Source organism: Boleophthalmus pectinirostris, unplaced genomic scaffold (genome assembly GCF_026225935.1).
Source record: "Boleophthalmus pectinirostris isolate CB_2022bp ecotype Guang Dong unplaced genomic scaffold, ASM2622593v1 HiC_scaffold_2, whole genome shotgun sequence".
In the NCBI taxonomy this organism is placed as follows: domain Eukaryota; kingdom Metazoa; phylum Chordata; class Actinopteri; order Gobiiformes; family Gobiidae; genus Boleophthalmus; species Boleophthalmus pectinirostris.
The window spans coordinates 32,438,229-32,499,176 of NW_026571152.1; the positions used below are offsets into that span (position 1 = coordinate 32,438,229).

The 60,948-nt window shown below is 38.5% G+C and overlaps 1 protein-coding gene across 2 annotated transcripts; it reads right to left on the bottom strand.

Annotated features, from left to right (window-relative positions):
• Nucleotides 1-29,839: 29,839 nt before the first annotated feature.
• On the bottom strand, nucleotides 29,840-60,337 carry man2a2 (mannosidase, alpha, class 2A, member 2). 2 transcript variants are annotated; one of them, XM_055155196.1, is made up of 24 exons: nucleotides 60,194-60,337; nucleotides 59,373-59,457; nucleotides 58,471-59,247; nucleotides 57,542-57,799; nucleotides 56,082-56,226; nucleotides 53,654-53,825; nucleotides 51,495-51,622; nucleotides 50,172-50,345; nucleotides 47,603-47,789; nucleotides 45,642-45,819; nucleotides 44,188-44,390; nucleotides 43,616-43,798; nucleotides 43,324-43,438; nucleotides 43,149-43,219; nucleotides 42,898-43,063; nucleotides 41,707-41,943; nucleotides 41,408-41,530; nucleotides 39,928-40,042; nucleotides 38,870-39,003; nucleotides 38,362-38,503; nucleotides 37,721-37,854; nucleotides 36,369-36,563; nucleotides 35,887-36,000; nucleotides 29,840-34,663 (listed from the first exon to the last, which is right to left on the bottom strand). In XM_055155196.1, the coding sequence occupies exons 3-24, from the start codon at nucleotides 58,600-58,602 to the stop codon at nucleotides 34,511-34,513; spliced, it is 3,459 nt and encodes a 1,152-aa protein (XP_055011171.1). In that variant the 5' UTR covers nucleotides 58,603-59,247; nucleotides 59,373-59,457; nucleotides 60,194-60,337; the 3' UTR covers nucleotides 29,840-34,510. The 2 variants fall into 2 exon arrangements, with proteins under 2 accessions (XP_055011171.1, XP_020786749.1); XM_020931090.2 differs by lacking the exon at nucleotides 59,373-59,457.
• Between the last annotated feature and the right edge of the window lie 611 nt (nucleotides 60,338-60,948).

Sequence of the window (60,948 nt, forward strand, 5' to 3'; positions counted from 1 at the left end):
GGAGTTTAAAAACACAGTGGAGCACTTCCTGTATTACCACATGACATCACAAGGTGGAGCAGAGTGTGTTCCATTTGAGAGAAGAACTCAGTATGCAGGGTTTGTGCGGTAAACCCGTGTGAGTGAATGTTTGTGATGAGGGAACAACATTATAACATACTGTCGATCAGAAAAGTGCAATATGGGCTTTTAAATGTGTCTCCAAGAAGACAAGCCAACGCCACCCAAGAGATGTGGAGGCAAGCCGGTGGCAGAACATCCGTCAGAAAAAAATACATAGTGCATCTTTAATTTTGAAATTCTTCCTTATCATTAGTGTTTCTCCAAATTCACAACAATCTGGATATTTTAAATTAAAGTAGCTTTTTAACAAATTGAAAAATACCAGAGATTAAGAGCTGATATTGGCTAATGCCCAGGCTCACTTAGCTGAAACGCTCATTAATTACACAATGTAATGGACAAGGGCAGAATCAATATGTGTCTAGACCACAGGGCTCTGATCAGACACAGAGAAACAGGCTGGAGGCTTCACACTGTCATGTTGGAGCAGCACAGACATGAAAGAAACATGTGATAATGAGGAACACATTCCTCTGGATGTGGCGGGTCCCAAACTTTTCAGTCCAATAAGGCCAAAAAGGACATTAATAATATTAATTTCACGAGGCAAAACTGAAACTGAAAACTGTTTTAATTGTATTTACTTGAGTAGTTTAAAGACTTGTTTCAACTGTATAATGAAATCATCTCACAACCCTCAGCCGGGTGCATTTCACTTCCAAAAGTGGAGGTTCCTTCAGAATCAGAATCAGAATTTATTTGTCATTTCAGTTTAAAAAATACACAGAAACAAAATTCTGCACTTTGGTCCAGGTCAACAGCAGCACAGATAATAATAATAAATAGTTTAAAATACTGTATGTCAAATACGGCCCCCACCCACCCCCATTTTCTAAAGTACGTTCCAAGTCAGTACTATTTTGTAAGGTGCATTAGTGTCTGGGCTTTCTGACAGAATTGATCTGTCTCACGGCATCAGGGTAAAAGCTGTTCCTTAGTCTGGTGGTCCTGGCCTGGAGATGGCGCAATCTTCTGTCTGATGGAAGAGCTGTAAACAGTCCGTGTGCTGGATGGGTGGAGTCTTCCATGATGCTGTAGGTTTTTGTCTTCACCCTGGACACGTCCTCCAGCTCCTCCAGGGGACCCCAGGCCACAGAAACATAGTCCCTCCAGTGTGTCCTGGGTTTTTCTCAGAGCTTCCTGCATGTGGGACATGAACATCTCTCCAGGGAAGCATCTGGAACAGATGTCTGAGCCTCAGCTGCTCCTCTCGACATGGAAGAGCAGCAGATCTACCCCGAGGTCCTCCTGTATGACTGGACTCCTCAGCCTATCTCTAAGGAAGTGCCCAGCCACTCTGTGAAGGAAACTCATTTTGACCGCTTGTCCTTTCAGTCTTACCCAAATCTCACGACCATAGATGAGGATAGTAACGTGTAATGACGGGTAAATCAAGAGCTTTATCTTTGGACTCACCACAACAGTCCTATACAGCGACCACACCACTGTACTGTCTGTCAGTCTCACGCTCTGTCCTTCCCTTACTCGTGACACTCGTGAAGAATCCCCTGAGATGCTCCTCCACATGAGGTAGGACTCTCCAGCACCTGCAGAGGGTGCAACCTTTTTCCAGTCGAGGCCACAGATTTAGAGGAGCTCATTTTCCCTAACCCAGCCGCTTCACACTTGGCTGCCTCATTCTGTCATACACATAATTAACTTCATTAAGATTTTAGCATGAGTTTTCTCTCATCATATGCATCACCAGGGAACATGCTTTTCATAATTTTGACCTTGAAAATTCAAAGGAAACAACATTATAACATAACCCAGCAAATCTTTAACAGTATATCAACACTGTACGCACACTGAACTGATCTTTTAACCCTGTCTGTAACTTGATAACTTTTCCTAAACCGACAGCTGATGAAATTCACTTGCCAAATGTGGTATCTTTATTTTGGTGGTTATAGCCGTAGGTCAGGTCAAATCTTTAGCTATTAGAAATGTACTGAGGTATTTAAAAACTCCATAGTTGCTCGGTGTTGCCTCAGCTCTAGACAGATGGCGGTGAATGGATTATGAGCAAGGCCTGTAATATAAATGTCTCCAGTTATAACATTATGTGTAGAGTCCAGGGGTCCTGCTTCAGTAATGGACCATCATTTGGCCTGATCCCAGAGCAGGGGGAGTGTTCATTTCACGCCTTTCCACAGTCATTAGGTGTGAGAGCTCTGATCTGAGGCTGCACACTTCAAAGGCTCGGGTACAGGTAACAGCTAACAGGTACGATGAGAGCGGGCATCGCACTTAGCCATCGGACAAACACAAGTCTATTCAAAGCGTTCTGTTTTTCTCACTATGTATGCAGAGATCCATACTTTGCCTTTTTATGTGCCATAGTCATTAGCCTGTTTAGTATAAATGTGTTGTTTCTCGCTCTTTAAAGGTTGTATAGAGGATTTTCCAAGGAACGAGAAATCCAGCGACTGTTTGTCCTTTTTCAAATGTTGCGCATGCGTGAAACCACCCCCCTCCCCTACAGCTCCCTACGAGAAACGCCTTCTCCCGCCTCCTCACTACGCCAGAAACAGGTTTGTTTACAGCCTGAGCACATGCTGTAAACAACACTACAGTGTTGGTTAGGCAAGGCGGAGAAGTGAGGAGCGGGGGGAGCGGGTGTGCGGACATTTCGTTCGCGGACGAGAAGTGAGGAGCAGGGAGAAGAGCGGAGCAGGGAGAGAGGAGAGAGGAGAGAGGAGAGGGAGCGGTGCGCGGAGATTCCGTGCCCAGAAGTGAGGAGAAGGGGGAAGAGCGGAACGGGCAGCGGGACAGGAGTAGGAAAGGGGAGCAGAGAAGGTTGCGCGGAGATTCAGTGCGAATGAACTAGCTACAACACGCAGCAGCAAGCGGACTCTTTCTTTGCCTTGAAAATTACGTTTTCAGACATAGGATATCGCTTTCGTGTCCTGAAAAACGTTTGTCTAGCTCTTGGAAATAAAGTAGTTTTCATAATAAGCAGAAGTGACCTGTCCAGGAGTAATTTGGCGACCAATGCGTCAGTCTTTAGACCCTGCGTCTGCTTCAGTCGCGCCATCGCTGGAATGAATCTACAAGAATCACCTTAGTTTGGCTTCGCTGCTTTTCCCCTTGTCTTCTTCTTTCAGCGACCTCAAAAACGGACTTTCTTTTGCGGCTAACTGCTCCTGGATTCTTGTCTGCCATTGCAACAAACTTTGTGCTAACTGCGAGGAAGATATAGGTCAAAAAAAGCCGCTAAGAACTGTTGCGTTGGTGGAGTAAACAGCGTCTGTGCGTCTTGCGTCTGTGGACTGCGTGACAGGCGTACGTAAACCACGTACCGGCGGCGCGCAGGCAGGTCAGTTACGCTAGAAACGTAGGGAGTTTGATTGACAGCCTGTCAGCTAACAGATAACGAGGCAATGTCGTTATCTATTGGCAAATGTTTAGCTGGCCCCACCACGTCCAGAGTTGATGAATTTTTATTCTCTTTTTTTGGTCATCATAATTACAAGGCTACTGCACCTCTATAATGCTATCATTGACAACTTGAAACAAAAAAAACAAAACAAAAATCCTCCTACAACCTTAAGTCGTATAATATGCAATTAGAGAACACATATTGAGCGTGAGCATGTGATACAGTTATAATCTATGACACCTCGCCAAATTCCTCTAAAACGACTTCATAAAAGAAACAAGTCCACTGACATCTGCGTTAGAAAACTGCAGAGCCCAGTGGGAGCAGATGTCTCAGTAAATGTCAACACAACAAAGAGTTGGCACCTCCTATGGATAGCTGGAGATTACACGAGCAAGCAGTGAATTTTTTATTTTATTTTTTCATCCCAAATGCATTTACACGATGCTGCCAAATCCTATGTGTATCACCTATTATGAAAATAAAATTGGAGAACAAAGTAAGTACAAAGGTGTTGATGTTGTGTGTTGATCGGCAAAATGGTGTTGTAAATTAAAGATCAAACATGCACAAATCACTCCTAATACAGCTTTTATTGGGTAAACTAGAAAGAGCAACAACTATGACATGTTCAGAAGCTCTGAAAAGTCCATTTTGGTTCTCACGGTCATGGAAATCCTAGAAAAGTCATGGAATTTTATTATCTCTTTCACGCAACTACAGCGTTCTGTTAAGTTATAATTAGGCTATTTTGATTACGATCAACTGTATGCGCCTTAAGTTTAAAAGAGACAACAATAAATACATTTACAGTATTTTGAATGTTAAAAAAAATGAACCATAAGGAGAGTGGAAAGGGTTAAGGATTTTTTATTTAGCCCTAAAAATATGATCAATTCTGCACATGTAGGTGCCGTAAAGTCATGAAAAATTCACTTTAGGTCATGAAAAAGTCATGGAGAAGTTTAGAAATGTTGTCAGTGAAAAAGAGTGGGAGCCCTGATAACAGATCTGCTTTAAAAAGACGGTATTAAAACAATCTCTTTATGGAGACAAATGAAGACAAACAGGTCTAACCAGACCGAGTTACAGGTCAGATCTGTGGAGACGAGCGAGGCAACTTCTCTCACAATAAATGTGCTTTTCAAAAATGTTTAAGGCAAAGTGGAGATGACAAAGTGCAGATGTCCAAGTTGGACTAAATACATAATTAAATGGAAAGACAATATGTAATTTCCCATGTGTCAGAGCTGCACATCACTCGGGTTTGAGCTGAACAATGATGATAGGTGTCTGATAGAAACTGAGCAGCTGCACTTGAGACAGAACAAAGGCCAAGAGTCAGAACGCAGTAATTACAGCGTAAATGAATGAAACTGATTATTTTCAAAACCAAGAAATGCATCACGTAACAGACATAAAGTAGGCCACATTTCACCGGTGATAGTGAAGGTGAGAGCTGCTGGACAGTGGTAGGACGAGGACATTTGTGTGAGTCACTAGTCTGGCTTTGAGATGACCTTTGACTTGTGTGACCTCCTGCAGCAAAGTCAGAGCTGATGAGAACACGACGTCTGTCCTGTGCAGCTTATCCCATTCCCAAGTTATTATTATCTAACTTATAATGTGTACAGATGTGCTGAGGCTTCGAAGCCTGTGTCGAGTAATGAAGCGTGTATCGAGGCTTGCTTCATTTGGGGGAGGAGTCAATAATTAAGACATCCAAAGCCTCGCTGCCCGGCTCTACCACGTGACTGCTTCAGGAAGTGGTTCGCGGACTTGGCGCGATTCGAAACATAAGGGTCAGTGAAACGCAACGAATTCTCCTAAAACATTTTGTGGTTTTGGGTTATTGCAAGTTTGGTACATTCTATTTGAGATTCCTTTTTTTTTGCAATGGAGCCAGCAAGTGGCTTTTCTCTACACGCCTGTTTCATCTGTGCGCTGTGAAAGTTTTTTGTTTTTTTTTTTTTTTTTTTTTTTTTTTTAAAGCAGGAGAAATTCTCTGTAAAAAAGAAACCATCTGAGTCCAAATACTGTGGAGAAATTGATATTTATAAATAAAAATGAATAAAATGACCCTATTTTGCCATCCTTATTGTGGCATAAGCACAGACATCAAGTAGTAACACAAGCACAGTCACATTACATCCTGATTTCCAATTTGTTCCTACTTTTTCTTTTAACCCGACCTTTATATCATGAACACAGACTCCAGGTTAATACATTCACACTTTGTATGTTGATATCACAAACATTCAAATATTTAACCATTCATTTATTCAGTATAAATCTTTCTATCAGAACCACAATGATCATGTTGATTGTTCTATTTTCACTCTGCCTGTTATACTTTTTTTTTTTGGCCACTTGATGGCGCAGTGGAGCAAATGAAGCACCTTGAAGCATCGGCTCAAGAGTCGAGTGAATGGCTGGAACGCGTCAGTGTTTCATGGGGCTTCATCTTGCCATCACTACCAGTTCCAACATCTGGTGACTGTCCTCCCTGCTCTTCATCTCCATTTCACACTATGAGACTATTGTAGAAACAAAATTAATTCATTTCAATTCAATCTTGAGATGAATCAGAAAACTGTAATTTGTGAACCTTTTAAGCAGATGTTTCTATATATTTCTATACACTTTTCCAAACAGTTGATATTGTGGTATCCCTAGAAAAGAGGAAAATCACGGAGCGGCACCATACCCTTGTGATCTTGTTCTACTTGTGTGCATCAACAAACATTGAAAGCAAAGGACATAAGTGCAGGGACAAGGACGGGGACAGGCCAGATCAGCCTGTTCTTGTACTTTGAAACAGCCATTGAAGAAACACAACACTTATCCACAGCTGGAGAGGGCACCGGAGCAAAGCGTGACAAAACTGAAGATTCAACTTTATGAAAAAATTCTACTGTACACATGGCCCTGCTTTGAAATACCAAAATCAATAGAAACTGATTTTCGCTGTGATATATCTTTCTATCGATACTTTTCGGTGACAGTGACATCACGCTGGGGAGGTTCTACACTTGTCTTCATGGTGGGATGTCCAGTTGTCAACATGATGATACAGTGTACACATTAGAAAACACTGTCAAAAAGGTTTAAGATAGTCTGAAAAAAAAGAAAATATACAAAAGGAGCCTGTGATCAATTCAAGCTTTCATTGTTATGTTTGTGTGTTGTGATTTTCAACAAAAAGGTGAGAGCGACTAATTGAAAAACTGTTAATGCAAGATAATTTGTGACTGTAATTTTATGTGAGAGACTTGTTTACAGAGCAGTGCCTATAGTTAGCATCACACCGCCAGGGAATGTGGGGGACACCAGCTCCAAAGTATCAATTAGCTTCGTTTATGCTCTAATGAAGGTCATATATTACGTTGTTTTACTCATTTACTTATTGTTTTATGACTTTTTTCTTATTCTGATTCTGTTTTGCAATACAATGCTGACTTTTATTATTTCTGTTCTTAGTTATTTTAATTATAATGTCCTTCAAATACACTATGGACGATCCTATCCATATGTTAAAGAGCCCATATTACTCTATTTTCTGATATAATGTTGTTTTCTAATCATAAACAGACCTGGAGTTGTGTTTGGTTTCATTCACACATGTCTAACACACACATCCTCCATATTTTTAGGTTGAGTTCTTCTCTCAAACTGAAAACACATTGTTTTTGTGGTAATACAGTAGTGCTCCACTGTGTTTTTAAACTCCACTAGTATTATTTGGATATTTTCAGCCTTGAAACTGCAAATCTCTGCACAGCAAAAACCAGAGTGTTAAGATTGACTCTCACAGAATCAATTTTAACATTTTCTCAAGGTTTATAAGGGTCCAATCTGTTCTAAAGTTAATTTAACCTTTTCGGAAATGTTAATTAAGTAACACTGGACCAAAATTCCTGTTTAACCCTGAAATCAAGAGTTATATTAATGTTTTGAGAGTAAACGGATAACACTTTGTAGGGTTATCCTGCTTTAGACACACAGAGGTGTTTTATTTTTACACTTTGAGTTAATTTAAGATGAAATTATGTAAAAATGGTTCAAACAGTTCTTCTCTCATGGGACTTTGAAGTGGTGGGTGGAAGGTGCCAAATTAATACTAAGGAAAGTTGAATTAATACTAGCGGAAGTTAAATTAACACTAGTGGAAGTTGAATTAACACTAGGTGCACTTGAATTAACATTAGTAGAAACTGAATTAACACTAGGGGAAGTGAAGTTGAACTAACACTAGTGGAAGCTGAATTAACACTAGGGGAAGTTGAATTAACACTAGGGGAAGCTGAATTAACACTAGGGGAAGTTGAATTAACACTAGGGGAAGTTGAATTAACACTAGGGGAAGTTGAATTAACACTAGTGGAAGCTGAATTAACACTAGGGGAAGTTGAATTAACACTAGGGGAAGTTGAATTAACACTAGGTGCAGTTAAATTAACATTAGTAGAAACTGAATTAACACTAGGGGAAGTTGAATTAACACTAGGCGAAGTTGAATTAACACTAAGGGGAGTTGAATTAACACTAGGGGAAGGTGAATTAACTTCAACCATGTCAACTCTGGCAAATAACCCCAACTCGAACTTTCAAATTGTTAAAATAACACTCCTTGTGTAAAAACAACTCTGAAATATTTTACTCTGAAATTTTAACTCTACAGGTTTTGCTGTGTGCAGAACTAAAAGTAAAAAGTAGCTGCAAACTTGAAAACTACTGCCTCATGACATCACAAGGGGGAACAGAGCATTTTGAGCTTTGGATTACTCAAACATGTGCAAATTAAACAAAACACAACTCCAGGTTTGTTTGTAAATCAGTTTTGCATAATATAGGACCTTAAAACAATAGACGTGATAAGAGTCATTTTATGCTGAAAGGTTAAAATAAGTGGAGCTTTTTACGGCTGCAATGGAACAGACAAAATCATATTCTGCAGCTGATTAGAGTCATTGTCAACATTTAATTATGCAAAATAGCCATATGTGAACACCACATCGGGGACAACTCGTGCTCTGTTTTGCAACGTAGCAGATGTAGGACTATTTATGAAGATTCCCAATTACCTTTTAAATTTCTGCAACCAAGAAATTTTTAATCTGGAAAACAAAAATGTGTGCTTGATTTTTTTTTATGATTTTAGACCAGATACCTCGGATATTTATACTTTTACCTTATTTTTTGTTTTCAGTAGTACATAATCACATTAAGAGATTGTACTGCTTTGCCCAGAATGTTCCACAGTATGGCATTAATCTTACAATAAATTTATTCAATTACAGGTGTCTTATTAATCAGAAGTACATTGAAAAATATCCAAAAAAGATCCAGTCTCCACAAATTTTACCCATAACATGGCATGGTTGCGTCACCTAATCGTCTCCAGGAGATAGAAAAATGTAATGCTATGCTGTGGAACATTCCAGGCAAGACAATCAGATGGCGGGCCGTATCCTACACCAGTAAAGTTAAGCATTGCGCCTTTAAAACTCCACATATCTGACTGTGTTACGCTGTTACGCTCTTTATTGGTGAAATGCCCTTTATGCTGCTGCCCTTCAAGACTTTACTGTTTATTACATATGTGCTACACTGAATGTCATGTGCTAATGTTTACACTGGGGTTATTCATGGGTATTACAGTAGATGGGGTCATGCTCCCTTCTTTTCCCTGGGCTGAGTGGTTGGCTGCTTTTGTGGCTACCTGGGTCACACACTGAGCAGTAGTAGCAGCAGTTTAACATTATATCATGGGATTTTAAGTGCAGCATGTATAGTTTAATGCATTGTTTCCTAAAGACTGGTGGTTCGCAAGAGATTTTTTTTTGGGTCACCTTGTCACTATCTGATAGTCAGGCTGACGCCACCTAGTGCCTCCGCTCAATTTCATTTCTCTCCAGTGACTAGGTCAGGAATCAGAATACACTAGACGGTTCGCAAAACCCCCGGAAGGGCGAGTTCAGGCACCAGCCAATCAGCAAAGAGCCATACATACTGTGTTGTCAACAGTTCCCAAGATCGAGGATTTAAAGTGGGAACAAAGAGAATGTTTGGTGAATTTCATCAAGGGGAAAGACCTTGCCCTTCTTCCTACAGGATTTATTTTTTAATTTAATTTTATTTTAGTTATTTATTTGAGACCAGCACACAATTTTTGCATTTACCTTAACAGGAGAGCTGCATTGTACATCAGGTTGTAGCATCAGTGCTAATTTCCACCTGTAGTCTCTGGACAGGTTCATTGATTGATTGTATTTAACTGACACTGACTATCAACTGTTCCTGGAGACCTATGTAGCATGTTTTGGATTGATGGGGGAAACCGGAGGACCCAGAGGAAACCCATCCAGACACGGGGAGAAACATGCACACAGGCGACCCGGGGATCGAACTCGGAATTTTCTTGCTGTGAGGCATGAGTGCTAGCCACTCAGCCACCGTGCCTCACACATTTGGGAAAAGCTTAATATACCAGTTAGCCCCATTGGCAGCGCATTATGTATGTGACTATCAAATAGGAGTGATTGGTTAAATGATAAAAAGTACACCACCTACTGTCAAGTGAACGAATTCTAACACTGCAAGGTCAGACGGTTTCCACAAAGTGAAACTGGCTGATGAATCAGGCTAATGATCTGCATGTAGGTCTGCAGTATACAGCTCTGACACATGTTGAAATGTGAAGACATGTTTTGTATAATTTCTAATCTTTTTGTAATTATTTTATTGACTATTTTGTTATAATATTGCTGGTTCAATTGAATGTTGAAAAGAAAAAGGAATGGGCTACATTTAGTGTCCAAATACATGACTTATGGATCCTTTTATTGCTGGTTCAATGACTGTTTTTCATTGTTTAAAACTCAGTAATTGTTCAGAGAGACACAATCACTCAGTCAACAATAAAATATCCTCATTAATGTTCAATAATGGTCAAATCCACCTTTACTTTGTGCTTAATATGTATATATTAATAATGTCTCTTGACTTTGGTCATGAAGATTTGTGACTTTTAAAATATGGGTCCAAAGAAAAAAGTTTGGGAAACACTGGTTTAATGGACAGAAGTAAGGGACCGTTTGTTTTTTTTGTATCCATGGAGACCGTGTGCAAGAGGCCAGTTAAGGAGTTAGACATTTGAGATGCTGCAGGCTTTTCACACTGAATTTGACAGAACACCTTCCAGAGGAAATACTTGAGAGAGAATGCCCCATTTCATCACAAACTGAAACAACAAAGCGGAGTAAGAACAAGGCCTTTCCTGTCGTGTTCACCTGGCGCCCCCTGGAGGCTGCTATGATGCTGCAGGACACAGAGGAGGGACACTTTTGGCTTTTCATATCCTCAACTGCCCTGACACAGATCTGCTGACCTTCCCTGACCAGTCCTCCTGTTAAACTGCACTCAGACCTTTGACTGAGACGCAAAGGTCACTGAGAATCGCAGTGGAAATGTCGCTGCTGCGGCAAAACTTGAATTTCCCTCGGGATCAATAAAGTATCTCTCTCTCTCTCTTTGGTATCACTTGTTTTCAGATTCTATAATGTAATGGTGTCATACTCCCAGATGGAGGGCAAGAGACAGTTTTCCCTATCCTTTCCTATGAAATAGCCAAAAGGTAAAGTCACAAATGTAGAACCTAATCATTTCTATTAGTGACTAGACCCAACAACACAATATATTGCATCAAAAATCTACACTTTGACAATATTAATTTCATATGTCCAGCCACCTCACCTGTATTTAATATTATTAGCCTAAAGACTATAATTTGAACCCCAGCAATTGCACTTTTCATTAAAACTATGCAGTGTTTTATGCTCTAAACATAATTTTGTTGTTTTTTAATGACTATAAAGTCTTGAATTTTGTATTTACATTTTCATGAAACAGCCACATCTGGGAGAACAGCTGATAGACACAGTGAGATGCTTCAAATCCTTTCAGACTCCAGATGTGAGTAAGGCTCGTATGATCAAAAATGACAAGAGCTTTTTTGTTACAGTATAAACTCTTCATTAAAGGCGTCCATCACCTGCTCATTTCTATGGAGATGTTCCATAGTATGACGTTAAACAGCTCTACCTTACATTTATTCATTTATAGGTGGTTTTAGAGCTCAAAAAACAAAAAAGCAAAGAAAAAGAAAAAAAGAAACAGACGTTCTGACAGACCCTCTACCACAAAAGGTACACAATACACCATTAATTTAATTTCATTCCAAACCTGACAGCCTGCTTTTATAACCAGAACAGCTTCCAGGCTCTTGTCAAATTAAAAAAAGACCTTGAAAAACAACAAGACCAACTGTAAATGTTCCAGTGGATCTGAGTCTCTGGGGGGAACTGCAGGCTCACAATCACACCACGCCTCATTGAGTTTCATTTTTTCATTTTAATTCAAATTTGTAGAGCTGTTTTGGCTGATGTAACTGGAACATCATTTGTGGTTTAAATTACAGAAGGGTCTCGAGTTTCAATGTATTCTGTATAGCTCAGTATAACTCCAAAAGACCTACTTCCATATGTCACGTGGTTTGATTGTTATTATTAAAAATGCAAATTAAAAGCCGAATTGAGTTAAAATGTCTGTAAACTGTTTAAATCAAGGGGAGAGAGTCACTGCAGCACCAATAAAGAATGCAGAGAATAAAAGTATAAATCAAACCATCTAAATGGGGATTAAAACACTAGGTAAAGGGTAAAATGAGGTGCAGTTCTTAGGATAATGTCCGATCGTTTGGTCGATTGATCCGTGTCTTGCCCTGCTCCAGTTGTGTTAATTGTTCCAGGTTGCTCATTGGCCGAAAAGAGTCACATGGATCTGGGGTTATAGGTCAGTGCTGATGTAAGCTAAAAAAAAATGCAATAAAACTCCACAGCAACAAACAGATAAAGGGCCTGTGTACACAAGAACGTTTGAAGGAAAAAACAACAAAATATTTTATCGTAAGTGCCTTTTGTTTAGACGGTGACAGCATTTTGGGGCTTAAAAAGGCAAAAATTTGAAACCATCTTCCAGACCGGAAAAGTTGAATACCCTCCGTCGTAGCATTTCTGTTTACACTGCCCAAGACGCAAAACTCGCGTTTACATACATACATACATACATCACCACCTAGCATCACCACCTATCTGCCTGACATGCATACCCAATCGAATTCCGCATACTTTTGCGTCACCATATGCACACAGATTTCCTCCCGAAAATGCTTGTCTAAATGCGGAATAAAATGTGAAGAAGCAACACCAGTTTTGCATCTTCTGTTCAGACTGTCATCATATAAACGTAACCAAAAACAGCAAATAAAAACATGCAAAATCTACACACAAATAATAAAACAAGCCTCGCCATTGCTCTGACACATACCACACAAACATGGACAAATATAAAATGATTTAGTACATTGTGTTTTTTGCAATTAAAAGGCCCATATAACACTAGTTTCAGATCAATGTTATAATGTTTCCTCATCACAAACATACCTGGAGTTGCATTTTGTTTCACAATGAAATATATTTACATGTAGTATTTACAATTACAAAATATAAAATAAGATGAGAAGTGATAACATGCAACAATGTATTGCAAGGAATGACATGCATTTATGTGGTCCTCAGAAATCAGTCTAAACCAGAAACATCCCCCTTATCTTAAAGCTACAATGTACAATTTAGGTAAAAAATATATAAAAAGTCGGGCTGTGGAGCACTAGCCAATAGTAATAGCCAGTTATTACACATCAGAGGTGGGGCCAAGTGTTGTTTTGAAAGTCTCAAGTAAGTCTCAAGTTTTTGACCTCAAGTCCAAGTCAAGTCCCAAGTCAAATACAGGCAAGTCCAAGTCAAGTCTCGAGTCACTGACCCATAAGTCCAAGGCCAATCCAAGTCGTCTGCTTTGAGCTTCAAGTCTTTAAACCAAAGTACCAAATATAGCTAGATTTTTGCAATTTATTTGATTTTTAAACTAAATTGTACTTAAAAAGTCAAGGTCTATTTATATATGAGTATTTATATGAGTATGTAAATGCAAATTTTTTACAAGATCTTGTGTGTGAATCAAGTGAATCATTACGGTCAGAATAGGAAGAATTCAGATTTAAAAGTGCTCCTCAGGTCTTCTCAAGTCACAGGCCTCAAGTCCAAGTCAAGTCTCAAGTCACTGACTTTTAAGTCCAAGTCGAGTCCCAAGTCTTAGACCATTTTATCAAGTCAAGTCTCAAGTCCTAAAAATAGTGACTCAAGTTTGACTTGAGTCCAAGTCATGACTTGCAAGTCCCCACCTCTGCTACACCAGACTGATCAAACTGGACAACACTGATTTAGACAGACTACAAAAAGGCTGCAAAGATGAATACAGGGCAGAAAGGTCAAACTTATAACTTGATATTCTATTTTTCTTTCAAGTTGCATTATATTTAACAAACAGATCCTGCATATTTACTCTGTTCCAGCTTGTGATGCCATCATGTGGCAACACCGGAAGAGCTCCACTGTGTTTTTAAACTTACACTTTCACTAGAAACTTTTTGATACTTTCAGCCCTTGCCAGTCTCTACTGAACAAAAGGTAAAAGATTGCTGTTAACTTGAAAACTACCACTTCATGACATCACAAGGTGGAGCAGAGCAGCTTGAGCTTTGGAGATGCAGACAAACTAACAATAAAGAGTTACTCAAACATGTGTGAACGAAACAAAACACAACTCCAGGTCTGTTTTTGACGAGGTAACAACATTATGGCATGGCTTAAGGCTCAGAAAAGTCAATTTATTGTAATATAAGAACCTGTAAGGCTTTTCCAATTTCAGTTCAAAACAATCAAAACAATGAAAGTATGAGCAGGAGAGCAAATCTTTATGTTGTGCCATATTGATACCTGCGGCTACAGGGCTCTTGTTTTGTGAAAACTGAATTCCCTCTGTGGTGCTTGTAACAGGGTCAATTGACTTTGTGTCCGCCTTCTTATTGTCCAATTATTTTTGCTTTATTCTGGATCTTATCTCTGAAATTGTGACTTAGATAGACAATATTAAAAACATTGGGAGCAGCATCCACTTACACACAAGTTGGCAATGTGATTCTAGCTCCCACAGACAAATGCTTTTGTTTCACTCAGAATGAAAATTGGTTGTGACATGAGGCGATAAACATTGTAGATTGTGATGTTCAGTGTTTAGCTCTTTTACATTTGGATTAAAGCTGGTCTTTCTGGGGCCTCCGTCTTTTAATTCCACTAAGTATTTTACTCAGAATGTTAATGACCCATATTTCTTCTGCTCTTTTGCCCTATGGCTTCTTGTCATTCACATCATGGTCTCATTGCAACCCAGACATTTCATTCACTGTCTCCTCCTGCTCTCACTGTGTTAAAGGTCCTATATTACACAAAACTGACTCTTGTGAGCTTTTAGCCATGCTAGAATGCAGTTACCTCATCAAAAACAGAACTGGAGTCTGTTCCACCTCATGACATCATGAAGCAATAGTTAACAGCTACCTTTTACCTTTAGTTCAGTACAGATTGGTAGGCTGATTCATAAACTGGTTTTAACCAATTACTGCTATTTGTTTGTGACATATGTAATGCAATGGAACGCTCAGTGGCGTCCAAGTAATTGCCGGCCCAACAGCAAACAAAGCAAAGAGTGAACATGTCTGTCAACAATTATTGTCATTTCTGCGAGATGAACTTGCGAAGGTGGTGTCAAAGGTGCAATAAAAAATGCAAAGTTTGTATTTGACAAAGGAAGACCAAAGGAGGATAGCGTATGCAGTCTGCTATCACAACTTGGGTTGGTTCAGCTCTTCACTGATTGGCCGGTGCACGGTCTACAACTTCCGGGGTTCTTGCAAAACTTCTACTGTATTCTGATTCCTGACTTAGTCGCTGGAGAGAAATGAAATTGAGCGGAGGCACTAGGTGGCACCAGCCTGGCTAAGAGATTGGCTGTTCCAGGGCAGAAATTATTCAAACATTTTAGTGAAGCTGTATGGAGTTTAAAAAGACAGTGGAGCACTTCCTGTATTACCACATGACATCTCAAAGTGTTTTCTGTTTGAGAGAAGAACTGGGGCAGGAGTTGGGGTGAGAGGCTGGGGTATATATACTGTATATAAAAATAAACCCTTCCTTTTTCTGTACATGCTTTGGTCTTCATAACTTGACCTGATAAATAAAATAGAAAAAAAAAATACAGAATACAACTCTAAAATACAGGACTTGTGTATGTGTGAATGAAACAAAACACAAATCCAGGTATGTTTTTGATGAGGAAACAGCATTATAACATAGAACAGAAAATAATGCAATATAGGCCCTTTAACATACAGATGGACTCCTCTGGTCCAGCTCCTGTTGGCTGACATTCAGTGGCCGCTGTGTGACCCTTTGGCACGGTCCACAGACCTGATGGTGACACAACAGTGTGTTTGGGGACAGTAGATTATACAGGGACAGTGTACAATAAACAGAATAGAATAGAAGAGAATTAGAAAGCCTTTATTGACAGTACAGTATAATGAAATTCAGAAGACTGACCAAAAGGAAAGATGCATTGTACCAGGTTAGAACACCCAGTTCCAGATATAAATTTTAATTCATTTTTCCCATAGATATTACAAAAAAAAAAAAAAAAGTATATATATATATATATATATATATATATATATATATATATATATATATATATATATATATATATATATATATATATATATATATATATATATATATATATATATATATATTTATTAAGGCTATGTTTATATGATGACGGTCTGAACAGAAGATGCAAAAGTGGCGTCAGGTCTTCACTTTTTTATTCCGTTAAGACAAGCGTTTTTGGGAGGAAACCTGCATGCATACAGTGATGCGAAAGTGTGTGGAATTCGAGTGGGTATGTCTGCCATTTGACATGTTTGTTTCTGTGCACTGTAAGTGATGTAAACACGTACACAATGTGAGCAGATCTGACCAGAGTTTTGTGTCTTGGGCAGTGTAGACGGAAACGCTACAACGGTGTGTATTCAACTTTTCCACTCTGGAGGGTGGTTTCAGATTTTTGCATTTTTAAGTCCCAAAAACACCGTCACCGTATGAACGAAAGGCCCTTCCAATAAAATATGTTGTTGTTTTTACCTGCAAGCGTTGTCATGTAAACAGGCTCTAAAAGTTTGAAAAGTTTCTCAGGTCAATCAGCTACGTGTTGACTAATGAGCACGAGACCTATAGTTGTATTTAAAATCTGTTTCTGAACTTTATATACCACAAAGTTATTAAAACAATTGGCCAAATCTTGTGTTTTAAATGCACTTCTTGGACTTAAAACCTGAAATCCTTATAGATATTAGTGAGCATATAGCTGATAAGCCTCCGCAATGTCTCCAAACTCTTACTATTTGAACTTTTCGAAAAGTCAATAGGAAAAATAATGGGAATTTAACTTTCTGAACTGGAGCAAACTTTGAAGTGGTTGGGACTGCTCATTTCCATCTCTAGACCTTGGGCAGGTTGATGCAACTTGCTGATGCAATTTACAGAATCTAAAAGTAGATGGACACACATATCACCATACATTATCATATATGGCTTACTAACATTTAATTTTAATACATTTGGTACCATTTTTGGACCTGATATAATAAAAATAATCCTCCACTTACACAAAATAATATTTAGTCTCTTCATTTCAGGCACTTCTCACTCATCACATGGACACAGTTTCGATGTTACAAAATAAAAGCCATTTTTGGTTTGGTTTTGGTGCAAAGGTTTTGAAATCCTTTTATTTACCAAGTTTAGTAACTAATATTTGTCATGTGCTGTGTCCCTTTGTGCGTCCTCGGGTCTCCATGGTGACTCACCTTCGCTCGCTGCAGGGATCACCGCTCTGACGCTGGAGCAAAGTGAGTAACAATTACACACTAACCTTCATAAACCAAAACACAACAGGGAGAGAGAACATTGGCCATATAAACCAAGGAAACTATCTGTGGGTTTCAGAGTGTTGTCATAGCAATTAGTAAATGTTTGGGAAGTTGAAAAGTGCTAAAAATTGTGTCTATGACAGGAAGATGAAACACAAGAATAAAAACTTTTGCAAAGAACAGTTATTGTGGCTTAAGTTTGACATTGGGTTCTATAAATAATGAAGATTGTTAAAGGCAAATGTTTGAGATGGTTTTGTTAAAGGGCCCATATTACACTATGTTCTGATCTACAGTATGTTATAATGTTGTTTCCTCATCAAAAATATACGAGGAGTTGTGTTTTGTTTCATTCACATATTTAACACACAAACCCTGCATATTTAGACTGCGTTTTTCAATCAAACAGAAAAACTCTGTTCCACTCTGTTTTCTTTACTAGTAGAATCATTAGGATAATTTCAGATCTGAAATTACCAATCTCTACTAGGGCTGGGTATCATTAATAAATTGCCGATAAAATACATACCTCGATACAGAGAGCTTTCGATTCAATATGATTCAATATGATATATTTCAAATCGATTCCATACAGTTCAATAAAAAATAATGGCTAAATCATGGCCGTGATACTAAAAGTCTTTATTAAATCACTTCTTGTGGAAAGTGAATATGAAACACAAACATTTTAATCTTCAAAACAGTGAAAATGTCAAATGTGTTGCATAAACAAGTTTTCTTTTTCAAAACAAGTAACAAAACTGTAGCGCTATAACCAAATAATTTAGTAAAATAAACCAAAAAATCCTCTTGGTGATATATCGATACAGCAGCCCACAGTATCGATACTGTATCATCACATTAAACAATACGATATATTGAGATTTCAATATTTTTGCACACCGCTAATCTCTACTGAACTTACTGTAAATTGCAGCTGTCAACTTGAAAATGAAGACTTCATGACATCACAAGGTGGAACAGGGCATTTTGAGCTTTGGAGATGTAGACAGACTAATAATATAGGATTACGCAAACATACTCAAACAATACTTACAACCTGACTATAAGAGAAACAGTTGCTTGCTGTCTTCAGTGGTGCGCAAAGGAACGTATGATACATTCTTAATTAGGGGTGTGCAAAAATAAAATATCGATATATCGTATCGCTTAATGTGATGATACAGTATCAATATCATGGGCTGCTGTATCAGTGTATTACAAAGAAGATTTTTTTGGTATATTTTACTCAATTATTTTGTTCCAGCTACAGTTTTGTTGCTTGTTTAGTGGAAAGAAATTAATTTATGCAACACATTTGGCATTTTCACTGTTTTGATGAGTAAAATGTGTTTCACTTTGCACATGAAGTGGTTTAACAAAGACTTTTAGTCAGCCATGGTTAAGCCTTTATTTTTATTGAATCTTTTTGAATTAAATTGAAATATATCACATCGAATCAAAAGCTTGCTGTATTGAGATATGTATCATATCGTGGCTTACATATAGAGGTATGTAACGTATCGGCAACTTCTTAATGATACCCAGAACTATTCTCAATTATTATAGAAAGTGCAAAGGTACTGAAGAAAGCAAAGGATTTTATGTAGAACCAGATCTCAGTTCGAATGGATTTTGACTATTTACATTTTGAATCTAAATTTGACTGAGCCGCAGCATAAACCCACACAGTGTCCTCAAAGATCCGTGTGGAGAGCGCGCAGTCCCAGTTTCTCATAATTTGATAAATGAGCTTTCTATTGTAGAGCATTTATGTTTATTCTTGGTTTAATTGTAAATGTAATTGCAAACGGCTGGCTGTGCTCTTATGGGATGTGTTTGGAGATGTGTGCACAGCTCGTACACACATCTGGGACTCCACACTGGCCTTGGTCCCGGCCTGGAAACTCTTTCCTCGGCAAATGAGGCTTCTGATAATCAGCTAATTAGAGAAACAATCAGCATCTCCAGAACACACAGACACAAGCAGGACCTGAAAGACCAGAGCACACCACTGTACAAGGGCTCATTTTAGCAACATGTTTCAGTGATGACAACTTGGACGATTGTTGATTCAAGGGCTACGGTCCAAGATTGTCCAGTTTGTCATTATTTTAACACGTACTTTTGGTGTAGTGGATGGGGGATGGTTTACCTGACCAGCCAGAACCACAGGCTTTGACAAAACTTTACAAAGACCGGCGGATCTGGAGCTGTATCCTATCTCCTTCATTTCAGAGGATGTGATTAACAGGCTGCTTAACCAGTCAGAAACTACATTATGGATTGGGATGGGGCTCGGGTCATTGGATCAGAAAACAACAAGTTCAAACGCTGGATCGGGGAGGCCACTGAAATTAGGAAACGAGGCACTGACAGCATTGACCGTGATGATGGAGTGTTCTTCCTTTCACAAACCTGGGACACCCTCCTCCAGAGAACACCGGGCGACGAGAGGCGTGGTCAGTCTGAGCAACCTGCCAGGTCCATCAGGCTGACCACGCCTACAGGAAGTAACAACAGCTGATACACGGCACGTCACCACCAACATCGGGGACACTTCTGAAGATGGCTTACAGCAGCAGCCGAAACATGTCAACAAAGTAAACACACTTTACTGTATTGTCTTTAAAAAGAACCCAAGAAGTTAAAGTACATAAGAAGACAAAATGAACATCTTTGGCTTAATCAGAAAAACACACGGTCCATTTCCGTCAAAAACAAATACGACGGGTTAAATGTAAAATTAAAAAAAGGAGGAGGAAAAAACAACATACAGGACTGAGAAACAGCAGGGATTTTTACAGAATCAACATCGAAGCACCAAACTATTATTTATCTCGGTAAAAGAATATTTTGATCAGAATGTTACAAGAGAGGAGGAAAGGAGATGTCTTCCAAATCTGAAAAACCCAGATTCTGAAAAATGCTCCAAATTCACTGTTCATTGTTGTTGGATCGTCTCAAGTTTAGATGGAGAATTCCCCTCTGGATTCAAACAGAATGTAGACAGGACTGGCTGGTCAGGCCACGTTCCAGATTGTCCAGTTCGTCCTCTTTTTATATGGCACTTGCTGACTTGATATAATGGATGAGGAGATGGTTGGTGTGAATAAAAATGAGGAGGTGGTGTGAAACATGTGGTGACCCTTTTGTCTTTACTGCCTCCCTAAAATTTTTAGGGTTTAACAAATCTTGGCCCCAGCAGCTGCCACTCCCTTGTTCTCAGATGGTTTTCACTTTTTCATGGTCATAAATCATTGTTTCAAGCATGTTTCATTCACTTTGGATACTTAATTTTAACAGGTATTGTCACCAAAAACCTCTTCCCAAGATTTAAAAGGCCCATATTAAGCTATTTTCAAATCTATGTTATGATATACTTGGAGTTGTGTTTTGTTTCATTCACACGGGAGCGAACCTATGTTTCCACAGCCTTTTGTTCCCTCATTTCTTAGTTTTTTTTTTGTTTGTTTTTTTCTTTCCAAAATGATCACAATTTCTCCCAAGTTGGTCCTAAGTTATGCCAAACCTATTCTTCAGCAGCAGTAGACTACAGATGTAAAGAAGAGGTCGTGGTGCAAAGGACCCTATGTTGAAATGACTCTGAATCATCCTTTTAAATGTGGTTTCACTAGCAAGGACCACGCCAACAACGAAATAGTGCGAAGAAGAAGTTTACTGATAACGTACGAGGCAAGGCAGGGCGGAGATGTCTGGGTTGAGACTCTGGGTCGGGGCTCCATCTCAATCTGCAATTAGCCCAGCTGGAACAGGACCCCCCTTGTAGGCGTCTTATGGTTGAAAGACAAACAAGATATGGGCTGGGAGGGTGGGTTCGATTTAGGTCAGACAAACTGGGATGATGGGAAAGGCTGCTACAAATAAGCTTCTGGGAAATGAGCGGTGTGGTTGAAGTGAATTGTGGTTCGCTGATGAGGAGGAGAGGGCGGTCAGGTTGTGGTCCTAGCCAGGCTGGCGCCACCTGGTGCCTCCACTCAATTTCATTTCTCTCCAGTGACTCGGTTAGGAATTGGAATACACTAGACAGTTCACAAAAACCCCGGAAGTGCGAGTTCAGGCACCAGCCAATCAGCGAAGAGCGAATATTCTGTGTTGCAACGATTCCCAAGATCGAGGATTTAAAGCCAGAACAAAGAGAATGTTTGGTGAATTTCATCAAGGGGAAAGAAGTTATTGTCCTTCTTCCTACGGGATTTGGGAAAAGGTTAATATACCAGTTAGTCTCGTTAGATGCGCATTACATACGTCACGACCAAATAGCAGCGATTGGTTAAATGAAAAAAAGTACCTGCCTACTGTCGAGCGAACAAACACTGCGAGGTCAGATGGTTTCTACGAAGTGAAAACGGCTGATGAATCAGGCTAGCGTGGTCCAGCTCCTGAAACATATTAACTCCACATAAAAATAAAAATGACTTGAATTAGAGTTAAATTTTGAGAAAAAATCTTGAGGGAACATAGAGCTGACCCCATTCACACAACACACAAACCATCCATCCATATTTAAGGTGTGCTCTTCTCTCAAGCTCTTCTCTCAAACAGAAAACATTCAGTTCTACCTTGTGATGTCATGTGGTGGTACAGGAAGTGCTCCATAATCTCCATACACCTTCATTAGAATCATTTGGATCATTTCAGCCCTGGAGTAGCCCATCTCTACTACAAAACATAGAAGACAGTTGTTTACTTGACAACTACCACGTTGTTACATCTCAAGGTTGAACGGAGCATTTTGAGCTTTGATCTTTAATTGAAAACAAACAGAAGAGATTTGTTTATGTAGGTGGATCACTAAATACACTGTGGTTTCTTCATAATAACAGAGGACACCGATGGAGGTTCAGGGGTGAAGGTACATCCATTGTGGGTTCTATAATTAGACCTGCTGGGAGAAGGCTGCTCACTGTGGATGTGTGGTGTTTTGCATTATAAATGGCCTTATGTGGAAGTAAAAGTGTTTGAGCTTTTTAAAGGAGAGGACTTTTCACCACACGCTCATTACGCACCATTCTGCACGCCTCACTTCTCTGCCTCACTGCGGCCTTTGGCTCATAATAATTAGCTGTCATGTACTGTACTCGGGTTTGCGCTAACTACAGCTGGCAACACACAATTGTTTTTAATTACAGTAAGTCGAACAAATCAGTTTCGATTAGTGTATTTCAAATTCATTCTCCACAGTCTCAGCTACTTATTCACCTTATTCGGGAAGTTGCCACGAGCGCTGTCATCGTCATCCGGGTCGTATTATTTTGCAAGAGGTTGCTGCTCTTGACAGTAACTAAGTGAGACACAGTGAGCTGGTTAACGTGCTCCTGTGCTCAGAGAAATTGTTGGCACTTTTTTGTAACTTTTTTTGTAAAGAATGCACCATACACTGATTCTAATCCTGATTTTGTTACTAGCTTTAACACTCTTATAACTAGTAAAGTTTATTGTTTGTTTTGTTTTGTTTTACTTAATTTTAATTTTCTTTTTCATCAATAGCATTTTTTTTTCTTTTTTTAACAATATAAGTTTGTAACAAAAAAGAAACAAGCAAACAATGAGGTAATAACGACATAATTAAACGTCCACTCTTTATGTATCAAAGACAGTTATAAAAGAAGCAAAGGCAAACAAAGGCAAAACAGGTTTCCAGTGCTTAATAAATATGTATTTTTGAATCCTTAAAGTATATGTTATCTGCTCTATTTGGTATATATCCCATACTTTCTGAATACATATGTTATAAGAGGGTGGATCTGGTTTGAGTCATCTAATGGTTATACATTTTAAAGCAGCAGTAAGTAAAATATTCAAAAGGTATTTTTCATCCCTTTTGCTGATACTTGCAAGCAACGCTCCTAATAATGCTACTGCTGCAGTAGATGGAATATGTTGATTAAAAGTAACTTTAAGAGCATCAAAAACAAATCCAGTTTAGGACAATGTCAAAATATACAGTATGTGTGTGGTTAGCTTTGACCATGTCACAGTTTCTCCAGTATAAACCCAAATGTATTGTTCTGTTTTTTTTTTATTTTGTTTTTTTTAAAGCACTTCATAGACCCCAACGTACATTTCAGATGTCATTAGGCCTCATTCAGGAAATATTTTTGAGAACACAATTAGACTTATAATATTTAGTTTCATTATAGATCCATTCTGCTCCACCTGAATTCCTCGTTCACTCTCTCCCTCGCGCTTTCTCACATCATAATGCCAAGCCCATATTGGCCATATTTCGAATTTCAGAGGGTGTTTCTAACCAAATACATATTAATTTTCGATGTAAATTAAATGTAAATGAGTGTGGAGGTGTTCGCAGCTGGGTGTTGGTGAATTAGGGGCAACTGTCGACTTAAGAAGGAATTTGCGATCTTAAGAATCTGGAGCAGAGTTCTCTCAGCATCTTCTTAAAGTTGAAGTTACAACTTTTTTAAAGAAGATTCATGAATGAGGCTCACTGTTCCCTACACTCCTTCGTGCGCTCTGAGGTTTGAGGGCCAGCTCCAACTTATCGTCCCAAAAGTTGGGGTGACCGGGTCTTTTCTGTGGTTGGCCCCAAACTTTGAAAAGCTCTCCCCCCTCACATTAAACCCGCCCCTTCTGTCGATTCTTTTAAGTCTCGATTAAAAACACACTTTTACTCACTGGCTTTTAACTCGTTGTGAGAATTGTGTGTTCCTCTTTCTATTATTGATTTTATTTGCTGTTTTTCTATTTGCTAATTTTAGTATTGTTATGTTTTTTATTGACTTCCTTATTTATTTATTTTATGCTTTATTTTAATGAATGTGTTAATTTATATTGTGCCTACTGTGCAGCACTTTGGAGACTTTATGTTGGCAAAATGTGCTTTACAAGTAAAGTTTTATTGGATTGGAAGTACCTGCCGATACCCGTTATCAGTATATATTAGACAAAAAACTGATCCAAACAGTTACATGCTGTTATTCCGACATGCCGCTATTAGACAGTGACGCTTATTTGTCATAGTAGCGGCATAAACATTATAGTGTCCCACTACTTTGACTTTTTTTTTTTTTTCATTGTAGGAGTGGCGGCGCTTTACTATTTTTCAAACATTATGCTTTTCTGACATGAATAATATTAATGCGATAGCCTATTATACTTTGCACTGACATATATCATAAGATGCTTGGGCCGGTGCAAAATGCTTGACCAGAGAATACTTCGGTCACATAGGATATCAGACAACAGTAAAATGTCCTAACTGATCGCCGTGGGAAACAGTCCTGCATTTTAAGAAAGAGCTTAGGCCAGGATTTGGAAAAAAAATCTAATCTATAAAGGAGGCTGAATGGGCTCTTTATGCTTCATTCATTTTGTCATGTAGACGATCTGCAGAGAGCACCATATTAAAGTTTTGTGTCTACATCACAAAAGAGCGTGACCTGTTGTTTATGTATGTATGTATTTATGTATTTATTGTTTATCCCACCATATTGGAGGTCAAACTATTTATCTGGACCAACGTGTAGTATTTGTGTGTGATAAAATAAGCAGGACACCCTGTGCGGTCTTCACTTTCGGCGGCACGGAATCCCCCCCCTCAATTTCCACCGCCCGGGATAGCTACAGCTCTGATTTTGACTCCCATTCTACTTACCCTGGCTGTTATCAGGAACATATGTGATGGCTTGGTAATCAACAAAGATCTCACGCATCCTACAACAACATATTTATAAGCCTCTAACCCCTTGTAACTTTTCAGTTCTTGGTTGGTGTAGGACGATGTCGAATGAATTAAGTGGTTATAAATATCTGGATATTGGAGGTTGGGCACAGAGCGAGCGCTGATTAGACTGACAAAGAGGTCCGTCGGAATTAAACCGGGATCTATTCCACAACCCAAGAGGAAGACTTTAGCATTATATCTTTCTAATGACGACTGATCTAATGAGCTGGCAATTTCAGACAGTTTTATGTTGTTTGCGCTCTTTAAAGGAGCCATGATTATATTGTAGTAACTGAATAACACCTTCCGGGTCAACCCCAAACTTGTCCTCCTGTATGGTCGCCAAAATATTAAGTCACATGACTGCCACATCAAACGCATATCCTTAATAGCCTAAATAAATAATCAATCAAGTTCATTGCGCCAGCTCAATGAGATGACACTTTCACAGCCCAAAACTCACAGGACATGTCGGAATAACAATACTAAAAAGTGTTAGAAAACCGTTACGTCTAAATATAGGCATGACGTAATACCGGTGTGGTATAGGATTTTGACCCTGCTGTGAGGTGACCCCAGGGTCAACATACCATATAGTATTTTGACCCCGGGGTCTGAATCCTATTATGGTATGTTGACCCCCTATAGAATATCTATATTTTATTAATAAAGAATTTGAATTCTATAGAAAAACTTTGAATATTAATACTATATCTGCAAATTAAAACATATTGACATATTTAAAAGTGTTTTTTGAAGAACTCAGATGCATTTTTTATGTCAGTAATAAATTTTGAATGTTAAAAATTACGTAGTTGTTTAAACACATATTTTACTGAAAATGAGGTAAGTAGTTATTAATTACTTAGGTAATCAAAGTGATGTATAATGATTTGGAATCTTGTTAAAATAGACAGGGGTGATCAACTGAGTAGTTAAATAGGGGATATGAGAAGATTTAATAACACAACATTACTAAATTCAAGGTCGTTATCCTTATAAACCATTGCCTAAACTGACATTATGATTAACGATTATCTGAACATAACAAACTAAAAACCATAACAATGTAAAATACAATATTAAAAGTGACAAAATTGCTATGTATATGCATTTTTAACAATATGTTACATTTCATTATCCATCAAAATATTCCTTAAAATACCTTAAAAGATTGTGAATATGTAGCAATATATAATAAAAGTAAATTACATGAGAAATAATGATCATATAAGTAACTACTAAAGAAAATAGTAAGGGGAATCAAAATCCTATGTGCGGGGGTCACTTTACTCTAGCGTTACGTTGACCCCGAGGTCAATATACTATGGGGGTCAAAATGCTATCTCACAGTGGCATGTCTAAATAGAGACATGTTGGAATAGGCGCCGGACCCCGATGCAAATGTGTTATGTAGCTGTATTTATCCCTCAAGTAATGATGGAGCACAGACTTTTGCATAGACTTTGCTCCTTATTCGCCTTATTCCAGAAGTTGCCACGGGCGCTGCCATCGTCGGGTTCGGGTTGTATTATTTTGCATGGGGCTGCCGCTCTTGACAGCAAATAAGTTCAATACGGAATATAAAGCCATCTTAAAGCCCCCCAGAGAATCTACGCTCACTTTTAGGGAGTGGATGGATGATAGAAGTAACATTTAAATTGGCTCCGTGAACAATAGCGCCCGGCAGCCTCCCTGTGAGCGCCACTATTTCCTGTCCAATTTGATCTCTTTGAGGTTTTTGCTGACTCGTGCTAAAAAGAATAAATATTTAAAGACCAGGCAGTGAGCAGGGAGCTGCGGGTGGATGACACTGACAACAAGTTTAAAAAGTGCACAAATAAAATGAATACTTCTGTGTTTACAGTGAGAGATGTTTGTGTCGCAATGCCAACGTGCGGTGACCAGAATTTCAAAATAAAAAACTGGGGCATCCTCGTTTTGTTGGGTGGTTGGTAATAATAAAATAGTGAAACGAGTCCCTAAGGAAAACGGTTCTGCACTCAGCCCATTCACAACTAACGTGAGCCAGTATAGTCACATTTTCTTTGTGTTTTGGTGATTTTTAAGCAGGTTTTCTGTAATTTACCAACAAAAAAATTACAATTTGTGCCTCTCTTTACTGTTGGCAGGGATCAAATTGGTCAAACACAGACATTTCTTGTGTAAAACTGAGACAAATCAATAGTTTGGGATAAATCTGCAGAGACAGGGGACACAGGGCTCAAAACTGGGACTGTCCCAGGTAAATAGGTATGTCTGGTCACTATTTGAACTCGAATGAGGTTTTTGCTGACGGTGCTAAAGTGAATAAATATTTGAAGATCAGGCAGTGAAAAAGGAGATGCGGGTGGATGTCACTGACATAAAGTAAAAAAATGCACACATAAAATGAATACTTTTGTGTTTAGAGTGAGAAATGTTTGTGTCTCAGTGCCAGCGTAAGGTGACCAGAATTTCAAAAGAAAATCTGGGACATTCCCATTTTTTCGGTGGTTGGTAATAATAAAATGGTGAAACGAGTCCCTAAGGAAAACTGTTCTGCATTTGGCCCATTCATGACTACATGTGAGCCAGTATGGTCACATTTTCTTTGTGTTTTGGTGATTTTTAAATAGGTTTTCTGTATTTTACCTTGAAAAATTGACAATCCATGCCTCTCTTTACTGTTGGCAGGGATCAAATTAGTCAAAAATAGGGACACCTGGGGAATTTCTTGTATAAAACTGGGACAAATTACTGGTTTGGGGTAAATCTGCTGGGACAGGGGACACAGGGCTCAAAACTGGGACTGTCCTGTGTAAATAGGTATGCCTGCCTGCCCTAAATTTGATCTCTATGAAGTTTTTGCTGACTCGTGCTAAAGTGAATAAATATTTAAAGATCAGGCAGTGAACAAGTAGCACTGATAAAATGTAAAAAAATGCACAAATAGATACTTCTGTGTTTAGAATGACAGATGTTTCTGTCTTAATACTAACACTAATAAGGTGACCAGATGTCTCCATTTACCCGGGACACTCCCAGTTTTGAGTTTTGTGTGTCCCCTGTCCTTGCAGATTTATCCAAAACCAGTGATTTGTCCCATTTTATACAAGAAATGTACCAGATATCCTTATTTTTGATTAATTTGATCCCTGGAAGCAGTAAAGTGAGGCATAAATTGTCATTTGTTTAGGTAAAATACAGAAAAGCTCCTTAAAAATGAGCAAAACAAAAAGAAAATGTGACTATACTGACTCAATTTAGTGCCAAGTGCAGAACAATTTTCCTTAATTATGCACTCGTTTCACAATTTTATTATTACCAACCAACCCAAACCAGGGATGTCCCAGTTTTTTATTTTGAAAATCTGGTCACGATAAACACTAATGTTAATGTTAAGCCATAATAAATATTACAACAGCACTACAAACTAAAGCAGACTATTCTACATACAAAAATAATTGAGTAGTCTTTATTTTTATTTTAACAGATTGTTTATTTTATGTTTTACGATTTTAACAAAAGTCGCTGTTCGCTTTGAGTCTATTGTGTAATTGTTGGTGCTTTTTTTATAACTCAAATGAATCCATGTTCATTACACATACATGGCTCTGACTTTCTGAATATAGATTTACTCATTATTTCAATTCAAACGTAATTATTCATTGTAGTAGTGATCTGACTCGAGTCCTGTTTTAGTCCATTCATTACACAGAAAAATACACTGACCTCTATAATGTCACCGTACTGTCCTCAAAGCAGCTGCTGCACTGAATCCAGGTCAAGACTCACTGCTGTTTTCTGGGCCAGTTACAAACAAAAGCGTCTCTCGTCCTCTAACACCTCGTTGACAAAGTGGTGAAAGTGAAGGCTATGAACTGTGTTTCTGTGGCTTCAGCTGCTGCAAAACTCCACCAGTGATGCATCTATCTGACTTCAAAGCCGGGACTGTAATTGTGCAAGGGAAATTCTAGCTTTGAAAATTGGATTCTGCGAAAAAAAAAAAAAAAAAAAGTAATGCAACTGAGAGAAATAATAAAAACAGGGTTGTCGAAAGTATCAAAAATCAGACACTAATCAATACTAATACTAATATCCAAACTAGATACCCACATGTGCAGGTATTAATCCAAAAGAATCACATTAACAGGACAAAATTTGAGCTTTGCAGAAAAGTTTTTGTAAGATTTTGAGCTTTATCAGAACCAATATAAGACCTCATGTTAAAATAGTAAAACAGTACTATTATTTTGTGCATGAAAATTACATTCTGTTACTAAAAAGGAGCATTTTTTAGCTCTCATTTCGTAGCATAATCGGTATAAAATATTGAGTGAATGAATTAGAATCAAAATGTTTTTTTTAATATAATAAAAATCCACACATAGCACCTTGAAGCACTGAAAGCACTTTACATTAAGGAACCAGTCACACAAACATTCATACACCAGAGTACGCAGACACTGGGGGTGAGGTGTATGGAGTAAGAAAGCTTTCAGAAATATTCTTGTGCATAGGATAGAAATCTGTGCATATTTGGCTGTAGTTGGGCATAAAATAAATATTCGTAAACTTTTGAATGAGTCCAGTCATACATAAAAAATGTTGTATTTTATCCATCAGAATAGGAATTGAAAAGTTACGACAAAGAATTACAATCACACAATGAGAATTTACAATATTTTTGATTTAGACCTGTTCTAGTCCTGTTTTAGTCCTGGTTCAGTCCTGGTTCAGTCCTTATGTGGCACAAAAGTCCAGCATCTCAATCGATGTTTCTTCTGCTCAGTAAATAATGCCTGTGAAGTGATGATGTATTTTTGACAGTCGAGTCACGTCTGTGAATTCGTATTTGTACTGAAGAAAGCGTAATCGTAAATTTTCATTTCACGATTGTAATTCTTTGTGTTGTAATTTTTCAATTCATATTCTGACTGATAAAATACACACAACACATTTTTATCTACGGCTGGTTTCATTCAAGATTTTATGAATATTTATTTTATGGTCAGCTACAGCCAAATATTCACAGATTTCTATCCTCTGCACACGGATATTTCTGAAAGCTTTCTTACTCCATAGAAGTGGGTCAAGTGTCTCGCCCAAGGACACAATGATAGTATTCATCTACGGGAGTTGGAATCGGACTGCCCACTCAACCAATATATTTATGTCAAGAGCAGGATTTGAACCTTTGTATCCGTGGACAAACACTCTGTACTGCCATGAATGCAGCTGTACGGTTGTATTGTGAGCTCAACAATCACAATTACGGATGAAAACAGTTTATTCAAAGTCAGTCAATTTAAACTGAAGAAAAAGTAGCACCATTGTGTACTGAATATTAATCTTTATTCATCCCACTTTCCCTCTGCACAGCCTATTCACTCTATTATAGACCAATACAGAAGCGCACGCTGCCTTCATATATTATCTCTGATTCAAAAACAGTGCTACAAAAATCACATTAAAAAAAGAATGACATTGATAGACTCACATTACAAACAGTGATAAACGTACAACACGAGTGAAGTCGCCCGGTCTCAGAAATGTTTAAGCGTAGGACTTCTGATAGCGAAATGGGATTGATGTCAAGATGATTCAATATATGATTCAATACATGTGTGACCACCGTAGACTGTATGTAAATGGACATAGTTAACCCGCCACATTTCAGCTCCATCCTCATATGTCCTAATAAATCTCACATTTTGCAAGCAATTTGGCGTGCGAGATGTTCTTGGGCTGCTCCCTCTCCTCCAATGCACCCGTCTCAGGTAATTGATGTGCGAAGTTCTCATTCTTTTATATCGTTGGCTCCATCATCTCCAACTCCAATTGACTTTACTTTTGAAAAAATGTCACCCCTCTTCATCTCGCTCTCTCACAGATCTGACCTGTAACTTGGTCTGCTTTGGTCAACACAGGAAGGTTTAAGCCAGGGGTGTCCAAACTTTTTTCATCAAGGGCCACATATCTAAACACAGACAAAGCAGAGGGCCGATCGAGAGCTGTAGACTGATGCTCAATACAGTGAATAATTGAAATATGTGCATGTTTAAGATGTTAGAATGAGCCATCAGTCTTTATTCATGCTAAGATCCTTAAAACCACACACTAAATATTAACTTTATCAAGGTAGATTTTCAAAAAAACTTGCAGTAAAAAGTTAATTTTTAATTGATGCAAGGTAATTCGGACCAGTTCACTTAGTGCCTCCGCTAATTTTCATTTCTCTCCAGCAACTAGGTCGGGAATCAAAATACAACAGACGGTTCGCAAAATCCCTGGAAGTGCAAGTTCGGACACCAGCCAATCAGCGAAGAGTCATATTCAGTGTTGTCAACGATTCCCGAGATCGAGGATTTAAAGTCGGAATAAAGAGAATGTTTGGTGAATTTCATCAAGGGGAAAGACGTTATTGTCCTCCTTCCTACAGGATTTGGGAAAAGCTTAATATACCCCGTTGGCGGCACATTACATACGTCACGACCAAATAGCAGCAATTGATTAAATGATAAAAAGTATCCGCCTACTGCTGAGCGAACGAATTCTAAGGCTGCGAGGTCAGACGGTTTGTGAAACGAAGTAAAACCAGCTGATGAATCAGGCTACTGGAAGCCTGAGGGCCAATAAAAAATTTGTCCGAGGGCCGCAATTGGCTTTTGGGCCATAGTTTGGACATGCCTGGCTTAATACCATACTGTGAAACCTCCCTGGAGATAAGCAACCCTTCACTAGAGATGTTCCTCTGTTGCACCTTCAAATAAATTCCTATTCTTAATATGAAACTTTGCTCCAAACTCGCAACTATAACTGCTACCCTCTTGAGCTTCATTTGACTGGAGCTGCACGCTATGGCTCCCTTAATCCACTTCTTTATACAGTCTATGGTGACCACGACCTGGGTGCTCCGAGATGCCGTGAAGGATAAGACAGAAGAAAGCCCGAAGCTAACTCGCCTAACTATGAGAAGCACGGTGGAGGTCATATGAGAGCAGACTATTTGAAGAAATGCTTTTACTGGAGTGGTCACGCACAGAAGCAAGATAGAGGTGAATCTTTTTGTTGTGCACCAGCCAAACTGCTTGAAATGTCACCACGACTTTTGCATTTAAAAAGTAGTAAATCATTTCTCACAGCATTGACGCGGTGTGTAATGCATAGGAAGTGCTTTTAGCCTCTTTGACGAGTTTCTGTCAAGAGGAAAGACTAAACTGTATAGAAGTGTTGCCAATTCCAGTGTGTTGCCAGAGACTTCGAAGGAAATGATCGCGAGTATACCTGTTAAAATTGGAGAGCTGTCAAGATTTCTTTATAAAGGGCTTTCAAAGTATGATTCAACCTGGGGAAACTTTTTTGCCAGTTGATGCAAAAATGTGTGGAAACTATAGCGCGACTAAAAAGGTCCTTTTTGAGTTAGCAAAGTTTCAACTGCCTAACAGTACAACATATGGTCCCTGAAAGTGTAGAAAGGAAGTAGCCTGGACAGCCATCGCATCTCTTTGTGGTTTCAAGACAAAAATGCTTGGATTTCAGTTTGTTTCTCACGGTAAACTACAAAACACAAACTGCAGTTAGGCCGTAAAGTTTTAAGCAATGTTATAATGTTGTTACCTTTTTAAAAATATACCTGGAGTTGCGTTTTTTTGTCATTTGCACATCTTAAAGTAACCCATTCCACCTTCAGATGTCATGAAGCAGTAGTTTTGACATTAACAGCTACATTTTGCCTTTAGTTCAGTCAAGATTAGGGCTGGGTTTCATTAAAAAGTTGCAGATACGATACATACCTCGATACATAGGCCACGATACGATACATATCTCAATACAGCGTACTTTCGATTCAATATGATATATTTCAAATTGATTTGATACCGTTCAGTAAAAATAAAGGCTAAATCATGGCTTTGTTGAACCACTTCTTGTGCAAAGTTAAAATGAAACACGCCCATTTTAATCATCAAAATAGTGAAAATGTCAAATGTGTCGCATAAACGAGTTTCCTTCCGCTAAACAAGCAACAAAACTGAAGCGCTGTCACAAAAGAAATTAGTAAAATATAACAAGAAAAAATACTCGGCGATATATCAATACAGCAGCCCACGATATCAATACTGTAGCATCAGATTAAACGATTTCAATATTTTTGCACACCCCTAGTAGACATTGACAGTTCCAGAACAGAACTCATCAAAATGACTCACCCTAACCCTAGTGAAGGTATATGGAGTTTAAAAACATGGTGGAGCTCTTCCTGTAAACAGAAGAGCTGTTCCACCTTGTGACAAGAACTCTGCCTAAATGTGCAAAGTTTGTGCGCTAAACATGTGTGAGTGAAACTAAACAAAACTCCAGGTATGTTTGTGATGAGGAAGCAGCATTATAACAAATAAGATTCAACCCCTAATTCTGTATAAAGACCTCAATTTGTGGGCATATACCACCCTTTTCGCTAATAGTACTGGCCCAGGGACCATTCATTGAGAAAAAGGATGTTGTGGATGGCCAGGCTACAGAAAAACGCTCAAAATAATGAGCTTTTAGTGGAAAACAAGCCTGAAGCGCAGACACTCCACACGAACACTCATGGATAAACGGGCCATATGTGAGGTATAGTCACTGTCTAGGCTCACACTGCATACAAACAAACCAGCGACTCAGCAGCGGTGGATCTCTGTGGGAATGACAGAAGAGGAGCTGGGAGAATCTGGTCCAACTCCCTCCGGACTCCTGCATATTTTTCTCATCAGCGACAAAAGGGGAAGCTCACGGGGAGAAGGAGAGAAAGTCCTCTATCCACAGAATGGGCACAACAGTCATCCATTACACATAATATGATTCATGGTCACATTTTATCTTCTAGCAGCCGCAGATGAACTCTTGGACTTCGCCTCAGCTGTGTGCTGATCTCGTGATGAGTCCGAATGAGACCACACATTCTCTGAGCTGCTTTCAGAAAGAAGGACGTGAATGAAATCGATCGCTTACAGCCAAATAAAGCTTGGAATTGCACAAGTCCAGGCCTTATGGATATTTACATTCAATATTTCAGTCCGAGATTGACCAAACTGTAGAAAAAGGTGAAATCTTACATAGTAGAGCTAAATTAAAGTGTGTTTTGGAAACACCAGCTTCTAGAAGGCTCTAAGTTACAAGTCTTGCCTCTGCTCCCCACAGGGCCACAGTATCACAGCTACAGCCTGCCCCCTGCTGTCAGTTCACACTCGGTACAGACATTTTTGCTTTGTGTTCTTTGTGGTTGTGAATGTGCGCTCAATAGGACAGCAAAGTCTGAGACCTGCTCAGGTCTGGCTGCTGGTCCGGACCAGTGGGAGCCCTGGCGCTGCTTGTTGGGACAGCTGTTTTAGCGCAGCTTGAGTTTGAAGGCAGAGATCTCCATGGGGTCCAGGCTCACGGTGGAGTCGTTGGCCAGAGCAGTGCCTGAGTGCATGAGGGTGAGAGACATGGGCTGCAGCAGCTGTAGGTCCAGGTTCTTGAAGAGTCCAGAGATGTTGAGCTGTAAAAAGGAATATTATTAAATTTTAATATCCGATAAAGAGCTCTGAAATAATCTAACCAAGCGGAGGTTTATGGAAGCTCATTTCCGCCAGTAAATAAAAAATAAAAGCCTCACAGAAAGTCATAATTATGAGTTTAAAAGTCCATAGAGGTCTCAGCTCTCTTAACAGGTAAACACGCACTTAGGCCTGTCACAATAGCACATTTTGATGATATATTGAAGAAAATAAAGACAGATACATTTGTGCCACTGACACAATAACAAAGAGTAGAATTATCCCTCTAAAACAATTCTAAAAACACAAATTGCAATGAAAAAACAGCAGTTATTTATTCAACCCCCTACATCTTAAATCTATATCGTAGAACGAGAAAATTAACAAAAAGTTCTCTCCTCAAACTAAGAAAAGCCCTTACAATAAATATTGACCCCAAAAAATGATTGTTCTATCTAGGGATGGGCATGATTAGTCGTCTAATCGATAATTGATCATTAGGAATTTGGTCGATTGCGTTCCTTTTTAATCGACAAACCGACTGTAGGTTGCTGTGTGTAGCGTAGTGTAAGGAGACGAGGCTGCGTTTGACACCGGAGTTGCGGCTTCACAGTCCCACGTTTTGGCTAAACCAGCACACGTCTGATCTCTGAAGACATGAACCATCTCCAACGCGATACACGCACAGAACAGACTCACCATCATCATCATCAACATCCCTCTGCCAAAGAGAGAACACTCATATCGTCGTGTCCTTTAGTCCAATCAGCGCACAAGGAAAGAGCGCTTTATAGTTTATGCAAATTAGCCATGAGGTTTTAAGTTTCATTTCTGGAAAACGTAAACAAATGTGGCAAAGCTGCATTAAACACATTATAATCTCAAACAGGCTGATGTGGCTCTATAGTGGTTATGGTTTATATGTTGTGAAGTTGAGTTTAATTATGCAAATTAGTAATAGTAATAATGATGATATTCTCCTGACTATCAATTAAGAAAATTTTATCAAATGCCCATCCCTAGTTCTGTCTATCATGTATTAAACAATAAGTCAGTATAGTAATTCTTGTGACAAGCCTATTACACAGTCAACCCATTGTGAAAACTCTCAACTGTGTGAGGCAAAAATGCACCAGGGCCACTCACATTTCCTTCCACCTTTTATTAAACGAGTTCCTTTCATTTTCAGATTTCAGTAGTGTAGGAATGTGTGTATTTGACGCACCTGTCCTTGTGTAGTGGTACAGTTGAAGGCCATGTTCTGAGCCTCCAACGCACAGTCCAGGCCCAGGCGGTGAACGATGAAGGCTGTGTACGGTGAGGGCATCAGTGGGTCCTGCTGCTCACACACAAACACACAAATCAGTCTTCATCCAGCAAATACAACAGGATAATAAACCCAGACTGGATAAAGAAGTGGACTTAAGGGAGTGTGACGTCACCCATAGCGTTCAGCTCCAGTCAAAAAAAAAACTCACCAAGGCCAAAAGTTATGGGGTGTGTGTTCCATATTAGGACAAATTAGCAAAATAAAAACATCAGGATCATGTAAAGCAAGTTAATACAAACATTTAAGACCAAAATAGGAAGCCTGAGAACATTTTTTCAGTACAAAAAGAACTGAAACCAGAGTCGATGAAGCCGAAGTGGGTTAGCAATGTTGAATTATATATATACAGTCTATGATAATAAAAGATTTCTTCATACCAGTGTCTGGATGCTACGGAGGTTGACCAGGTGCATGTCACAGGGGAAGGCAGACTTGAGCGGGGCAAAGGTCTGTAAAGGAGGGATGCCTCTGCGTTTGGGCAGGACGGGCAGTGCCAACACATCATGGTTTAAAAAGGCACTAGTCATGTGACTCAGAATCGAGGGGAAGCTTGTGACCCCAGTGTCCATCATCTGAAAAAGACAGTTAGTTGGAGTGATGAGACAAACAAACGGACTCATTCTAATCTATCTTCTCTATTACATCTACACTTTAAAGTTAGGATAATCTACAAGCCAGAAGAGTCTAATGTAAGAGCACAACAGCCTGGGGTGACTTATCTCCAACTGACTAGTGGTGGTGAATTGTTTTGTGAAGATAAAAGCAGTATTTTCTAAGACTTTAGAGAGTGATTTTCATCTTTCAAATATTTTTTATGTCTTACTTCTTCGAGAATGTTATTTGCACGTATCATTCTTAGACAGCTACATCTAAAGAGGGAAGTAGGGAGACCAAACAGGAGCGAGTAGCATTAGTTTCTATCACATAGACTATGATTCATTCTAATGACCATCAGTGTCGTTGCTACAGCAACATTACCTCTTGAACTTCGTCACTCAAAATTTGAGAGAAACTACGAAACAATGAGGAGAATTTGTGGAAAAAGCCATCACGCTGAAAACGTAATGATGTGGAAAGAAAGGAAATGAAAAAGACAATTAGACAGAAAGACAGATGGTGAAATAAATGAGTGGAGAAAGTGAGCTACACAGTGAAGGACAAAACACTTGGCTGAAGTTTAAACAGCTTTAATAGAGAGAATATATTTAAAGGGCCCATATTACACCATTTCCTGATCTGTTGTGATATTTCCTCTTCAAAAACATATCTGGACTTGTGTTTGGTTTCATTTACAAATGTTTTACACACAAATCCTGCATATTAAGTTTTCTCTCAAACAGAAAACACTCTGTTCCACCTTGTGATGTCATGTGGCAATACAGAAGTGCTCCACTATGTTTTTAAAGTCCATACATCTTCACTAGAATCATTTGGATCATTTGTGCCAATCTCTACTGATGTAAAGGTAAAAGGAGCTGTTAACTTGAAAACCATGTGCCATCACAAGGTGGAAGAGAGTATTTTGGAGTTTTGGAGATGCAGACAGATGCAGGTTTACTCAAACTTGTGTGAATGAAACAAAACACAACTCCAGGTATGTTTTTGAGGAAGTAACAACATTCTAACATTGCTTAAATCTCTCAAGAGTCAATTTGGTATCATATAGGACCTTTAACGTTGTGAATAGACAGCATATATTTAATGTTATGAGCTCTTCTCTGGCACTGACCTTGTTGCCCATGCCTCTGTGCTCCAGGAGCAGTCTGAAGCGATTCACAGTTTTCTTGTTGTCCTTCAGGCCCTGTCCTAGCCCGCGGTTATCATCTTGCATCAGGCGCCGGTCCAGAATCACCTCGAGCTGACCTGAGGCAGAAATGAGAGACCAGAACGTCAGCGATAATTAAACTAGAGTAATAATATGTGTCCCAACAATCTATCTATCATCTATCCAGACAGTGTTTAAACGGAGCTAGTTTGTGGTAAATTCTAGAAAATAAAACAAGATATTAAAAAGTCGACACATAAATATCTAATTGCAGTTGTTTGGACAAACATTGTGATAAGATTTGCGATTTATGTTTTAATAATTAACCTGTCTCACACCAGACTGAGAATTTGTAGAACTCAATTCAGGCACACATTTTTAACATACAAAATAATCCGTATTGAGGCTAAAATAGGCTGAAGTACATCTGTCAGCATCGCCATGTTTGTTTTGGTTAGTTTGGGCGAATTTGGCTTCAGCACAATCCCGCTCTATGATTGGTCTGTCCGGTTGATTGACCAAGATGGATTCTCAAATCAATTTTCAGTTTTGATTGCAATTTTGCAATGTGTTATGTGACAGAATGTAAAATGTGATATACATACCACTTTCTAAGCTGGTGACTCCCAGAGCCTGAGCCGTGTGCAGGGTCAGACGGTACTGGCTGTCCTGGATGTAAGCTTGGCTCGGCATGGGGTAGAAGTTGGCTTGAAGAGGAAGCTTTAAATAGTGACGACGAGGCTGAATCTACAAAAAACAAAACAAAAAAAGTCAAAAAGGTGCATGAAAATACTGTTATATGGGACATGTACCCCTGATATGATGCTAACCTGACCTTGATAATCATTGAATTGTTGAATGTTTCTTTGAATTTTGTTTGTTGTTTGAATTTAATGAATATATAAATGTAACAAAAGTAATTACAAAGGTACATAAATGTATTTTTTTAATAATTAAGACATAAAACTGAACATTACAGCAGTGCATAAGGTGGAGACTTTAATATAACCCTTTCTGTTTTTGGTTTTTGCCTCTTCCTGCACTTACTTTTTTATCTAGTGCCATTTCTATTGTAATATGTTATACAAGTGCAAAATAAATAAACAGACAAACCTGGAAACCATTGAGATCAGTGTAGAACATTTCTCCACTCTGGATGTCAGTAACCAAGCGCATAGCCAGCTCCTTATTGGTCTGATCTCTGATGTCCACCGTCGTAGTCATGTCGATAGATAAACCTTCAACACCTGAAATAAATAGTTTGTGTTGATATTAGTCACTGTAATAGACAGGCCTGTCACTATAACAAATTATGAAGTGTGATGATATTGCTGAAGTAAATACAGATGATAAACGATAATACTGAAACTAATTTATGCCACTGACAATAACTTAAAAGTGCACTGTGTAACTTTTCAGCTGGAGGTCTGTCACCTGCTTGTTTCTATGGATATGTCATTGCTCTGCCTGGAATGTTCCACAGTATGACATTAAAGTGACTATAAGAAGGTGTTCTCTCCACAGATCTGACTTGGTCTAACTTGGTCTGGTTTGGTCTTAGAAAGGTTTAATGCCATACTGTGAAACATTCCAGATGAAGCAAAAACATCTCCATGAAGAAAAACATTTGGCTACACAATGCACCTTTAAGAGCAGATTTAAACTGCAAAAACAATTGTAAATGCACAATATTGTAGAAAAAAAATCATAAGCTGCAATAAATTAACAGCAGAATGAAACACTGCTGCTCATAGAAGTTATTCAACCAATATTTTTTTTTATTATGTAATGAAAAGGGATGGGTTAACACAAGTTTTCCTCTTTCCACTCTTTTTTTGAGAAATGTGCTTGTCTGTTGTTTCTAATATATGTAGTACGTATATGATTCTTTCTTCTATCTTGGCACAAATGAGAAATAAAAACAAAATCAAACAATCATTCAAAACCTTTTACAGCTTAAATCTTTTCATATAGCCAAATAAAACCAAAAATGTCCCAGTAGAGGAAAGAAAATGTACACAGCAAATACTGACCCCTAAAAAATATGAGTCCAGTTTCCATATACTGAGCGATATAGTAATTATGGTATAGTAATTACTGTGACAGGCCTAGTAAAAGACCATCTGCTGTTGCAATAAAGGCCACTGTTTTGCTAATAGTGCATTTCCTACCAGGCACATTGTGGATCCGTATGGTCTGTTGGAAGTGCTGATAATGCGCCACCACCTCAGAGAAAAGAGGGCCCTCCACCACACGAACCACAGGGGTCTCCTTCTGACTGTACGGCTGTAAAAAAAAGAGGAGAAAAATCCAAACTGACTGAGAGAGAAGCTGAGAGGGACATGGAAGAAATCTAAGAAGTCACAAAATTTAAAGGGGCCATATTTTGAGCTGTTTGAAGTTATAATGTTGTTTCCTCATCAAAGACATCCCCGGAGTTGTGTTTTGTTTCGCTCACACATGTTTAACACACAAATCCTGCATATTTAGGCTGAGTTCTTCTCTTAAACTGAAAACACACAGTTCTACCTTGGGAAGTCATGCAATAATACAGGAAGTATTACAGGATTGACGCAGGATAAACAGTTTTTAAACTTCATACACCTTCACTAGAATAATTGATTTCAGCCCCGGAACTGACAATCTCTACTGAACAAATGGTAAAACAGTAGATTTTAAATTGTGAACTACCACTACAAATTGTTAGCCTGATTCATCAGCCGGTTTCACTTTATGGAAACCGTCTGACCTTGCAGCATTAGGATTTGTTTGCTCGACGGTAGGTGGGTACTTTTTTATCTAAAAAGTCGCTGCTATTTGGTTGTGACGTATGTAATGTGCCAAATCCGGTAGGAAGAAGGGCAATAACGTCTTTCCCCTTGATAAAATTCACCAAATATTCTCTTTGCTCTGGTTTTAAATCTTCGATCTCGGGAATCGTTGCCAACACAGAATGTATGTCTTCGTCTACATCCATCTCGATGCTTTGTTTACTGTTGTGCTGCACCACAAAAGGGACCCAGACAGGCGCTTGAGTTTGATGTCATGGCTTCACAGCTCTTCACTGATTGGCTGTTGCACGATCTACAACTTCTGGGGTTCTTGCAAACTGTCAAACTGTGTATTACGATTCCTGAACTAGCTGCTGGAGTGGAGGCACTAGGTGGCGCCAGCCTATCTAACAAATTACAAGGTGGAACAGAGCATTTTGATGATAAAAGGATCAACCAAACAAGTGTGAATAAAACATAACTCCAGATACAGTCTTGAGGAGGTAAAGACATTATAACATGGCTTAAAGCTCACAAAAGTTAATCACCCCCTTAGTCAGTCATCTGTTTGTCTCCATGAAGACGCTGAAATGTTCCACAGTACGGCATTATGGAGTCACCTGCTCCTATTATTCAAGATAAATATGTGTCATGCCGTATATATAATAATGTGGAACATTTTAAGCAAAGCAATGAGCTTGGAGCATCTTTATTTTATTATTGTATCATTTGTGTGCTACTGTGTCCAAATAATTTCCCTTGTGGATCAATAAAGTTTGTCTAAGTCCAAGTTTCCCTGAATGGAATAAAAAAGAAAATTATGTCTTCAATCAATTCAGTGTATTTCAAGTGACAATATAAAAAGAATAATTGGAAATACCTTCGCTTTTCCATCTGGTAAAAACAAATATGCTCCACTCTTGTCTTTAGACGGCCGGGTGCCATAGACCATAAACTGCATTTGAACCTTCACTTCTTGGAGATCCTCTCTGCGCCTGATACTCTGAACAAGGAAAAGACAAAGCAAAAAAATCAATGAAACAGAAATGAGATAAAAGAGTGCAATGTAGTACAAGACCCTGCAATGTTCACTTTTATATCATGCTTATGGGTATTTCTCCCCAAAAGAAAATCCCCAAATCATCCTGTCAGAGTTCAGTCAGATTAGATAAAACAGACCTCCAAGAGTCCTGTGCTTCCGGAGAATCCCAGGATGAGCGACTGGCTGCTGATGTAGAAGGTTTGAGCGTCTGCCTGGAGGGAGCGCACAGGGAGGGGGTCAGCTGCCCGGGCAGTTACCCCACTGCCCGGCAGCCTCAGCAGGGTGTCCGAGCGAAGGGTCATGGGAGAGTCAGCGGAGTCGTACAAGTGAAACACAGCCAGACCCAGAGCAGGAAGGCGTGCCATGAATGTAGCCTGAAAACGGGGATATTGAATTTATTACTACTGAATTACTGAATTGCTGGGTTTCAGAAGACTACGCAGCATTCAAAAGGACGATATTAATTAATACACATGGGGGGCAGCTAAAATTTAAATTCAAATTGTTAAAATGCTAAATTATGTCGTAATAAAGTGAGTTCTAGGGTTTAGTTAATAATTGAAAATACCAGGTTGTGAGTTCACCTTATGGCTTTTTCATGGCAAAGTACAATGAAATCAGAAGGGAAAAGTGGCCCTTGCTCCCATCTAACATCATCACATACTTATCTGAAAACCACCAACAGGAAAGAAATCAGACATCAGACACAATCAGAGGTGGGTAGTACTCACTTCATTTACTCAGTTATATTTACGTGAGTAAAAAATACTTTTTTAGCACTAAGTTTTGGTTACAAGTGCCAACAGCTTCATGTGGACAATAACGAAAGAGTCAAACATTTGTTTTTCTTGTCTATGTAGATATCTTTTGAAATAGCTGGTATTTTGCATTATTTAATGTCTTCCAATTATATTGAACTAAAGCTCTAAATTAGATCTTACATCCTGACAGTTACTCTTTAAGTTATACTTAAATTAATACTATTTTTCACACTTTTTTACATATTGAAATTATATTTTAACAGTAACATTACTCTCAAACTCTTACACTACCCACCTCTGAACACAATCTGTGCTGAAGATGTACTTTTAACTCTGATGATGCATTTTCTGATGGAACGCACCAGTAATGTGTATTTTAAGAGGATAAAAGAATTTATCTTAAAATAGTTCAAGGTTTCATTACTACAAAGTGATGGAAAAGCTCAGGGGGTTTTATTGCTTCTTTCCAATCGGCCTGCAAACATTATAGCTCGGAGTGGGAGGACAAACTGCAATGCAGCCAGTGCAGATAAGCAAAACAAACAGAGGCTTTGTGCCCGGCCTCACCTCAAATACCTCTGCGCTCATTTGACTTGCAGAGCTCCACTGAGCGCTCAGCTGCACAGGGACGGTCTGACCATCTTCTGTGAGAACTCTCACCCTCACAGTGTTCACCAGCACCGTCACAGCGCAAAGACGCTCCCGCTCCACTGGGTTGAACAGCACCACGTACCTGATAACAAGACAAAAGCTGTGGGATAGAGCAGACAATGGGGAGGGGGGGGTAGATACATCGAGCCCTAGGGTACAAATAATACCTGGGCCCTGCTGGGTCCAGTTCGATTAGAGTGCGCTGAGGCAGAGAGTCCTGGGTCGCTCGCCTGTCGTCCTGCACAAGATAAAACAAAGAAAAGTGTCAATGTGGCAAAGATATTCTTTCATTGTTCATATCCATTTCCTCTCTGGGTTTCTGCGTTCTGTGCTTCTTTTTACCGTCTCGAGGAAGGGCTCTGTCTGGTAGAAGCGATAAAAGTCTTTGTTCTTCATCACCAGGAAATGAGCAGCATTGATGATCACTCTCTTCAGGCCGATGAGCCCGCGCAGTAATCTGCAGCGGAAAAGCAAGAATCAATTGTTCACTGCAGCAGTCACACTGGGTTTATTTTGCACTTCACATATTCAATAGAAAAATATTGAGAAAAGAAAAAGAAAAGAGGCACAGTCCTTTGATTTGATGTTTGCACAGACGTGAAGGTCAGTTCATTCATTTATTATGAGCACTTACTTCGTCGCATAGTCAATGACAACGTTTTCCTTTGCGGTCCCTGTGATGGCATCGTGGTGCTGGAAGAGACCCACTGAGCGTCTGGCATCCACCAAAAGGGCGTAGTCTGATACAGGGTAACGTCCCTCCATACCGGCGTGACGAGCATTAGCCACCGCAAGGCTATAAAGGATCTCTGCTCCTCTGAAGGACATGACAGTTATGAAGACAATTAATTCAAGTAACTAGATTTTAATTGAAGATATAACGTGAGTATTATTAGTCAATGCAATCACTGATTCTTTGGTAAAAGGTTAATTCTGCCATCAGTTCAATTCTTTTTGTCACACAGGGGACTTTGTTTACCTGATATACATGTTTCAGCTGCTCCCTAAGCTATCATTCAATGGTGAGCAGTATTCAAATTATCATTGCAGGTTATAACTTGTACGGTCACAAATGAATAAAAATGAAGTTAATTATAACTCTCCTTGATCTGAAGCCAGTTCAGAGTGCCACCAGTTACTCTCAAGTATCTTTATTTGATAGCAGTTTAAAACTCATTTACAAATGGCTCACAGAATTCGACCTACCTGAGGTGAGACTCTATCACACGGTCCAGGCTTTTGTAAAAGGGTCTAGAAGTGAAATAGCCGGTCCAATAGTGGTCTTCCCGGTCAGCATAAGAAAAGAAATCCCCACTGAGAATAGGGAAGTCTGTGGGTCTGGTTCCCTCTGGCACCCCGTAGGCTTTGTACAGAGCACTGAAATAGTCTGAGAGAGTCCCAAACTGAGCCTGCGGAATGCAAAAGAAAAAATTAAATATGAGCTTTGTTTTAAATGACAAGGCCTCAAGCAGCAGTGCCCTTCACACGAGATGCATTAATTAACAGAACTATGTAGCTTTTCTGGCACCTGCTTGCCTTCATAAAAGAGGTGACTGCTTTGTCTGGAAAATTCCACAGAATGTCTTTCAAAGGAGATGGTAAATTTAAAGCCAAACAGCTGACACCGCAAGGCTAAGTTACATGAATTTGAGCAATAAAAACACCAGTACTTGAACAAATATGAAAATGTTTAAACATAAATATAAAGAAATGATAATAGCTATGTATGCAGAAGAAGGAATTTAAGTTTATTTATCTAAATGTAAACTAGGCTATATTTATTTTTCTATCTTGAGTGATGTGACTTACTATAAGAGTCTGGCAGAAGCACATTATTGCTTTATTGGGATTGTAAAAACGGGTGAGGGTAGATAAGCATTGCTTCTTCCCACTCCTTTTCGGAATGATTGATTTTTATAAAAAAAAATTTTTTTTTGGAGATTATAGTTGTGATGAGCACTGTAAAATAATTGCCTTTATGTATCTGTTGATTACTACATAATAATGCAATTTATAATTTACTGCATGATAATGAAATTTATCATTTATGGAAACATCCAAATAAACTTATCATCATCTTTAAAAATGCAAGCTATTCAGATATTGATACTTTGCAGGGGCATAACATTGGGGGTGTTCTACATGCATATGTAGTGGCAAAGTTCGTGACCAAGTTGCCATGGTCACACAATGCACATATTAACCAAAAAACGTTTGAGATTGTCAGAATCCTGGAGAAAAATTATAAAATGGATTTAAGCAACACATTTTCAGGAACCTGTGTTCATGGTCTTGTTCAGGTGTTCCACTTTCGACAAAAAGGTGACAGGGACTAAGTGAAAAACTGCTAATCCTCCATCTTGTGAATGTAATTTGATGACCGACAGACTTGTTTAACAGCACAAATGAGCTCACCTCTTATAGTTCTTCCTGGTCAGATTGCGTTACATTAAAGTCTAATCTGAGTAACAGAGCTTCTAACAGAGCAGTGCTTACAGCTAGCATCACACCCATAGGTAATGTTCATGACAAAGCTGCCAAGAATCAGTAATATAATAATGCAAGCAGTAACATCTCCATAGAGGCAAGCAAACCCTTTCACCTCAAGAAAAGTTGCACAGAGAAACATTAATTATACTCCTACAGTGAAGAAACTTTACCTGTACATGCAACTCGGGATGTGAATTCATGTAGTCAAAGAGTTTCTGGTAGTTGATGTACTGCTGGTCCCACTCCAAAGCCTTGTCATAGCGGAAATCATCTCCCAGAGGAACAAGAAGCACCTTACTACGATAGAGCTTAGACTTTTTCCTGTACTGATCCAAGAGCAGCTGTGCCCTGTTTAAGAAAGAAGGTGAAGGTAAAAAATTTGACATGTCGAACTTTTTTATGAATCAGGGAAAAATTGTGATAATAGAAAAAATGTTCCCTTATTTATATTTTATATAGTCTGATCTATGTTTTAATATAGTTTCTAAATCAAAAGCATAGGTAATACAGTAAGTACTCCACTATGCATACACCTTCACTGGAATCATTTGGATAATTTCAGCCCTGGAATTGCTGATATCTGCTGATTAAAAGGTAAAGGGCATCTGTTAACATGAAAACTACCACTACATGACCTCACAGGGTTGAACAGAGCATTGAGAGCATAATAAAGGGTTACTCAAACACCTGTGACATTACAGGTAACATTATAACATGGCCTAAAGCTCACAAGAGTCAGTTTTGTGTAATACAGATCCTTTGAATAGTAGTCTTTTGGTGGCCTGAAAACAGGGTTAACGAAGCAATGACATTTCCCCTTTATTTATCAGAACACAAAGTCTGTTAGCTTTGGCATGAAGTTATCTTGAGTTTGTTTATAATAGGCCAGAGGAGATTGAGTTACTAACATCAGCTGTGTGAGGCATTCTTAGTTACACTTAATAATAACTACACCTTAATAAAGCATGAGGGAAGCCTTAATTCACAATGAACAAATGTGTAGTTTATTAAGAATGATTCAGGCATAAAAAAACTACTTAAGAGGTTAGGGTTAGGTGTATTAGTCAAGTTCTAAGCCTGAATCATTCTAAATAAACTAGATTTTCATTATTCTTTTCTCCCTGGCATTTAGTGCTAGCTAGTCAGGTTATCTTGGTGTTTTTATTGTAGTCGTCACATATTATCTGTATATATGTATATGTAAGCATTTCTACTATTATGTTGACTTGTATGTGAAGTACTTTGGTCAGCTGAAGTTGTTGTAAATGTGCTATATGAATAAACCTGAATTGAACTGAACTGAATTACAACTTTTTTCATGCTTTATTAATGAGGTTAATTAGGTATAGTATAAAATGTTACGATTATTTGGCATTGTACAAACCTAACAAACAAACCTAAGTGTATTAAAATGTCCTTGTGAGCTTTAAACCATGTTATAATGCAGCCAATGATGTTCATTTTGTCTTCTTATATACTTTAACTTCTTAGGTTCTTTTTAAAGACAATGCAGTAAAGTGTTGTTACTTCCTGTAACAACAGCTGACATACGACACGTCACCACCAACACCGGTGATGGCTTGCAGCTAGCAGCCGAAACATGTCAACAAGGTAAATACACTTTACTGCGTTGTCTTTAAGAAGAACTTAAGAAGTTAATGTTATAATGCAGTTACCTCATCAAAAACATACCTGGATTTGCGTTTTGTTTCATTCACCCGTTTGAGTAATCCTTTATTATTAGTCTGTTTACATCTCCAAAGCTCTTAAAGCTCTATTCCACCTTGTGATGTCAGGAAGATGTAGTTTTCAAGTTAACAGCTATGTTTTACCTTTAGTTCAGTAGAGATCTGCAAGTCCAGGGCTGAAATTATCCACAGGATGTTAGTGAAGGTGAATAGAATTTAAAAACACACCTGTATTATCACATAACCTCACAAGGTGGAAAAGAGTGTTTTCTGTGTGAGAAGAACTCTGCCTAAATATGCAGGATGTGTGTGTTTAACCAGTGTAAAATAAACAAAAACACAACTCCGGGTATGCCTATGTAGATCAGAAAACTGGGTTGTATAGTCCGTTTAAATGTATGGATCTTGCTTTGTCTGAATGTAGGACAGTCGGAGCTACTCACCTTTCTGCTACATTGGCTTCCACAATAGATTTGGGAGGCACTTTCCAGGGGCAGTTAATACGGCCACCTGGTAATCTTTTGAAGTCAAACTGGCAGCAGATCTTTGGGTCTGGGCCGCACGTGTGAGGCACATCGTAGCTGTAGAAGGGCATCATGTGGCAGAATATGTCTGTGTTGGCTCCTGTGTCTGCAACAGAAGAGAGGAGACAAGCCAATATCTTTTAATAAATCATTATTACACTAAATAAGTCAAATAAAGCTAAACCAAAACTATTAAATGTTTACAGTTCCTCTACGGCTGATATATTGCTATAGAAAATATAATGATAAACAGTCTACTACTAACACATTAAAGGGCTCATATTACACTTTTTTCCGATTGATGTTAAAATGTTTTTTTCTCATCACAAACAAACCTAGCGTTGTGTTTAGTTTTATTCACACGTGTTTATCACAAACCACAAACAGAAAATAGTCTGTTCCACCTTGTGATGTCATGTGGTAAGACAGGAAGTGCCCCGCTGTGTTTCAAACTCCATATACTTTCACTAGACCTGGAATTTCCCATCTTTACTGAAGTGAAGGTAAAAAGTAAATGTGTAATGAAAGAAAGCACAACTCCATGTATGTTTCTGAGGAAGTAACAGCATTCTAACATGGTTTAAAGCTCACAAGAGTCAATGATACTGGTGGTCTTCAGATTATAGAATATGATGATGTTGTTCTACCAAATGGGGGCAAGAGCCAGATTTTCTTATTAATTGCATCACACCATGAAATATCCAGAAGGTAAATACACAAATGTTGATCCTGATTATGGGTGTGCAAAAATATTGAAATATTGATATATCGTATCGTTTAATGTCATAATACAGTATCGATATTGTGGGCTGCTGTATTGATATATCGCCAAGAGTATTTTTGTTATATTTTACTAAATTATTTTGTTACAGTGCTACAGTTTTGTTGCTTGTTCAGTGGAAGGAAACTCATTTAGGCGACACATTTGACATTTTCATTGTTTTGATGATTAAAATGGGTGTGTTTCATATTAATCTCACACAAGAAATGGTTTAAACAACGACTGCCCTGATTTAGTCATTACTTTTTATTGAACCATATCGAATTGCTCTGAAATATATCATACTGAATTGCATCAAATCGAAAGCCTCTTATATCGAGATGTGTATCGTATCGGCAACTTCTTAATGAGATCCGGTCCTAAACCTGATCATTTGTATTAGTAACAAGACCCAAGAAGTCTCAATGCAGGAAAAACTACTTCATATCTGATTAAGGGCACAGAGGGAGTAGATATGTCTAATGTCAGTATAATTTGTATAACTATTTGAATATAGATTTCAGTTTTTCAGTTTCAGTTCTCAGTCTCATGCTATTTGTGTATTCTGAGTTTTGTATGTCTCAAGGACTGCAGATGGAAATTAGCTCCAAGAACTATAGTCTGGTACAAAGAAACTTTTCAATGTTTCTTTGGTTAATGCTCCTTTATACGGTCCCTGTACAATAAACAAAATAAGAACAAACTGTATCACAACAGAAATCTGAGCCTCTAAAATACAGTTCTTTCCATCATTTTTTTTTTTTTTTTAAATCAACAATAAGTCTATAAATACATTAATATGAAAAGCCTAGTTCCTTCCAATAAAAGAGTTAAAATATATAGTACATACTTATGCCCAGTAGCTATGGATACAAACCACACACAAACTAATCTTTTAGTTTCCATTGCAACCTTTCTTGAATATTTAATGGAAAGGGAGAAAAAGAAAAACTTAATTCAGAACATTAGCCTCTTTTTCCTCTGTGTCTTAATTTTGGCAAAACATAAATAAAGGGGTAATCTTTGTAATCAGGACATTGTATTCATTATAAAGCCCAATTTAAAATCCATTGTTTGGAAATGACTGCTAATGTTTAAAAGTTTAAAATCACATTCTAGAAATAAACCCATTAATGAATCAGTAGTAATTAGGGCTGGGTATCATTAAGGAGTTGCTGATACGATACATATTTCGATAAATAGGCCGCGATACGATACATATCTCAATACAGTGAGTTTTTAATTTGATAGATACGATATATTTCAAATCAACTTCAGTAAAAAATAATGACTAATCACTGTGATGATAAAAGTCTTTGTTAAACCACTTCTTGTGCAAAGTTAATATGAAACATGCCCATTTTAATCATCAAAACAGTGAAAAAGTCAAATGTCAAAAGTTTCCTTCCTCTGAACAAGCAATAAAACTGTAGCACTGTAACAAAATAATTTCCTACAACATACCAAAAAATACTCTTGGCGATATATCAATACAGCAGCCCACGGTATATGTCGATATTTCAATATTTTTGCACACCCCTAACAGTAACTAACTTGCATTCCATCAAGTATTGTGGTAAGTATTATGCGTGGACTGTCAAAATGGACTTCAAAATGGTCACCGTTAGAGGCTATGACAAGTAGCGTGACTCATTCTGAAATTAGCTGATCACAGATGAATAGTTTCACAAAAGAACTGGAGAGCTGAGCTGGCCATGCTTCACTCACCCCACGCCTGCCTCCACATGAACTCCAGGTTGCGTGTGGATGAGAAGTGCTTTTTGATGGAGTAGTGGATTCTCTGGATGAGCATGCTGGTGATGTTGGCCTTTTTCAACAGATAGGGCATGGTGGCACTGTGCCCAAATGGGTCCACTGCCCACCCGCTACGTGGCGTAATGCCTGGAGTAAACAGAGGCGAGTAAAAAGCATTAAAAAGTGATGAGGAATATAAGTTTTTAATGACATGTGTATAGGGTGTCATATTATGGAGCTCAAGAGTGACAGTGCTCCAGGTCTAGAAGTAAATTTGACACTCATTTTTCCTGATAGACTCTTCGAAAAATTCAAATATTAGAGTTTAAAGACATTACAGAGGCTAATCAGATACATGTTAACTACAGGGTTCCCCACTCTTTTTCACTGACAAAATTTCAAAACTTTTCCAAGACTTTTTCATGACCTAAAGTGAATTTTCCATGACTTTACAGCAGCCTGCATGTGTAGAATTGATCAGACTTTTAAAGCTAGAAATATTAACCCTTTCCACTCACCTTATGGTTTGGTATTATAGTTTTTTAACATTAAAAATACTGTCAGTGCATTTATTGTCCTCTCTTTTAAACAAAAGGCACATACACATACGACATAATCATAATAGCCTAATGATAACTTAACAGAACGCTATAGTTGTATGAAAGAGATACTAAAATTCCATGACTTGTCTAGGCCTAGAAAATGGTACTTTCAATTTCCATGACTTTTCCAGGATTTCCATGACTGTGGGAACTCTAACTAATGTCCAAGGTGCGTCTGTTTCTAAAAAAAGCTGTTTTAAACACAAGATTCTGCAAAATGTTTCATAACTTTCCAGTTTATAAAGTTTCAGAAACAGATTTGAAATAAAATTATGGGCCTTGTGGTCATTAGGCACCACGTAGCTGATTAGCCTCGAGCAAGCTTTCCAACTTTTAATAGAATTTTTTTTTTTTTTTTTCAGAAAATCTATGAGGAAAATGAATGAGAAATTTTGTTCCAGAAAAGGGGAGTAGGCAGTCACTGTTGAGCTCCATATTAGTTGACCAGTGTGATATATTGCTGAAGTAAATAGATGATTATATTGAAGCTATTTTATGCCACTGACTTAATAAACTTAAAACAAAAATATAGATAATATCAATAAACATATAAGCTGTAAAAAATAAACAGCAGAATGAAACACTTTTGGAGTTTGTTTGTACCTATAATGAGTCACCCAAGTTATTTTTTCACCATTTTCAGCTCAAATCTTTACAGGTTTTTAATGACATGTATTTGTGTAGTGTAGTGTACCTAAATTTCTTTCAAGCCACTGATGCCCTTCAATAAGCTGGTCAATCATCGCAAAGTAGTGAGCGTTTGCTTCATCTGTCATGACCCAACCTCCTGTCACGATCTCGAACTGTCCCGCATGGACCAGTCTGTTGAAGAGAGGATTAAGAAAAAAGCGTGAAGATAATCCAGCTTTAAAAGAAAGGAAGACTAACACTAAACAACAGGCTAATTTTAGAAAACATGCATGTGTTTGTTAGGGATTTACTCGTTGAACTACATTTTAATGTAATGTATTGATTTATTGATTGCTTTGCAGAGACATCATGCTGGGGGGGTTCCACATGTATGCCTATATAGAGGAATGTTCAGCAGTTGCCATGGAGACACAATGTGCACATTAACAAACAAATTCAAAAAAGATTTTAGATAGTGTCCTTAGTGCTGTTTAAATATATTTTGATATAATATGAGTGTTCAAGGTCTTGTTTTGTTTCTGAGTAAATAAAAAATCTTGTGAGTGTAATTTTATGTGCCAGACTTGTTTAACAGCAAAATCATCTCACCTGTCGTACTTCCAGCTAAGTCAGTTCTTTTGGTCAAATTGTGTTAAAATAAAGCTCAAGATTTAAGTCTAACTTGAGTAACAGAGCTTCTGACAGAGCACTGCTTATAGTTATCAGTACTGCAAATTGAGTGTGTGATGCCAACTCTTTCCAACTTTTGTCCAATCTCTACATGCTGTCGTTAAGCCAGTTAATACGCAGCAATAACGTGTCCTATCACAACCATGCAAGCGCACTCAGATCTGTGTCTCACTGGCAGCAGGAAACTATGGACCAGTGGACTCACTCTGCCACTGAATCCAACAGATCAGCGTGTGGATGCAAAAACAACTTTCTCCAGCTAAACTCAGACAAGACAGAAGTCATCGTCTTTGGCCCACAGAAACAAAGAGACAGTGTCAACAGTCACCTCCAGTCTGTCTCTCTAAAATCTTCAAATTAGACTAGAAATCTAGGGGTAATATTGGACTCAGACCTGAACTTTAACAGCCACATCAAATCAATAACATCTGCAGCCTTTTACCATCTAAAAAGCACAGCAAAAATCTAAAGCTAACTTGGAGAGACTTATCCAGTAGGTTAGACTACTGTAACAGCCTGCTCACTGGCCTTTCCAAACGAGCTGTGAGACACTGCAGTACATCCAGAACACTGCAGCTCGAGTCCTGACTCGAACCAAGAAGTCCAAGCACATAAGTCCTGTGCTCAGGTCTCTGCACTGGCCCCTGTGGCTCAGAGAACAGACTTTAAAGCAGCTCTGCTTGTGCACAAGTCTCTCCATGACCTAGCACCAAAGTACATCTGTGACATGTTTGTGCCATATGAACCATCTCACACTCTGCGGACCTCAGGGACCGGCCTCCTGCTGTAGTCCTGATGTAGCCCTGGATTAGTTCTGGGTTAGTTGCGGCCTCCTGCTGGTGCCCAGAGTCAAGAAGAGTCAGCTTTTCAGATTCATGCAGCTAAAACCTAGAAAAGTCTTCCTGAAGATGTGAGACAGGGCTCTACTTTGACTATGTTTAAATCCATCCTCAAAACAGTTTAGCTGTACATGTGAAAGGTTTTCATTTTGCAATCTTCTCTCTCATTGAATGCCTCTTTTTTAATTTTGTGATGATTATTTCTGTTTTGATTTCTTTGTATTGTGATTTTAATGTATTCCTTATTCTGTAAAGTACTTTTAATTACTTTGTGTACGAATTGCACTATACAAATAAACCTTGCCCTGCCTTGCCTTGCCTAGTAAAATAAAAACAAAGTATTTAAATACAACCAAATATTGATTTCAAATGTAGAATTTAATTTGAAACTCTGGAGTATATTTTGCTGAGGGTTAAGACTATTTTTCAAAAAAATTTGAATTTAAAGTGACAGCTTTCCTTACAGCTTATGAAACAGAAAATGGCACGTGTCAGGAGATGGCTATCAGACTTTGACTATTTGTGTTTCCAAAGAGATATTCTACTATTACTTAGTTTCATTTAGTCTGTATCAGTATAACAGTGATTATGCTGCATGTGTAATGAATACAGCAAACATTGAATTCAACAAACAGAAATGTGCGATCAGACTGGAATGGGACCAGCCTAAGGAGCAGATTTAGGGTTGACTCACTTGCGCACAGCTTCCTGCTTTTGTGCGTCAGTAGTTTCCCACCACTTTGCAAAAAACGAGATTTCTGACCAGATGAACTTCCTTCTGGGATCCTCTGCCAGCTTCACGGCCATGTTGTTTAAAATGTGCTGGGTTTGGTCTGTGAAGTACTTGTCAAATGTTTTCACCCACCCTGAGAAAATGCACAGAAAAATAAGTTGTATGTTTGAGTTTGTGCAAATCATGCTTTTGAAAGGTGCATTGTGTAACTTTTCAAATGCTTTTCTACAAGGAAATGTTATTGCTTTGTCTGGAATGTTTCACAGTATGATATTAAACCTTTCAATATTCATGGAGACCAAACTAGACCAAGTTACAAGTCAGTTCTGTGGAAAGGTGACCCCGCTCATAGTCATAATGCCTGATTTTCTAGGTATTTTTGTGCTATAAAACCACCTGTAATTGACTAAATGTAAAGTAGAGCTGTTTAATGTCATGGAACATTTCAGGCAGAACAATGACACATCCATAAAAAGAAGCAGGTGATGGACACTTCACCAGAAAAGTTACACAGTGCACCTTTAAACACGTGGCTCATAAAAAATGCAGAGACAGTAGTAACCTGGTAAAACAAAATGCTACAAAAATAACACAATATTTTATTTATAGTCTGTGCAGAAAGCTATTAGATGAAGTAGGTTAGGTCTGGGTGAGACTCAGGGCATGCAGCTGTGAAAACACTATCTGTATTTGTGGCGAGGTAAAACACGCTCAGATTGCTTTGATATGCATGATTAAAAAGTCTATACATGAAAAGAGCCAATGAGCGAAGTACAGAAATTATACAGCAAAAGAGCAGCAAATGACACCACTAAAGCTGCCAATGAGCCACTTTCACTCTTGGGAAAATATCTGATTGCGATTTGTCTGACAAGCATTTTTGAGTAGATCTGAGATTTACCTTCTGAGTACAATTCCGTTGAGTGTGCACTTTTTCAACATGTCCAGCAGCATTATCGTTTGAGCCTTGATAACTTGAATTATAAGTACGAAACTAACACTGCACAATCCTGTGCATTTCAGAACTACAACATAAGCAGTTTTACATATAAGACAGGAAGTTTAGATGCTTGCAGAATATCCTTTGAATTATTTGCAGTGTTTGCTATTTGCTTACAGTCCATTCAAACTACTATAACTCACAATACGTCACTGCACAGTATTCTGGTGTTAACATCTGTCTTTATGTTCATTTATAAAAACAGTGTAACAAATATAGACTGTGTGTATAAATGGACATAGCAAACCCGCTAGCTGCCACGTTCCAAATTTGAAGTGGGGGTGCTTCCAATCGCATCCATCGACTCCCACATTGAAAAATGCCACCTCTCTCTGTAACTGCTGCAGTGAGTCTCGTCATTTTAGTCTTAGATGTTCATATTAATCTGATTTACATGATCCTGGTGTTTTTAGTTCACCATTTTGTCCATAAATCAATTCCTAATATGGAACTGGCTCCAAATTCGCTTCTGTAAATGTTAGCCTCGTGAGTTTCATTTGACTGGAGCCAAACGCTGTGGGTGCAACTCCCTGTGTCCAATTCTTCATACAGTCTATGGCAGGAGAGGGCAATTATTTTTTTCCATTGGGGCCACATGAGAATCAGAAAATATTGTGGAGGGCTGGGCCAAAATGCTTAATTCAATTCTGCATAATATTAATTGTATTTTTTTATCAAAGGCAGTACATATCATTTGACATTTGACAAGCTGGTAAGACTGGTTAGAGTTTATGTTATGACTAAGCAATGAAAACATGAGGTTGCCTTACAAACAATGTCATTAAAAAAACACCTCTAAAGTAAAAGCAATGCAGCTTTAGTCCATGCATGAGGAAAAATGATAAAATATGTATGTTTTGTAATTCCAAATGAGCTCAAACAGGTTGGTCAGAGACAACCAAAGGGTCGTATGTGGCCCAGGAGCTGTACAATGCCAAGATCTGGTCTATGGTAACAATCCACCTTATTCTGGAAGTTTTCGTGCACACTGCCATCATTCGTGCTGTAATATTTTGTATGGGGCTGCCGATCTTGACAGCAAATAAGTAAATAAAGCCGTATTAAAGCCCCCTTAGAGAATCGGTGCAGTGTTGATTTGTTGGTGCACATGAACACTAAACATTTTACACAAATAAACTGCCTTTATGTCAGATTTAAGATGCAACCTTTCCCAAATTCCCATTTAACCAGAAGTGTCACCATAAGAAAGCACAGTTTAGGAGCATTTAGGTACAAAAGTGGGCGGGGGCAAATAAGGTGAATATAAAATTACTCCGAAATTAACACTACACCAACATATTCATCACCCTCAGTGCCACAAGAAATCAGTTATTGCTTGATTTTGTGAGTCTTATTTATAAATGCATCATAAATGTCATCTTAACTCACCTGGGTCATTATGGGAGTGAGGGATGACAAAAACCTGCAGTGGCTCATTGTCCCATTCGTCAGGTTCATAGGTTATGTCAAAGCCTTGTTTCCAAACACCCCCATCAGGATTGTCAAACTTTAACAGTGAGTACACATCCAGCATCTAAAACAAGCAAGAGACTTCCAGTTAAAGAGGATGACAAACATACTAGCACTAGACCTGTCACGATAATAAATGCTCAAGTGTAACATATTGCTGAAGTATACAGAAGATTACACTGAAACTAATTTAGGCTACAAATGTGATAAACTTAAAGCACAAAAAAGAAAAAATGTAAACATACAATATCATTAAAAGGGAGTCTGCCTGATGATATTAAATCATGGCCTCAAATTACAATTTTGTTCCCACAGTAAGTAATTCTTTCCCACGTTTTAGTTAATTTGTTCCCAAGTTTTAGCCAATCCCCCAGTGTGTTTCTTTTCTTGTTCTGGTGTTTGTGGCTCCCTGCCCTGATGTGGCTCTAAATGAACGAGAATTTCACCCACACTCAGAATTTACAAACGGTTTATCCTCAGCACATTACAACGCATCCATGCATCTCTATTGTGTTTGTGTATGGTCGGACTAATGGGCTTTCGGACCAGTGGTATGACCCCATAGTGATGTTAGTGATGTATACGAATTGGCTAAAATGTAGGAATGAATTAACTAAAACGTGGGAATGAAATAGTAATTTGAGGCCACGATTTAAAATCCTTTTTTCACGTACGTCATTAGACAGGATCCCTAAATTAAACACATGAGCTATAATGAATAAATAGCAGAATGAAAGCACTTTTGTAGTTAGTTTGCACCTAAAATGCGTTATAGAAGCTCAAATCTCATAGCTACTCAAATCTCATAGCTACTCAAATCTCATAGCTACTCAAATCTCATAGCTACTCAAATCTCATAGCTACTCAAATCTCGGTCAAAATAACACAAATTTCTTGCATGTGGAGAGAGGAGAGGGGTGTGGGAGGGTTTTGTTATTATATTTATTTTAATGTTGAACAGAAAAAAGACACTAACTAATTTCAAAAACACACACATTTCCCCAGAAGAAAAAAGTGTCCATGATAAATATTGAGCTTAAAAATGTTCTATCTATTATATATTGAACAATAATACAGTACTAAACTTTTCTGCTTGTTTCCATGGTAATGTTATTGCTTTGCTTGGAATGTGAATATGGCAATACACAAATATATCTTAATAATTACGGGTGTTTTTATTTCTCAAAACTTACCATACATTACCATAAGAAGGCCGGTAACTTGGCCAGGTGATGTGACCTGCTTGTCTCCGTGGAGAAAGTTAAATTAAATGCCATATTGTAGAAGATTTCAGGAAAAAACATCTAAATCTTCATAGAGTCAAGCAGGTGGCGGACCCCAAAAAAGTTCTGCAATGCACCTCTAAGCAGCAAACGCACCTGCACATCCGGATGGACCCGATGTTGGCCGGCAAACTGGCAGTCCTGGGGCTTGATGGCGAGAAATGTGGGTCGACCGTCAAAGGGGAGAACCCAGGAACCATTGGCGCTTCTGAAAGGCAAGTGGCCGCTGGGGGAAACCGCCCCCGTGTCTGTCAGCTCCATCACAGAATCTTTTATGTGACTTATGATTTGATGGTTTTCTTCAAGCAGCTGTTCTAACTGCTCTATCCTGTTCTGTAGAACTGAGATTTGACTCTACAACAAGATCACAGATATCAGAGTTAGAGAGCCACTAGAGGCACTTCATCATAATACAGATAAATGGAAACGCAGAATAGCACAAAACTGTAGAGATGCATTCTAACTTTAAAGGGCCAATAATACGCTACTTTCTGACCGTTTCCTTATCAAAAACATACCTGGAATTCTGTTTTGCTTCATTCACACATGTTTAACACACAAACCCTGCAAATTTAGGCTGAGTTCTTCTCTCAAATCAGAAAACACTCTGTTTCACCTTGAGATATCGTGTAACAAAAAAGTGCTCCATTGTGTTATTAAACTCCTTTCACCTTCACTAGAATAAGCTGGATAATTTCAGCCCTGGAATTGCCAATCTCTTCTGAACAAAAGGTAAAAGGTAGTTGTTAACTTGAAAACTACAGTTTCATAACATCACAACGGGGAACAGAGCATTTTGAGCTTTAGAGATGTAGACAGACTAATAATAAAAGGGTTACTCAAACATGTGTGAAGGAAACAAAACACAATTCAAGGTCTGTTTTTGAGAAGGTAACAACATTCCAAAATGGCTTAAAACTCACAATAGTCAATTTTGTGTAATTTACAACCTTTAAATAAAAAAATGAAAGGGATAAGTGAAGGTAACATTAGATATTCAATATGCCACCAACAATTACTCTTACCCTTGGAAAGTTCCCACCGCTCTGTCTCCTTGCAGGGTCATGCTGGACTCGATCCAACATCAGATATAGTGAGAAAACAGCCACACAGAAAATGGCCCCTCCACACACTGTTACCTGCTTCCTCAGCTTCATTATTCAGTCGTCTCAGAGGTTTTTTTTGTTTTTAAATCAGTGTCCTTTTTACGAATAAACAAACAACAAATGTCCTTGAAAATGAAAAAGAATGCAGTCCAATCTGGTCAGAATGTTGAAACAGAAACCACGCGTGCCACAGTTCTACAGCAAGGCAGTCTCCAGGTTGTGCTCATCATCCCGGGCATTGCATTGACGGAGCTGTGGCGCTGATAAACAGTCCACCATGCCACTAAATCACCAATGGCTGGCAAGCATTTACTCAGCTTTGGCAAGACCACAGCCACTGGTGGACTCCCTCAAAGTAGCCCTTGTGCACAACCATGCAAACAGAAAAAAAGGAAAAATCCAGGAAAAGAAAAAAACACAAGCAACACACTGAAGGGGGTTTAAACAGCAAGCCTAGTGTCCCTCCATCAAGATGTGGGTCCCTGGAGATCTGTTTCTGGATCTTCTTTACGCATTCATAGTAGCGTCTTGAATTCAACGCCCATGTGACAGTTCAAAGGTGTCACAGTGAGATAAAAAGAAGTAACCTTAGTCCTGAAACAGCTTCATGAACTAAAAAAAATAAATAAAAATCAGTGGTCCGATAACATCACAGCCAGTCCATCTGTTTTGGTCACATGTTTGGGAGTCTTTCAGCTGTGAAAAGAGAAGAGGGTTAGTGGAAAAACAGGTATGTTTCACATTGACTATGGCAGGACATCTTAAAACGGTTGTTAGAGGATTTCAATCAGAGGTAATAGGAATTTGCTCACAAATCCCACCGTATTGTAATCCGCTCATCAGAAGCACTTCAAATGCTTTAGCTTCTCCACAACAACACTGGTAGCAGCTTGAACACACAGACAACTATCCAAAACACAAAACATGTATGCATATATTTATAATTTACCTGTATTTCCTGTTTAAACCCCAACTATTTAACACTGAGTATGTTTTTTGTTGATATTTAGCTTCTCCACAACAACCCTGGCAGCAGTTTGTGCACACACACAACTATCCAAAGACAAAAACATTTCTAATTCACCTATATTTCCTGTTTATACCTCAACTATTTAACACCGAGTACGTTTTTGTTGATAAATAACTAATATAAAGCCCACTGCTAGCCCAAGTGATAGTGAAACCTTCAGAGTAAACAAACTTATTAGCAAAATGCGTTGAGTTAAAGCTCTGAAATGCTTTAACACAACGCAGTTCACCTTTAATAGTGATAGACTTTAACCTGATTCAATATTTGCATCAGAAAAGATAAAGAAGCTGGGGCTAAATGAGCTAACGAGCTAACTACTAAAATAATGACATTCCTGTATTCAATGCTTAAATCAAGAGCGGATAAACATGTGACTGAAGAGATCGTGTGCACAGATATGTCTTTTATAAACAAGGCAAGAGATTTAAATCAATATTCAATCAGTATTTATTATTTAATCACACGGGTGTTGTTAAATATCATAAAGACAAAACGCGATAACAGATGACACTTCCTGGTTAAGCGTTCAAATGCAATGTAGTCCTGCTAAATCCCTGGCTAAACCCGTGTAAATGTAAACATGGATGAAAACATGCGTCCAAAATCACTCACCCAAACAAGCTTCAGAAGAGAGGAGCAGTAGCAGCGGCAGTAGGGGCAGCTCGGGGGTAGGTGTGCGTTTAGCTGTGTGCAGGCAGATTAAAGTGTGAGTGAGTTAGCACCGGACTAGCTCCAGCTCCAGCGCCGAGGCTCAGACGGCGGAGGGAGGGCTGCTGCAAAGGCTCATGGGAAGAAAGAGCAAAGCTGCGCATCAGTTTATGATTGGCCAGTGCGTTTAAAGGGCTTAGATAATACGGAAAATTGACTCTTGTGAGCTGTAAGCAGTGTTGGGAATGCTATTTGCAAAACACATGGCAACAATGGCTATTTGCCCTATTTACACCCAGATGTATTTAAGGTGGCACATAGAAGGGGCACCGGGTGTTCCTAGACAAAAATGCTGTTTACACCCAGGTTATTTATTTAAAAAAAATATTTTAAAAAAACTCACTGTCAGTACAAACATAAAGGTATAAAGGTTTAGATTTGGTTTTAGTTCTGTTTTAGTCCTGTTTTAGTCCTGTTTTAGTCCTGGTTTTAGTCATGGTTTTAGTCCTGTTTTAGTCCTGTTTTAGTCCTGTTTTAGACTTGGTTTTAGTCCTGATTTTAGTCCTGGTTTAGAATTGGTTTTAGTCCTGGTTTTAGTCTTGGTTTAGTTCTGATTTAGTCCTGGTTTCAGTCCTGGTTTTAGTTCTGGTTTTAGTCCTGGTTTTAGTCCTGATTTAGTCTTGGTTTTAGTCCTGGTTTTAGTTCTGGTTTAGTCCTGG

What these genes read in the sequence shown, in the direction of transcription:
- man2a2 (XM_020931090.2), bottom strand. Translation starts at nt 58,602, where the DNA reads ATGAAGCTGAGGAAGCAGGTAACAGTGTGTGGAGGGGCCATTTTCTGT. An exon ending in CAGAGCCCTTCCTCGAGACG is followed by an intron (nt 43,220 to 43,323) that starts GTAAAAAGAAGC and finishes TATCTTGTGCAG; the next exon opens with GACGACAGGCGAGCGACCCA. An exon ending in GTACCACTACACAAGGACAG is followed by an intron (nt 34,664 to 35,886) that starts GTGCGTCAAATA and finishes TCCTTTTTACAG; the next exon opens with CTCAACATCTCTGGACTCTT.